The following is a 72089-nucleotide window of genomic DNA, read 5'->3' as shown; positions in this document are numbered from 1 at the left end:
CCTGTAATCACTAACACCCCTTGGATTGTCCTTCTTAGGGATCAACACCACATAAGTGTCCTTCCAATTCTTAGGCATAGAGCAGGTGCTGAAAACTTCTTGGACAGCTAGCAACCAACAACTCATTCTTTATGATTGGCCGAAACTATTTAAAGAATAAAGGTTGGAAATCGGATGGCCCGGGTGCACGATCAGAATGTAGTTGGGATAGAGCTTCAATGATTTCATTGTCTGAAATCTGAGAGACAAGTTGCTAGTTCTGAAAATCAGTAATCTTTTTCATGGATCATGGCCAAGATCCGGACTCTGCCACTGAGAACTAAAATGGCTGAAGATGGCGTTGGTGACTTCACCTTCATCACTAACCTCGAGAGCTAATTTTATGTCCAATAACAGGTACAATTGTTAAGGAAATGATTTATCTCCCCCAAAATTTTCCTAAAATCTATGAATTCTTTCGGACCTATCACAGCTAATACGATCATTTCAGCCTTAATAAACCATCCAGCTATTTGGCATAAAATATCTGGCCGTACACCACTTTGGGCAAGATCATTAGGTAAACACAGCAACATCCTGTACTCAGGTTGTATTTGGTTCATTGGAATAAGGCTTGAGACGGCCGTATCTCTTTATATATTTACTTCGTGATCAGAATTAAAATTAAAATTAAAATAAAATTTAAATATTAAAAAATATATATAAATTGAATTTTAGGAGATTCGGATATTTCTGTTCTCTCTTGAAATTAGAATAGGAATGGGACTCTCCCTAACCAAAATAATTGAAATTGGAGTCACTCATGCATATTCCCATTTTATAGTCTAACTCTTTTCAACCAAATACGTCCTTAACATGATATTCCGTACCAACCTAAATCGATCGGTACATCTCGTACCGTACTTTATTGATAGAGAATCAGTTCGGTTCAGATTAATTTTTCGAAAAATGATCTGAATCAGACCAAATCGATCGATTTTATACAGTATTGATCCAAACCGTCTGACACCGGACAGTTTGATTCGGTATGGTACCGATTCGGCTTGATTTTATTTTTTTTTTATCATTGGATGAATTTTTTTTAAAATTTTTTATTGTCGGTATGGTCTGATATGATATGATATCGTATCGATCAAAAATCGGTATGGACCTCGATATCAGTTTTTGAAATTTTGATCCTTAGTGTGTGTTTGACATGATGTTCCGATTGAGATACATTAAATCACACTAATGAGTTTATAACGATACACTACTAGTAACAATACTAAATAGAAGTGCTGGTATATAGAGCAACATGGAAGGCACACCAAGTCCTCCCTTGCCATTGCATTCATTTTCACAATCTACTACCTAGCCTTGAAAGCTCCAACCACTTACTGTTTCCATGCTGATAAATCTAAACCTCATATTTACGATTCTTTGATTTTCAAAGAAGAGATTGGATTAGCCTTGTGTGTAGTCCCATGATCTAGGGAGGTGCTTGGTTGGAGAGAATTGAGGTTTGGAATGAAAATCAGAATGAATGACTCCCATTCCAATCGCTTTGTTGGAGGAAGTTCCATTCCGATTCTACTTTCAAGGCAGAATGGGAATGACCTAATGTATCTAAACTCAATCCCTCCTCTCCTCTCTGGATTCAATTTTTCATTTCGATTTCGATCATGAACCAAACATTTTGGAGAATTTGATCATTCTGATTTTTATTTCAATCCATTTAGATCCATATTCCAATTCTGATTTCAGTCTCGAACCAAGCATACCCTAAATATTAAATCTTTCCTTCATTTTCTCTTCCTTTCATATGAAATCCGTAAACTTCTAGGCTGTTACTCCTCACCTATGAACACATTTCTTATATGTCATTAATTAGGTTCCATTTCTTTTTTCCTCCGATTAATCAGGTTAAGGAAAAAGCTAAACATATTTAACATAGTATAGTTGAAGGTGTGAATACTTTGTATGTGCCACATAACCACCCACTAATCATGCAAGAGTGCAATCCTCTCTAATCTTAGTTTTGGAAATTTTCAAAATCGATATTGTTGCGGCCAATCCCCTCGTCGTCTGATTGTCAGGAACGCACACCTGCAAAGAAAGTCTTTATTGATCGGAGATGTCTCTGACGGGGATCCTCCGACGCTCAAATCAGAGAGGAGACTAGACAACAGTGGAAAAAATCAGGAGGCTCAGCTTGAGAGAGCTTCAGAACTTGAGAAAGCTTATCAAAACTGTTGCCTTACTCCGTTTTATAGTAGAATGCAGTATGGTCCCGCTATTAATGATGTAGATAATTGAAAAGTTGTCAAATCGTCGGAGGGGCTATCAAATCATCGTGGGTTGTTAGGTCACTAGAATTAACCCATGTCCTTGACAGGACAACGCCTCCTAGCGGTCGTACAGCATGTCCTTGGTAGGACAACAGTCCATAGTGGTTGTACGGCATTTAGATGGACTGGCCAACTATATGTCGGTATTCGGTTGTCGGAACATCGGGTGATGACTCGGAAGCACCGTCGGCTGATCTGGTGCCTTGTGGAAGTCGGATGTCGGCTGCCACCCCCGACAGTGAGTCAGTGATATGAGTTCGGCCGGTTGGAGATAGTATTGGCCTGTTTGACCGGCATACCTTCGGTCGGATATTGTCGGCAGTCATTGTCGGAGTCGTCTGTCCGTCCGATGAGTAGAGTCGGTCGTCGGTCGGACCGTTCCGAGGATAAGTCGGCGTATAGGGGTCAGCTGGTATATCCCAACAGTTGCCCCCTCACTCCTGAGTCTGATGTCGTGTTGGCCCACGTTATCACGTGGGTAATGGCTTCAGACAAAAGGAGTGGTTTTCCATCACGTCACGCCCCGACTCTGCCGACCGTACCAACGGACGATCCGACGTCAGACGTCTCATTGAAAACACAAACCGTCGTTGGTTAATTAATTTCGAGACTCGATTTTTCCATCACGTCATGCCCCGAATCTGTCGACTGTACCAATGGACGATCCGACGTCAGACGTCTCATTGAGAATGCAAACCGTCGTCGGTTAATTAATTTTGAGACGCAGTTTTTTCACCACGCGTCGGGGGGCCATTGGGCCGGAACCGTTCACGTGGATGGAGGTGACGTGGCTCGATCTGGGACAGGTGCGTCAAACCGTCGAACCAAGGAAGGGCCCAGGCGCTGCCACGTGTCAGCATTTGGGAAACCCTCGTTCGGCGTACTTTCAACTTTGACTGTCGAAGGGCCTTATATATATACGGCCACTTGTATCCAAAGCTTCACTTTTTACTACTCTGTTTCTGGTGCTGAGGTCCTGTCGAGTTGTCCTCCAGTCCCAAATAGCTGTTCCCATCCTCCTTCTTTGAAAGCTCTTCTCGAAGCTTTTCATTCTTGTCCCTTTGCATCTTCGCTCCCTTTGCATTTTTCTTTTTGGTCTCTTTTCTTGGGACTAGCGTTATGGCTAGAACCTCTCTTCAAGAAAGTCAGTCGGGGAACCCGACCGATGATTTTCGATCGACCCCAGAGGTGGAGGCTTCTTCATTCTCAGGGCTGAGCATCGAACGGCTTAGGGAACAATATGGAACGGCTTCTTCACTTTTCGATGATTTCTGACCTTTCCCCGCATCTCTCTCTTCCGGGCATTCTTCATCCTCCGACCCCACCCAAAAGCCCGAGGGTGGTGGTTCTTCAATCTCCAGAAGGGCCTTTCATTCATTATCGGTCTTCTATCGTCGATCCACAGGTGGAAGAACCAATTTTTCTTCGCTTCTTCTTTGCTACCCTGGGGGTTTCTTTCTCACTGGGGCGATCCTCGAACTCAGTCGAACGAAAACAGTCGAGTGACGGCAGAAAATCGAGAGGACTTTCACCGACTGAAGGATATGTCGGTGTTGAAGTAGAGAGAGCTCATCACCGAGCAAGCTCTCTATGACACCGGTCTAAGTTCGATTCCCCACTTAGGTATAGTTCGGTCTGTCGATCGTCTTTTGACTTTTTCATCTGTCTTCGAACTTGTGCTAATCTTTCATTAAAATTACAGGCATGCCGTCGAGAGTAAGATTGACAGATGCCGACATTCGGCAGCACGTGGTGAGGAAGAGACTGGCGCTCGAGGTCGGACCTTCGCGGCCACCCAAGAGGCACCAGACATCATCCCCGACTGTCATTGCGATGGCGGCTGTGCAGCCTAACACCGAACGAGTGTCGGGCTCCGAACCAGTCATCGTCTTATCGACGCCAGCGGTGCCACCCGAGGCACCATCCGAGGAAGGGACGACAGAGGGTGTGGCCGAAGGAGTACCGACGGCCTCGCCTGTGGAAGCACGAGAGCCCGAACGACCTGCGGCGGCTCTCGTCGCGCCCTCGGAGGAGCTCAGTCGAGTTCAAGCTTTCCATCTTTCTCCGATCTCAGGGCCTGGGCGACTGTTCGAGGGAAGGCTCTGATGGCTCCGACGGACGACTCAAGGTCAGCGGACCGCATCGCGTCGTCCGACGTTCGGGTTTTCGAGGGAGCATCGGCCCTGGCCAACCACAATTTGGCCAGGAGGTTGTGTCAGGCAACCATTCTCCTGACCAACCGAGAGCTCTTGAAGAGTCGATAGGTGACCGAGATGCTCTCTTCATTCTACCCAATCATGATCGAAGTGAGTTCTTCTTTTCTTTTCTCTCCATTATTATTTTCATCATTTTATTTTTCTGACATCCGGCCTTCTACTTGCAGCTGATCTACAATATGTCTGAGTTGGAGGTCGGGTACCGCAGGTTTGGCGACGTCTGGGCTTCCTGGAAGGATAGGACAGAAACCATCGAAGCCGAGAAGGCGACGCTGGTGGAACAGCTGAAGCTGTCGGTCGACCGTGAGGCTAGGCTCGAGGAGGAGATTTTCTGACTCACCGATGGCCTGGCTGCCTCGGAGGCCGAACTTCAATCGGCCCGTGAGCAGGCCAAGCGTAAGACCCGTTCCGTTCATCGGCTGCGGCATGAGCGGGACAGTTGCATTAGTGAGCTCGAGGCCGAATGCGAACAACTTTAGGCCAGCCTGAAAAATCTGGCCAAGGTCGAGGAGAACCTATCCTCCGCTCAAGCTGACGCCGACATAGCGAAGGCGGAGTCGGCTAAAGAGGCATTGAGCCGGACAGTGGAGGACTTCCGCGGCTCAGACGAGTACTGGGAGAAGCTTCTCGAGAGCGGCTTCGCCTCCTATTGAGTAGGGTACGAGGATGCCCGAAATGCAATTCAGGGGCTATACCTGGAGCTCGACCTGGGCAGCGTCGTCCCTCCGGAGTCGGAGGACCAAACCGCAGAGGAGGAGGCCGACCCAATACCAGAGGATCAGACGGCTATGGAAAAAGCCATCCCTGGGCTGGTGGAACGAGCTACCGAAGGTGAGGCGGCTCCAACCTCCGATCCCACTCCGACCCAAGCGGGTGCACTGGTCGCTCCCGAATCCTTCTCGATCCAGGAAGTTGACTCCGACGAGTAGTCGGAGTATCTGCTCCGTTGTTTTTTTTTGTTTTGTTTTTGTTTCACCTTTGATACTTGTAATCGGGCTTCAGCCCAATTTTGTAAGTCTAACTTCAACTAAATGAAATTGAAGACTTTTTAAATTTTTCACTGCATGCGGTTCAAAATGTATGTCTCGTCGAGACATCCCTGAGGGTATAGGTCGTAGATCCAACATACCTCGCTAGGATGTTAGGTAGGATCCAGCGTAGTTGATCAAGGTAGTCAGTAGCGTGCGTCCTGCTAAGAGCAGAGCAAGACCCGATCACAGACCGGTGTCCCAACTGTCATACAGATTGCATAGGATCCCATGGTCGAGAGCCGTTCGATGCAGTTAGCTTGGGTGTCGGCTGTAGGTCGAGCGCCCGTCGCTCAGACCTTGGTCGGGCGTGCACGTCGAGCCGAGGTCGATCAATCTCCGAGCGTAGCTTGTTGACACAATCATTCCATAGAATCTGATAGTCGAGTGGTGTCCGACGTATTCAGTTAGGATAACGATGACAAGTCGAATATTCGTTGCCCAGCCCTTGATCAGGCATATACGTCACGATGTATGATAAACGGTGGCAAGCCGAATATCCTTCGATCAATCGTGACCAAGTCGGTATGTCACAAGTACGACATAGCTTGTTGACATGATCGTGCCGTAGAATCTGATAGTCGAGTGGCGTTCGATGTATTCGGTTAGGATAACGATGGCAAGTCGAATATCTGTTGTCCGATCCTTGATCGGGCGTATACGTCACGATGTATGATAAACGGTGTCAAGTCGAATATCCTTCGACCGATCGTGATCAAGTCGATATGTCGCAAGTGCGACGTAGCTTGTTGACATGATTGTGCTGTAGAATCTGATAGTCGAGTGGTGTCCAACGTATTCGGTTAGGATAACGATGACAAGTCGAATATCCGTTGTCCGGCCCTTGGTCGGGTATATACGTCGCGATGTATGATAAATGGTGGTAAGCCGAATATCCTTCGATCGATCGTGACCAAGTCGGTATGTCGCAAGTGCGATGTCGGTCGTCTCGATATTTGTCCTTCTTAGTCGAAGCCAAGTTAGCTAGTTAGCCAGCCGTGCTGACCGAGAGTCGACTGTGGAAGGAATGTGGCTTCAACTTAGAGAGGTTTCGTCGCCAGCACTGGCCTTCCGTTAGTGTAGGTTGAATTGTTCTCGTAAGAATTCGATGTGTCATCGACGATCGGGCCGTAGGTTCCCAACGGAACGTTGGGCCCAAGTCGGAGCGTCAGGGCTCGTACTTCTGACGAGGGCCAACCCACGACGGAGAGTCGAACTTTGTTGACTCTAGGGTTTTGAAATTGAGTTGTATTCTGAACAAGGACATACAGAATTCACTAATGGTACAACTTCAGATTGTCGGCATTCCAAGTCCGGAGAATGGCCGTCCCTTCCAGGGTCTCAAGTCGGTAGACGCCCGGCCTACAGGTGTCCGCTATCTTGTAGGGTCCTTTCCAGTTCGGGGACAGTTTCCCTTGATCCAGAGGCTTTGAGACTTCTGCCTTCCTCAAAACTAAATCTCCAGGTCTGAAGAACTTTGGCTTAACTTTAGCATTGTAGTATCGGACCACTCTTTGTCGGTAAGAAGCCATGCGGAGTTGAGCCTCGCATCGAAGCTCGGGTAGGAGGTCCAAGTCAGCTCTTCGATACTCGAAGTTGCCTAGTCACAGTACTGCTCAACTCTAGTCGATGGTAGCCCGATCTCGAGTGGGATCATTGCTTCTATCCCATAGGCTAAATTGAAAGGAGATTCTCCGATCGGAACACGGGGTGTTGTTCGATACGCCCATAGGATCGAGTGCAATTCCTTGACCCAGAGGCCTCTGGCTTCGTTCAGTCAAGTCTTCAATCCATGGAGAATGGTCCGGTTGCTTACTTCGACTTCTCTATTGGACTGTGGATGCCCGACCGAGGTCAGCTTGTGCGTGATGTGAAATCTTGCACAGAACTCTCTGAAGTCTTGGTTGTCGAACTGTCATCCATTGTCGGTGATGATAGTGTGTGGCAGTCTGAATCTGGAGATGATGGACTTCTAGATAAAATCTTCTATCTTACTCTCGATGATTTGCACCAGGGGTTCGGCCTCCACCCACTTGGTGAAGTAGTCGATTGCGATGACTATGAACTTTTTTTGGCCAGACGTCGGAGGAAAAGGGCCGAGTATGTCGATTCTCCATTGGGCGAAGGGCCACGGGGCGACAATGGAAGTCAGCTGGTTGGCGGACCGATGTTGTATGTTGGCATACTTTTGACATGGCTCACACCTCCGAACCAAATCAGCTGCATCTTTCTTCATGGTGGGATAGTAGTAACCTTGCCGTAGGACTTTGTAGGCTAGAGATTTGCCCCCCAGGTGACTTCCGCAGATCCCTTCATGCACCTCTCTGAGTGCATAGTCCACATCCGTCGATCCCAGGCACTTTAGCAAGGGAAGGGAGAACGACCTTTTGTAGAGTCGTCCGTCCATCGTTACATATTGGGAGGCCATCCACCGGAGTCGCTTGGCTTCCGTGGGATCTTCGGGGCTGGTTCCGTCAGTCAGATACTGAACGATCGGATCCATCCAGCTTGACTCGATCATCAGTTATAGCACCTCCTCAGCCTTGTCGACGCTCGGTTGCTCGAGCTCTTTATGAGTGTCCGGCCCAAAGCACCGTAGGCGGATGTCGCAAGCCTGGAGAGTGCGTCGGCCCGAGCATTCTTCGTCCTGGGAATGTGGGAGATCTCGAAATACTTGAGGTGCGCCACGAGATCTCTCACTTTCTGAAAATATTTCGCCATGGTCAGATTTCGTGCTTCGAATTCACCTCAGACTTGCCCTACAATCAGCTGAGAGTCGGAGAAGACTCTGAGGCTGTCGATCTCGAGCTCCTTCACCACTCTCAAACCAACGAGAAGCGCTTCATACTCGGCTTGATTATTAGAGGCTTTGAAGTTGAATCGGAGGGCGTACTCGGTAACTACTCCCTCTGAGTTGGTAAGCAGGAATCCGGCCCCGCTCCCTTGAGCATTGGAAGCTCCATCTATGTGTAATACCCAGGTTGACCCGGGGTTATACTCGAAGGTCGCAGCTTCTTTGGAGCTCCCGTTTTCTGACATTTGGTCGGTTGTTGGGCATTCCGCAATGAAGTCGGCCATAACTTGGGCTTTCAAAGCAGGTGGCGGTCGGTACTGGATGTCAAACTTACTCAGCTTCACTGCTCATTTCGTCAGTCGTCCTGATGTGTTGGGGCGATGCAGGATCGCCCTCAGGGGTTGGTCGGTGAGGACCATGATGGCGTGCGCTTGAAAATACGGACGGAGTCGTTGTGCTGATATGACCAAGGCAAATATCATTTTCTCTGCTCTTGAGTACTGAGTTTCGGCTTCGTGGAGCACTTTGCTGGTATAATATATGGGTTAATGAATTCGACTCTCGTTCTCCTGAACGAGCACCGAACTAACCGCGGGCGGTAGCCAAGTAAAGGTACAATATTTCTCTGACCTCTGACTTCACAAGCAGGGGTGGAGAAGTCAGATATTTCTTCAAATCTTCGAAGGCTTGCTGGCACTCATTCGGCCAAAAGAAGTCCTTTGTCTGCCTCAGGGTTTTGAAGAACAGGAGGCATCTCTCAGCTGACCGAGAAATGAATCGGCTGAGTGCGATGATCCTTTCATTGAGCTGCTGTACTTTTTTTTGGTGTTCGGGTGCTGCATGTCGATAATTGCCTTTATCTTCTTGAGATTGGCCTCAATTCTACGTTGAGAAATGAAGAACCCGAGAAACTTTTTCGAAGTCACCCCGAAGGCGCACTTGATTGGATTTAGCTTCATCCGATGTCACCGAAGCATGCGAAAAGTTTCTTCCAGATCTTGGATGTGATCTGAAGCCTGTGCACTTTTCACCAGCATGTCGTCCATGTACACCTCCATGTTGCGTCCGATTTGAGTTTTGAAGACCTTATTGATGAGTCGCTGGTAGGTGGCTCCGACATTCTTCAGACCGAAGGGCATCACTTTGTCACAGTAAAGGCCTTGGTGGTCACGAAGGCCGTATGCTTTTCATCCTCGGACGCCATCCGGATCTGGTTATATCCGACAAAGGCATCCATAAAGCTGAGCAGTCGATGATCGGACGTCGCATCCACCAGTTGGTCGATCTTCGACAGCGAAAAGCTGTCCTTCGGATAGGCTCGATTCAGGTCGGTGTAGTCGATACAGATCCTCCACTTTTTGTTGGCTTTCTTCACCATGGCGACATTGGCGAGCCAGTCGAGATATGTGGTTTCTCTGATGAAGCCCACCTCGAGTAGTTTGTCTACTTCCTCGTCGATGGCCTTCTGTCTTTCAGAGGCAAAAGACCGTTTCTTCTGTCTCATCGACCTCATGCTAGGGGCGATGTTGAGTCGGTGAGTTATTATTTTTGGAGCGATGTCGGACATATCCACTGCCGACCAAACGAATATGTCGGTATTGGCTTTCAATAGCTCTATCAGCTGTCGTCGCTCCAGATCGAACAATTGAGACCCGACCCAGATCACCTGTTCAGGGTTTTTTGCCATCGGGATGGAAATCAGTTGTTCAGCCGGTTCACCCCGTCCCTCCTCTTTCCGTTGGTCCAACTTATCGACCGACAGAAAATCCTTCGATTTATCATTTTGGATTGAGATTTGGAAGCATCGTCGAGCGAGCTGTTGATCCCCGTGCATTTCTCCAGCTCTATTTTTAGTCGGAAACTGAACCAGCAAGTGATATGTCAAGACTATCGCTCTGAGAGCATTTAGTTCGGGTCTTCCAAGTATGGCATTGTAGGCCGAAGGTACTCGGATGACCGTGAAGGTCAAGTAGACGGTGCTTTATCGTGGTTCGGCTCCAGCTGTCACAGGAAGAGCAATTTTCCCTTCCACTGTGACGACATCCCCGGCGAAACTTACTAGGGGCGTAGAGACTATCCTGAGTCGGTCGGTCGACAGTCGCATTCGAAAAAAGGTCGAGTAAAACAAAACGTTAGTCGAGCTTCCATTATCAACAAGAATCCTTTTTACATCATAATTTGCTATTGTTGTCGAGACAACAACAGCGTCATCATGGGGAGTTTGGATTTTTCGAGCATCTTCATCTGTAAAAATGATTACATCATCCTGGCGTGACTTCTTCATCGACTTCCCTTCAGCAGTTGTCCCTTGGTCCAGTCGTTTGGAGATCATGTTGATGACTCCGACAGTAGGCTGATTGTTTGCTGCCTCTTCAGTCGGTTGGGATCGTCGGTCGGGAAGTGGTCGAGTCGGCGGGTCCTTTCGATATTTTTTGAGATACTCTCATCGTATGAGGACCTATATTTCATCCTTGAGTTGGATACATTGCTCAGTGTTGTGACCGTGGCCCCAATGGAATCGGCAGTATTTTCTCCGATCGCAGCCCTTTGCCTTCAGAGGCGGAGGCCATCGTAGATATTCCACTCCTTCGATCTCCATCAGGATCTGCGCACGAGGAGTGGAGAGAGGGGTGTAGGAGTCATATCTGCAATGCGTCGATCTCGGACTCCACCGTCGGGGCGATCTCGGGCTCCGTCATCGGGGCGAGACCTGTTTGTCTGTTGCGGCCAAATCTGTTGCAGCCAATCTCCTCGTCGCCTGATCGTCGGGAATGCGCACCTGCAAAGAAAGTCCTCACTGACCGGAGATGTCTCCGGTGGAGACCCTCCGACGCTCAAGTCAGAGAGGAGACTAGGCAACAGTGGAAAAAATCAGAGGGCTCAGCTTGAGAGCTTCAGAGTTTGAGAAAGCTTATCAAAACTGTTGCCTTACCCCATTTTATAGTAGAATGCGGTATGGTCCCGCCATTAATAGTGTAGACAACTGAAGAGTTGTCAAATCGTTGGGGGGGCTATCAAATCATCGTGGGTTGTCAGGTCTCTAGAATTAACCCATGTCCTTGGCAGGACAATGCCCCTGGTGGTCGTACAGCATGTCCTTGGCAGGACAACAGCCCATGATGGTTGTACGGCGTTTAGACGGGCTGGCCGACTATATGTCGGTATTCGGTTGTCAGGACGTCGGGTGATGACTCGAAAGTACCGTCGGCTGATCTGGTGCCTTGTGGAAGTCGGATGTCGGCTGCTACCCCCGACAGTGAGTCGGTGATATGGATTCGGCCGCTCGGCTGGTTGGAGATAGTATTGACCTATTTGGCCGGCATACTTTTGGTCGGATATTGTCGGCAGTCATTGTCGGAGTCGTCTGTCCGTTCAGTGGGTAGAGTCGGTCGTCGATCGGACCGTTCCGAGGATAAATCGACGTATAGTGGTCGGTCGGTATATCCCAACAGATATATATGATAATTTTTTTATTAGCCAAGATAACTTTGGCCTGCGTCTCTTTTGGAAACGCTAGTTTTAACCAATTAAAAAAAAACTGGCCTAGAATATTTTTGGACTATGAAATCTATCATGAATCAAATTTACAGTAATTTCCAACAAGCTATGTTGTAGACATGCTACTATTTTCCGGCACATTATCAAGTTTCGGTTACACATGCATGCAAGTCATATGATCCATGCTGGCTACAAAAGGGACTCGATGCTCGATGGAACTCCAATAAAAGAGGACAAAATTAAAGAACAAACATCAGCAATAAAGTTAAGACACAGCATTTCTCGTAACAACTAACAAGTAGCTCTGCACACAAATGTTTGATTCCTCTAAAGGAATAAATGATGCTTGCAAAAAAAGGAAGGGGTACAAATAAAAAGTAAGGGGATAATTTGATGATAATATTCCAGGAATCAAAGGAATATCAACAAAGTTGCAGAAAATGTCAATATTCTTATAGCACCGACTCGCTTTATTATCTTCTAAGGAGATTGAGTGCTTCTTTTCAGCAGCACTCTATTCTCCACTAAGGGCTCCAGTCACCTACGGTAGTGGAAGATTGGTGCAGTATAAAGGCGCCTCTCGTACCTTCGAACAGGGGATTGAAGAGGAGAATAGTATTTATCCAAATAAAGAGTACAGTATACGTTGCAGTGAAGCATTTTCCAGGAAAGCAGGGGCTATCATAGATGGTTATAGTGAAAGTACAACCCTTGCTTGTTCTCACTCTAGCTTTTCAATGAATTCTTCGAAATAGAATAAGGAATTGCCATAGTAATTAATAGCAGGCTAACTATTACAAAAGCTCATATTAGACAATATCATGTTGGAGCCATAGGTATCGTGACACTATTAGGATGTACCACCATGAAGTTCGTGTAAACTGCTTCCAAATATATCGGACAAAAAAAATCTCTTCCTTCAAACCCTGGGAAAGTGCATGTCCATGTTAACCAGCCTTAAAAAACATAGATTGCGATGCTTCTGAAGCCGTTTAACGGTCAGCCTTTTACTTGAACCAATACGCTTGAGACAGACATTCAAACCAATCTGAACCGTGGAAAATCGGAACTTGCGTCCCTGCTTTCCTGGAAATTTCGGCATCAGATACCGCACATCAACGGTGGTGAACACCCCACTATCCGGGATAATCTTATCCCATTCCCCATCTAATTCCCATCTGTTTTTTTTTACAATTACTTGTTAAAGAGTAGAAGGGATATTCCCCTTTTGTTCGGGATAACCCGTGCACGAAATTTTTTAACCAAATGGCAAGCCGAGGAAATCGAATGGAAATTCGTGGGTGGCTCCGTGCGCCCTTTTTGGTAACACAGCCTTCGGGTTTTTTAAAGCGCTTCTGAACGAAAGCTGCGTTTTTTAAGCCATCTCTCTCTCTCGGAGCGCTCCGGAGATCGATATTAGCTCAGCGCTACGATTCTCTCCTCCTCCTTTGTCCCCAGTGCTACCCTCTTGGATCCGCTATCCGGCTTGCGAACCCTAGAGAGGACGAGATCGGCCTTGATTCCTGGCTTCCAGATCCGATTCCGGCGATCGTTTTGCCTTGATGTGTGGAGCGATTCTAGGGTTCGGGAACGGGAGGTAGCGCGCGACGATGGGGTCCAGCCAAGCGGCGGTGACGTCTCCCTTATCGTCCGAAGGCGACGACCCATTAATCTCAGGTGGGTTTCTCTCTTCTCTGCTGTTCGCGATCTAAGGTCTTATTGGCTGTGCTGAAGAATTTGAATCCTTTGCTTCTATTGCGATTTGCTTGCTGTTTTCTTGATTAATGTGAGTGATATCTGGTGATCTGGTGATTTGTTTGTAAATGTGAAGGATTAGATAGAACAGTATCACGTTACAAGGCCTCGGATTTAGGATCATAATCTGAATTCAAATTCGTAAGCAAAAATTTTGGTGTTTGTTTGTATGTATCTATTTCTTGCCTGCTACTTATGGTTTATAGGTTTGGGGGGAGTGGTTGTAAATGTTTTTTGACCTTAATGAAGAAATGCTGTTCGGAAGTATTGACATTGTGGAATTTGATTTGGCATTGCCGCAAGATGATGTGGTGAATAATTTGTTCTCAACTTCTTTGTTCTCTTTTTAAAAAATAATGAAAGAAATTATGGTGAGGTTGCTTGGTGTGCCTCATCAAAAATTTTGCATTAAGGATAAGGCTGAAACCGGATTGGAATACCAGCATATCCATAACCATATTTGCTTTGTATGAGGAATACATATACGGATATGGATATTATTTGGATACAAAAATTCATGTCCATATTTGTTTTAAATGGATACGAATATAATTCAGATATTGAAAGTATGGATATAATTACAGATATAAGTTAGATAATTAAATTTTATGACTACAGAATCAAAGAGATTACTAAATAGATGATAAATCAAGTTAACAGCATGTCGATATGGTGGTATATTTTTCTTAAAAATTAATAAGTGCTATATAAAATTATGTAAGATTACAGGTCTATTCCGATTTTCGAATATAGATCGGATAGTTATCTATCCAAATCCATATCCATTTTTCTTTGATGAATATGGATACGGATATGGATATTAGCTGGATCCTTAAATTTTTGTCCTTATCGGGATTGATTCAGATATGAAAATAGATTCGGACGGATATTATCCATACCACGTTCACCCCTAATTTAGGATTTATCACTTACTGAAAGTTCATCGTCCCGACAATGTAATGCAATGCTAAATTTTACATATTTAATCTGGACCACCTTCCAGAGCTGCACAATAGTTTGTTGACTGACTAAGGCTATTGCTTCTTCAAACAAAGTACTTCAAATTCTTAGCGCAATGTGTGCTTGTTTAGTTTGTAACCTTTGCCAAACTAGGAATGCTACCACACCCTCCAAATTTCGGAGGCATTAACTTTATGGATTTTAGGCTTGGTTAATATCTGTACCTTTCCAGTTGTTTGTATTCCCCTGCCTTCTACTTCATTGCAACTAAGCGGTCTTTGCTTGAGCATATGTCAGTAGTCTTTAGAGTGACACAATAAACAGAGAAGATAACCAAGCAGTAGGTACTACATCACCAATGCAATCTCCCTATCTGTTGCATTGTTGGATTTACCTGGCATACTAGTCAGAAAATAGATGAGATGCAAATGAACATGCTATTTTAACCACCTGGTCTTTTGTTTAAGAAAATCTTAGAATGAAGGTTTGATGTGTTTACTATCAATGCTCTGTTGGAGGCAAGAATGTGCTCCTCTGTGTGTGTATTTTGGTAACCCAAAGAATATACTTAACCTATATCTCCAGGTATACACCCACCATCAAATTCTCAACCAGCTGATGTACCTTAACCATCTTTGCCATTCTGAACATGAATAGTTGAAGTTCCATCTTCAAAGCAGTTTCATTAAATCTGCTTTTCTTTACAAGCTGAGATTAGGATCCTTCTCAAGTATTCTTAGTTTGCCTTCTACACTAGTTTCTGTTTCTAGAGATGCAATTGTTAAGATGACTTCTGTAGTTGAGAGTTCAACAAAATTATTATATATTGCTCATTTTTGGAAAGAAGAGGATGCACCACAAGAAAATCTTGATGGAAATTCCATAATTGAATCGTTGAATCAATGTTAACATGTGGGACTTATGCAACATGATCATTGGTGGTTGAAATGCCATGCACGTTGTTTTAACAGAAATGGTCCAAAACAATTTGAATTTTAAAGCCGAAGAAATCTCTATCAATTGATATAGCTGAACGACCATAAGAGTATTGCCCTGAACCAAGAATGTCTTGTCACTTTCTCCATGGGCAATTGCTGATGTAAAAATAAAATGAAATAAAATTATGAGTGATGCCACTGTAGTCATTGCCGCATGTTGCACACTTCATTTTAGGCAGAACATGATTATTTGACAAAGATGTAATTTGCAGTGGTCACTTCTTTAAACATGAAGAGTGCAAAATGCGATTGCCTATGTAGTTTAGAAGTAACTACCAAGACTCTCGTGCGTGCATCATTTTCAGATTAATTAATTTTTTAGCTTATATCAAGAAAATGTAGAGAAGTAAATGCATTTTGAAACTCTAGGATTAGTTCTTGAGTTTGGTGCTGCATGACTTGGGAGATCTATTGAATGAATGGTCCAAATATTTTGCCTTCTGCATTTTCTAAGAAATCAGCAAGCTTCTGGAACCTTTTGCATACTTAAATGATCTTGGACTTGTTTGAAATATGTCTTCATTGCAATTAATTTTCATGACCTTCGCCATGTTCCTGTGCTTTCAGGGTTAAATACTGGTCAACAGCTGCATTTGTAATTATTTGATAAACTTATTCCAGTTTTTGGTATTTTAGTCATAGTTAGAGTCATTTAGTTAGATCTAGTGTCCTGATTAGAATTTCTCGAGCACTAATATTTTTTAGATCTATCTATATATCTCACACCAAGGGGTTAAGAACTTTGCTTTGAGATTTGAGATTGGTAAGACATTGAAATGGTGATGAATTCTCACCACAATCCCCCCTCTTCTTAACTCTTCTCTTATCCTTATCCTATCCCCTCGTTTCTCTTATCTTGATATATTCTTACTTATAAAGATTCTACATGGTCTCCAAGCTTCTCTTGCATCATCATGTGACAATGGTGCTCTAACAATGCAACTTGAGGGGAGTAACCAAGTTATCCAGCAGCAAGGGCTCTCACATTGACTCACCATTTTCAGCATCCTGTGCCTCGTCCGGGCCTTCCCATCTAAACAATGAAAGAACTGAACAGATTTTGGTGACCAACTACCAATAGACCCTGATTTGAACATCTTGATTTTTTTTTCATGCTAAAAGCATAATAGAAAATAGTATTGTTGGGGTAGATCCTCGTCACTTCTTCGAGTAGCTTGCCATCTTGTCCCTCATCCAATTAAAAGTGCTACGCCGACTAAGCTATTGCGGCTCATTCTAACTCGGATCGTCGAGTCCCGCCCAATTGGCTCTTCGCCGACTATTATTAATGATATTTGGTCGACTAGGGACAACGGGCATGACCAAGTCGGTGTCTTGTCGGCTAGGTTTGACAAGCCACCTGCGGCAAGCGACACTCGGTATAGCCGACTACTTCTTATTCGGCGTTAAGCCGAGTACGCCAACCGACAATGGGCTGCTACCCTACGATGGGCTCACTCCACCGGCTCCCTTGGCATGAGCCCCAGCTGACCAGCTAAGGGCCACGTGCCCGCCACGCCACTCTGACAGGCCATGTCAGATCACATCATGCAGACACCATACCCCGGTCGGTTGGTTGCACACCATGATGGGACAATGCGAATTCATTAATTGCACCCATGAAGTCATTTATTACACCCTATGCATGGTAGCGTTCGCCGTCGCAGCCACGTGCCCGTCGAGTAGAAGGCGCACCCATCGTCAGAATCATTTAAAGATGCCCATGCGGCATCGTACGACAGGACGGGATTGAAATGATTGCCTGTCCTTCCACTATCCACTTTGCTCTCTCTATAAATCAGCATTTTCGAAACCATCCCGAACCGGTCGGTTCGCAGAGTGTCGAACCATACCAGCGGGAAACTGGGACGGTTTCGACGTGAGAAACGGCACATGCCAGTGCCAGAGAAGAAAAGAAAGAAAAAAAGGAAAAAAAAAGAAGAAAAAAAGAGAGGGGTGTCCATCGGAGGGCCTCCGATGGGCCGTCATGGCCGTTTATGCCGCCCACGGCTCTGCGGCGTGAAATAGGGGTGATCAGCCCCTCTTTTGCATGTTTTTTTTTATTTTTTTTTAAAAATGAAGCCGGCATTGGGTGCATCGGCTTCACTTTTTAAGTGAAGATGTGCTGGCTTCATTTTAAAAAAAAAAGTTAAAAAAACATGCAAAACAGGGGTGGATCACCTCTGTTTCATGCCGCAGAGCCGCGGACGGCGTTTATGCCGTCCAATGGCCACGGCGGCCCATCGGAGGCCCCTTCGATAGACCCCTCCATCTTTTTCTCTCTCTTTATTTCTCTCTCTATTTCTCTCTTTTTCTTTTTCGGTTCGGCTGTATTTTTCTTCATCGGTTCGCTTCGGTTCGGAATGGAATAGGGGTATGTCAAACCGTACTGTCGGTCGGTCAATACGGTCGTTGGTATCGGTTCCGCAAATTCTGTTATAAATAGAGGTAAACAAGGGCCCCTCCAGGTAGACAACACTGATCCTACGTCAAAACTTTGCTACTCTCTTCTCTCCATTGAACCACCTCACTGACTTGAGCATCGGAGGGTCCTCACTGGAGTCACCTCCGATGGGACTTTCTTTGCAGGTCTTTCTTCTTCGACGATGAGCGAAAATCAGTGCCATTGTTCATCATCAACCCTCGCTCTCACTCTAGGCCTTGATTGTGTGCGCCTCCCCCTATGACGGAACACTTTCCGACGTTTCATCGGCCCGCACCCAGGTGCGGCTCTTAATCGGCTCCTGGTCGACTCCTTTCCGACCGGAGGAAGGCTGCAACAGTTTGGCACATCAGGTAAGGAGGCGGGAGAAGAATTTTTCTCTCTCAAAAACCTCCATGGTCAAAACAAGATCGCAAAATACTTCTGCAGGCTTCGCTCGATGCTCATCGCAGCAAGATACGCCCCCGGCAACTCTCAGAGAACCAAGCGCCTCATTACCATCGGTGGTAGTAGACCAACAATCACTGCGCTCGTGCAGCAGGTGAGAAACCTGACGGAGGTCGTCCGCGGCCTCACCAGCGTGATGCGCCTTCCCGGCACAGTCACAAGCCGCGATCTTCAACTTGCCATTCAACTCGGCATTCCCATCGGATGAGCTCTCGACCCGCTCGATGGTCACCGCACCCAGGCTCTTGATGCACTCCATGTGCTGACTCCGATGATCGCCGATCTCCTCGATGGGTTTCGCACGAGGAGAAGAGACCGTGGTCTCCATTAAAATCCTCCTCTTCTAGGAAAAGTTCTACCTTAGGCTACTCGCGGCATCCTGATGTGTCACAACAATGGTTGAATGAGTACGATTGGAAGCTAAAAGAGATAGATTGCCGTTTGGAACAGCTCCAGACGAACCATCGGGATCCCGCCAACGAATTCGGTATCAGCGCCAGTCCGTCTTTCTTTCGTCGGATACTGGACGAGCCGATTTTTGATCGATTCAAAATGCTGCAAATAGAGCCGTACGATGGCTCTAGTGATCCACTCGATCACCTCGAGAGCTACAAGGCTCTCATACTTCTTCAGGGGGCATCCGATGTCCTCCTCTGCATTGCTTTTTCAGTTACCTTCTGGAAGACTGCCCGAGCGTGATACTCCGAGCTTCAGTCTGGGAGCATCCACTCATTCGAACAGTTCGAGCAGCTTTTTGTGGCACATTTTGGCACCAACCGAAGGGTGCCATGGACTTCTGACAGCCTCTTCTCTGTTAGATAGCAGGACAGAGAACCACTACGGGACTTTGTGGCGTGTTTTAACACCGCCACTCTGGAAGTCCGGGACCTCAATGAGTAGATGGTGGATTGCCGCCATGAAACGGGGACTACGCAGCTCCAGGTTCACCTATTCCCTAGACAAGATGCTTTTTCGGACCTATGCCAAACTCCTCGAGCGTGCGTAGAAGTATATCCGTACCGAGGAAGGTGCTACTAACTGACGCTAGTCCGAGGGCAAAGATCAAAAAAAGCTGAAGGAAGGAAACTCCGCGGGATCCGGTCGGATCTGCATCGAGAAAGAGGCTCTACCTCCCCGACCAAACTTGAAGCCCAAGAATTTTGAAAACAGGTACGACTCTTACACTCTGAATACTCATGCGCAGATTCTCATGGAGATAGAGGAGAGCTACCTTCGACGACCCCCACCTATGAAGTCCAGGCACGTGTTCCGCAACTGAAAGCGCTACTGTTGATTCCACCGTGACCACGGCCACGACATCGAGCAGCATGGAATGCTGTACCTTGTCGAATCGGTCGGTACACCCTGTATTGAGCTGGACCGGTGGGGAACCGGCATGGTTTGGCTGGTTCAAATGGTATATCGGTGGAGGGAGAAAAATAGAGGGAAAGTGAGAAAGAGAGAGAAAGAGGAGAGGGAGGGAGGCGAGAGTCGTTGGAGGTCGGTGGTGTTCCGTTGTGGTCATCGAAGGGCCGCGAAAGCATCCGCAGCTCGTCGGTTCGTCCGATAGGATTTTGAAACGAGCGAGAAAGAGAGAGAGAAGGGGAGAGATCACCGAAGATGGGAGCGGACGGCATTGTGGTTGCGGATGCAGACTTCGTCGAGGTCAGAGGACGGGGTGGCAGAAGCAGTGCGGGCGGTGTCGCGGTCGCAGAACAGGGGTTGTTGTCCCTATTCACGCGATCTTTTTTTTTAAAAATGAAGATCAACAGAAAAAAAATTTTAAAAAAATTAAAATCAGTGAAGCTGGTAAACCACCTGCTGACTTCACTTAAGTTTTGATTTTTTTAAAAAAAATCATGAAACAGGGGCGTCTCATCTCTGTTTCACGCCCGTGGTGCCGTGCGCATGGATTGTGCCGTTCGACGACCATGGCGGCCAGTCAGAGGCCATCCGATGGCCCCGCCTCCTCCTTCCCCTCTTTTTCTTTCGTTGTCCCTCTCTATTTCTCTCTCTCTTTTTCTTCTCCTGATTCAAGTCCGATGCCTACGTCGGTTCGCTGTCGGTTCGGTACGATATGGAACCATACCGAATCATACCGTCGGTCAGTCTAAACGATCGTCGGTATCGAGATGGCGAACCTTGCCGAGCAGTGCATCGAGTTGAAGAATGAGATAGAGGGCCTCATCAAACGGGGATATCTCAGAAAGTATGTGTGGGAATGGCCTGCGCAGCTACCCTCCGACCCAGCATCGCAGTCTTATCCTGAGGAGGAAGCTTACGCCCAACCCACGACGGGCATGATCAACATGATTATGGCAAGACCAGGGCATCGAGGGGCAGATGACTCGAGAAGCTCCAGCAAGCGACGACGGGCAAACGACGACATCGTCTTCTCTGATGAAGATTTGCGGGGAGTCCAAATTTCTCACGACGCTGTTGTTTTATTAATGACAATAGCTAATTTTGATGTAAAACGATGTCTTGTCGATAATGAAAGTTCAGTCAACGTAATTTTCTATGATTGTTTCTCCCGAATGTGACTTTCAACTAACCAACTTAAATCTGTGAACATTCCTCTAGTTAGGTTCACCGGTGACTTGATCAAGGTGGAAGGTGAGATAGAACTCTCCGTTACCACCAGACAACCACCCTGGCAATCGACCGTGCATCTGAACTTCTTTGTAGTTCAAGTCTCATCTTCCTACAATGTCATCTTGGGATGGCCCGGACTCAATGCGCTCCGAGCAATTGTGTCAACATACCATCTACTCGTGCACTTTCCGACTAGGAAGGAAACTGGAGAAATGAGAGGAGACCGGCAGCTGGCCCGGCAATGTTATCTAACCATCGTCAAAGAAAAAAGACCAACTAAGGCTCTTCCCATCGACGATGGCTTGGATCGATGGGAGAAAGAAAGTTGGAGAGAACCCACTGAACGACTTGTTCTGGTGCCCCTCAATGATGGAGACCTGACTAAAACCATACAGGTCAGATCCTTATTAGGCGACGAACTGCGAGAAAAGCGCGTTGACTTTTTAAAGAACACCGACATCTTTGTTTGGTCAGCCTCCAACATGCCAGGCATTCCATCAGAAGTGATTGTCCACTGACTGAATGTCGATGCCAACCACAAGTCAGTGAGACAAAAGAAAAGAAGCTTTGCTCCGGAGCGACAGCGGGCCATCAATGAAGAGGTTTATAAATTAATGGCAGCCGACTTCATATGTGAAGTAACGTATCCGGACTGGCTCGCTAACGTCGTGACGGTCAAGAAAGCGAATGCCAAATGACGGATATGCATCAACCGCATGGATCTAAACAAAGCTTGTCCTAACGACAGCTTTTTGCTTTCATGGGTCGATCAATTAGTCGATGCTACGTCAGGCCACCAGCTACTCAGCTTTCATGGATGCCTTCTCCAGCTACAATTAGATCCGGATGGTGTCCGAAGATGAGGAGAAGATGGCATTTGACATCGGTAAAGGCTTGTACTGTTATAAGGTTATACCTTTCGGTCTCAAAAATGTCGAAGCCACATACCAAAGGTTGGTCAACAAGGTCTTCAAAGATCAGATCGAACGTAACATGGAGGTCTATGTCAATGATATGCTCGTGAAAAGCACTGAAGTTGTCCTCCACATTGACGACTTAGTCGAAGTTTTCGACATCCTGAGGAGACATCAGATGAAACTGAATCCGACTAAGTGCACCTTCGGTATCACATCGGAAAAGTTTTTCGGCTTCATGGCGACGGAGTGGGGCATTGATGCCAATCCTGAGAAGATTAAGGCGGTTCTCGATATGAAGCCTCCAACTTCTCGACGGGACATTCAAAAATTAGCAGGATGCATAACGTCTCTGAGTTGATTCATCTCCAAGTCCACGGAGTGATGCCTCTTTTTTTTTTAAATCCTCAGGTGGATGAAAGACTTCACCTGGATGGAGTGTCAAAAAGTCTTCGATGAGTTGAAGCAATATCTTAGCTCTCCTCCACTTTTAACAAAATCAAGCATTGATGATGAACTACTCATGTACGTGGCGACAACTTTTGAATATATCAGCTCGGTGCTAGTCCGAGAAGAAGGCAAAATGCAGAGGTCCATTTACTACATAAGTCGGGTGCTGCGCAACATCGAAACAAGGTATTCTCAGATCGAGAAGGTTATTTTCATGATCATAACAATTATTCGGCGACTGCGATCTTATTTCCAAGCTCATTCAGTAAAAATTTTGATCGATCTCTCTCTGAGGACTCTACTTCAACGATCAGACACCTCGAGGAGAATGGTCAAGTGGGTGGTTGAGATCACTGAGTTCGACCTTTCTTTTATTCCACGATCTTCGATGAAGGCCTAGATTCTCGCCGACTTCATCGTCGGGTGCACTCCAACCAACGATAGCCAAGTCGAAGATCACTCTCAAGAAGAAACTCAAGAATGTGCATGGATTCTACATATGGATAGAGCTTCAGATGCCCAAGGATGCGGCATAGGCCTGATTTTGACTAACATCAATGGGATGGTGACCAAGTATGCGCTCCGATTTGATTTCAAAGCTTCAAACAATCAAGCGAAATATGAAGCTCTGATAGACGGACTAAAGATCGTTGGGGATCTGTGTGAGGTGCCTATGGGTGTTCACCAACTCATAACTTGGCACCAGATAGTCCCAAGGAGAATATGCGGTCTGAGATCTTGTTCTTTCTAGGTATCTATAAAAGCTCAAGTCTCTACAGTCATATTTTGACCATTTTGAGATCTTCCACATTCTCCGCTCGGAGAATGTGGAGCCGACTCCTTGTCTTGTCTCGCTATCTCTAGTTGCGGCGAGCTTGAAAAATCTTCATTGAGCATCTCGAGAGCCCGAGCATCGACTCGAAGGAAGAAGTTCACCAAGTCCAAGTCTGACGTGAATCAAGTTGGGTCGACCCATTCGTCGACTACTTGACTAGTGGAATTCTGTCGGTTGATCCTGTCGAGGCACGTCGATTGAAGAGACTAATAGCTTGGTACGTGATCATTGACGACCAACTCTATAGGAGGTCAGTGTCTCTACTCCTGCTCAAGTGTCTCCGACCTTCTGAAATTGACTATGCCCCTTCGAAAGGTACATGAAGGCATTTGCGACAATTACTTGGGGGGCAAGTCACTATCTTACAAGATCATCCGACAAGGATACTACTGGCCAACCATGCAGAAGGATGCCTACGACTTGGTGCAGAAGTGCGACCAATGCCAAAGGTTTGCCAATATCCAAAGGCTCCCATCAAGTCATCTCACCGCTATTTCGACGTCATGGCCATTTGACCAATGGGGGGTCGACATACTTGGTCCGTTCTCATCTGCCAGTGGATAGAGAAAGTTTATTATTGTCACCATTAACTATTTCACCAAGTGGGTGAAGGCAGAACCACTGGCATAGATAATGGAGCGAAAAACCATCGACTTTCTGTGAAAATTCATCATCTGTTGATTTGGTCTACCTCGAGTAATCATTATCGACAATGGTCGACAATTCGACAACGTCAAGTTCGGGGAGTTTTGTGCTAAATATCACATCACCCATAAATTTGCTTCGGTCGGGCACCTACAATCTAACGAGGAAGCAGAAGTAACTAACAGAATAATCTTACAAGGCCTAAAGACAAGACTTGGCAAGCCAGGGATGCTGGGCCGACGAACTCTACAGTGTCCTGGGGGCTTATCGGATGACTCCCCGGATCCCAATCGGAGAGATCCCTTTTAAGTTGGTGTTTGGGATAGAAGCCATGATCCCAGTTGAAATCGGCCTGCCTTCAACTTGGGTGGAACATTATGACGAATCAATCAATTCGGACAAATGACGAGTTGATCTGGACTTGCTCGAAGAGACTCGAAGACAAGCTCAACTAAGGATGGCCTCTTATCAACAAAGGATGGCTCAGTATTATAACTCTCGAGTCAAACTCAAAATTTTCAGAGTAGGAGACCTAGTCCTCAGGAGAGCCGAAGTCTCCAAGCCGATCGAGCAAGGGTTTGTCTTCTTGCGGTCCTCAAACCCCAACTGATATGCGTCCGTGCCGGCGTCAGCAAGTTCCTCCTTGTACTCCTTTGACTGGCAGAACTTGGCCAGTGCCCGAGAAGCTACCTCCTGGGCTTGAGCCTCCATCGCCGACAAGCTCTCTTTCAGCTCCTTGATCGCCTTCTCGGCCTCCTGCTGCTTGCTCTTCTCTTCATTGAGAGCGCTCTCCGTCGACTCCATTTTTTTCTAATAGTCAGCCTTCAGCTTTTCAAACTCCTCCCTCTCCTTCTGAGAGTCTGCCCTCAACTTCTTGAATTTCTCTTTATCTTTTTCTTGCTGGGTGGCCGACGACACCAATTTGGCCTTTAGCAAGGCAATCTTTTCCCAATTCCTCTTCTCCCGCTCCTCAGCAGCGCGGAAAAGTCCCTCAGCAACCTCGGCCCAGGCATGAGCAGTCTGGGCTTGGCCCTCGAGCTTGGCATTGAGCCGGGCGAAGCCGATTAGCCCGTCATGCAAAACTGTCACGTCATGCATCATCTATAAAAAAGAAAAATTGGTTAAGTTATTTGATCTGGACAAAATACTGAAGGGAAGTCGGGTACTTACCGCGACCAACGACGTGTAAGAACTTGACAAGATCTCCCCGACTGTGCGGGCCTTCCTGACTTTTCAATCGGCAGTCAACATCACCATCTTCACCAGCTCCTCGGCCAGATGGCGATCTCGGAGTGCTTAGTTGGTTGCCTTGATGCGCAACCCCAAGGTGACGGTGGCCTCCCCGGAAGGAGTGTTTGGGCCGTAGTCAGCCATGAAGGTGGGCACCTTCCTCTCATCGACGGGGGTCTTTCCCTTGTCGGCAGGGGCCTTCTCCTTATCGGCCTCCACCCAACTAGTCATTCCGCCTCCATCAGTCCCGGCTCGGGCCGACAAGGCTTGGATGGCAGCGGTTGACCTAGGCGGAGCCTTGACGACGACGACGTCATCATCCGCAATGGCGGCCGCAGTTCTTGGGACGGCAATCGTGATGTTGGCGGTAGAAGACGATGGTGGAGATCATTCCGACAGCGGTCGGGGTGGCGACGGTGGTTGTGCTCCTCGGCATCCGAGGAGGGGATTCCTCTCTCGGCTTCTTCGATGGTCGTGAAGGATCGCCAGGCCCAGACGACACTTTCTTCTTCTTCTTGACATCTTGTCGGAGGGATTCCGATATAACGTTCATGCCTGTAAAGCAACAATAAAGGTGGGTCAATCCACAGAGCGAGCCCGAAAAGAAGAAAAGAAGCCTCTAAAGAGAAAACTACCTAGGTGGTTGGTCGGACTTATTCCGGCATCATACAGCATCTGTTCCCCCAAGAGCTCCCATTGCGAAGGGACCAAGATGCCGAACAGCTTGTTGTACTACTTTCGATCCTCAGCTAAGACTGTGTCATTCTTATGCGGGGACAAACTGGGGGCAGTCCAGAGCCAGTCAAAGCGCCAGGGGTGGTCGGCCGCTATGTAAAAGAATTTACTCTTCGACCTATGGATGGAAGAAAGAAGCCCGATGATAAACTATCGTTTAGGTCGGGGGTAGAAGAACCACTATCCCCGTTTCCGGGGATGCTTCTTCAACATAAAGAGAGTTCGAAAAAGAGAAATCTGAGGCTCGAACCGAATGAGGTGGTAAAGAACAATAAAAGAAAGAATCCAAAAGGAGTTCGGGGTGAGTTGGGCAGGAACTATGTTGTACAAATCAAGGACGTTGGCAAAGAAAGGATGAAGAGGAAATTAGAGCTCCGAGCGAAGGAACTCCTCATAGACGGCAATGTAGCAGTCAGAAGGACGGATGACCTGACCTTCCTCGTCGGGCCCCATCAGCCGATATCGATCAGAGATATTATAGTAATCCTTTAGTTGATGGATGGCTGCTTCAGACAACTCGGACCTCTCAATGAAAGGCCCAAAAAAGTTCTCGGGAGCCGGTTGATCATTCAACTCTTCAAGATTGTCGAGATCCTATCGAGAAGAAATGTCTTCAGGATCATCCTGAGTAACATCCTTGATCTCCCTCCGAACGAACGGGGTCCGGGAACTGTGGTCTCCTGCCATATTCTCGCCCCTAGACTCTTTACCTGAAGGAGGCATGGGAGAAAAGCAAAATAAAAACTCGAAGAGAGAATGGACGGGTAAGGGAGAAACCTTGCAAAGAAGCGATGATGTCGGGATGGTCGACGACAATGGATGGCTGCCGCCGACGAAGATCGATTGGAATGAAGGCGACTAACTTCGATGAAGCCCTAACCTCCAAAAACCCTAGGCACACTCTATTGGACAGCAAGGGATTAGGGGACTGGAGAAGGGGAGGGCAAAGGCTCTGGAATCAGAAGACGGGTTAAAGGGAAGGGGACCTTTATTTATAGACCCCTTCGACGGCCAGGATCAGCCCAAAAAGTCGTGCCCTCCTCGAAGATGTCGACACGTGTCGGTCATCTCGGCCGATCGTTCTCCTGGCCTTTCGACACATCGCCGCTGAGATTACGCCACATCAGCTGAATCTGCGCAATCACAAGCTGGACCAACTGGTGATCGACATGTGGAAGACTCAGATATGCCTGCTCGTTATTGCCTTGCCATCCGATCTCCTGCCACCATTATGAAGAATTGCCTCGAGCACCACAGCATTTATGACCGCACGATCTAGGACGTGACGGCGCCTCACTTCATGAAGGGATAAAACGGCCGAATGCAATCTTCGGGACGTCATTAAATGGCAAACCAACAAGAAAAGCGACTTGGTCCTGCATTATGGTTGACTCCCTTCGTTCGATTAAAAAATCGGACTCAAGAGTTGTGGGGTAGGTGTTGGGGTAAATCCTTATCACTTCTTCGAGTAGCTTGCCATCTCGTCTCTGATCCGATTAAAAGTGCTATGCTGACTAAGCTATTATGACTCATTCTGACTCGGATCATCAAGTCCCGCCCGATTGGCTCTCCACCGATTATTATTGACGACATTTGGCCGACTAGGGACAGCGGGCATGACCAAGCCGGTGTCTCATCGGCTAGGTTTGACAGGCCATCTGCGGCAAGTGACACTCGGTATAGCCAACTACACTCGGTGTTAAGCTGAGTACACCAACCGATAACGGACTACTATCCTACGATGGGCTCACTCTACTGGCTCCCCTGGCACGAGCCCCAGCCAACTAGCTGAGGGCCAAATGTACCCGCCACGCCACTCTGACAGGCCATGTCATGTCACGCCATGCGGACACTATACCTCCTATCGGCCAGCTGCGCGTCATGATGGGACACTGTGGATTTATTAATTATGCCCACAAGATCATTTATTATGCCCTATGCACTGTAGTGTCCACCGTCGCAGCCACGTGCACGCTGAATAGAAGGCACGCCCGTCGTTAGAATCATTTAAAGATGTCTACACGGCATCATACGATTGGACGTGATTGACATGATTGTCTGTTCTCCCACCATCCGCTTTGCTCCCTCTATAAATAGAGGTAAGCAAGGGCCCCTCCAAGTAGGCAACAATGACTCTACATCGAAACTTTGCCGCTCTCTTTTCTCTACTGAACCACCTCACTGACTTGAGCATCGGAGGGTCCTCGTCAGAGCCATTTTTGGTAGGACTTCCTTTGCAGGTCTTTTTTCTCCGGCGACGAGCAGAAACCAGCGCCACTGTTCATCATCAATCCTTGCTCTCGCTCTAGGCCTTGACTGTGTGCGCCTCCCTTGGTGACGGAACACCTTCCGGTGTTCCACCGGCCAGCACCCAGGCGACTCTTAGTCAACTCCTAGCCGACTCCTTTCTAATCGGAGGAAGGCCGCAACAAGTACCATGTTGGACCATGCCAATGATTTGCATGTGCTTGTAAGGGAGACATATATGTCTTAAATATATCGGTCTTCAATTTGTTTACAATCAAGTAACAAAATTTCATACATTATCTTATTATTTGACCATTAACTTGCATGTTATTACCGATGAAAATTATTGTACCAAATAGTGCACCATGGTCACAACCTTATACCACAAGCAAGACACTTGAGAAAAGAGTATTTAGAAAAATGAAATAAACAGTTTTAGATTTTCAGGACATCATAATTTATAGCAATAAGTCTCACTGGGTATGGAGCCAATGTTGATTGATTATTTGATATTCCTGAGTTACTAGTAAACACTTAGCTTAGTAACATGTTGATTTGGTGTTGGGAACTGTGATGGGCACAATAACATAACCTGTACGAAGAAAAATTCAACTTTTTCTTGTATAAAAAAGATACAAAAGTGGATGGTTTGAAACTAGGGCTGGAACTGGGCCCGGGCCAGCCCGATGCCCATCGGGCAGGCCCGAATTCGGGTCGGGCTTTGGGCTAGGCCCGAAATAGTTCAGGCTGGACTTGGGCCTAATTACAAGGGCCATTTGAATTTCAGACCGGGCCCATCGGGCTGGCCCGAATTCGGGTCGAGCTTTGGGCTAGGCCCGAAATAGTTCAGGCCGGACTTGGGCCTAATTACAAGGGCCGTTTGAATTTCAGACCGGGCTCGAGTATACCTGTGGCTCAGTCCGAGAGCGGGCCCGATATTGCTAGCCCGCATCCAGCCCAAAACCAGTCCGAATTCTTGGCCCATATTGCCCATCCCAGCCCAAGCCCATTCAACTTATGAGAATTATGCTCTGCAAGTCACCATGACTATTCTAAACGAGACAGAATTTAATCTAAAAAATTCAGCAGCATGGAAGTATTGCAGTATATGTTGGCTCTCTCACTTTCTCTATCATATTTTTATTTCTATCCACATGCAAGAGTAATTTATCTTTACATATTGCCGGCCATGATTGTTCCTGGGAAGCCACAGATTCACAACATCTAATATGTTATTAGCAGACTGGGTGGTCAGGCAATTTAATGGCTGTGCAATCATATGTCCTACAATTTTTTACTTCTAGCAGGTTTCACAAATCAGTGTGGATGCTGTCTCTATTGTAGTCAAGTTCTAATGTATAGTTTTTACTTTACAGATGACATGCTTGTACTAAGGTTATGCTTCAGCTTTTGCTTTATTATCATTTTGTTTCCCAGGCTGCTGCTTGTTATATCGTTTGTTTCAGCAATGCTAGGCAATGCTTTTGCACTGCACACTCTTTTAATGTAATGCCTATGGGTGATCTTTTGCCCAAAAAAAAAAAAAAACAAACAAGACAGGATTTCAATTTTATCACCTGCACCTTCTGACTGTGGCGATGTGATTACGTGGAGATATACAGACAACATCATTGAGGTTGGTTCAGGCCAGTCTTGGGCCAAATGGATTCGGGCCGGGCCAAATGGGTTCGGGTTTGTCCAAATGGGTTTGGGCCCGGGCCTGGTTTTTCCTAAATTATCAGGCCTAAGCCCGACCCAAAGCCCGAAAAAAAATTTCAGGCTAGGCTCGAGTAGAGGTAGGGCCCGACCCAGTTCCAGCCCTATTTGAAACTCATAGATGTGAAGTATATTGTGTATGTTTGTTTAATGATAGGAGAAAAAGGGCTAAAAAAGGAGAATGAAATACCTTTAACAATATTCAAAATAATAATTTGAGCTAATTGGATGTTTTCTATATTATTTTGTTCTTGATTTTGATAGATGTGCTTCGTTTTGCAGAACTTCGTAAGAAGCATCAACTAGAACTCGAAAATTTAACGTTGATCATGCAGCCTTCGAGGACTTTAAAATTTTTCGTTTTTGCTACTGTGCAAAATCTGAAAAAATCACTTCTATATATTCTGAGGAAAGGTGGTTGCTTTAAGGTCTTGAGTATCCTGATAGCAGCTCTTGGTCTTATTCTCATGGCTGTTGATGGCCCTCACGAAAAGGTATCCATCTCTTTTTTTAAATTATAAACTAGTTTTGGTTATGGTATATCAAATTCACACCTAATTCAAAACCTCTTATGGCAGGCTAATTGAGATAGAAATTTCCTGAGTCTTGCTAAGTTTGTTATCAATGATTTTCTTAATGGTGGAACATGGTTTCTATCATGTTGGCATAAATAAATTATTGTCTACTTCACCTGATTGTGTTTCTGCTTATGCTTTTCAAATATATTTATTGATTAGTTGCTATGAACCTGTTTTGTTGCATCATTGCAGCATGTCCAGGAGTTTCTTTGCTATGCCAGATTTGGCTTGTGGTGGGTGGCACTAGGTGTGGCATCATCTATTGGTCTAGGTGAGTGGAATCTGTATTTTGGTTGTTCATATATTCCATCTAACCTCCCTGTCTTGAAGTTCTCGAATACTTTGCATTGACCTCATTCCCCCATCTGAAGCTGCATTTCAATAACCTTCTATTGTATGCTCTTTTTGTTCTATTTTATGATTGTTTGAAGTTCTATTTTTTGATTGTTTAATTGTCATTTTGTAATTTAGATATCAAATTTATACATTTAAAGTTCAGGAACATAGAAATGAATATAAAGAATCTGATATTTAATATGGCAGCCATGATGTATGTTGCCAGAATAAGATAAAGGACTCATGAACTGAACCTATGTAGCATATTTACACCGAGGAGAGTTATTGAATCTGGCAAATCAGTCCCTAGTCTAGAGGAACTAAGTTGAAAGCATCTTTCAATTGTTTAATATGACCTTTAGCATTCCATTATCAAATTTATATAGGTGTTCACATACATGGTAGATAGCTTTAAGGACTTCATAAAGCTGAAGAAGTTGACTAATTTGTACCAATTTCTTGAAACACTGACAATTTGAGGTTACTTCTGTATGCTTTTTTACTTAGCAAATAAGAATAGAAGAGGCTAATTTGTGTTTTCATTTGATACCTCAAGAAGTTGACTGATTTGTAGCAATTTCTTGAAACACTAACAATTTGGGTTTTACTTAGCAAGTATGAATAGAAGGGCTAATTATCAGTTTTCGTTGGTATTCCAAGAGTTTGGAAACACATATACAGTTATTTTAAGGCTGCTACAAAGGCATACTTTTTTCTCGATCATTAGCAAATCCTTCTTTCACAACCTGTTGCTGCATCATGTATGCATTGATGCCATGTATACTTGTGCGCTTACAAGCCCTACATATGATTTACAGATTCCACGTATATTAGTAATGGAGTTTGTTCACCAGAATTGGAGCATGTTTGGGAGTGGGAAGTAGAGCTGTAAATGAGTATAGAGCAATGGTACAAAATAATATGGAATTACTAGTAGTATACATGTCTAATACTTAAACTTTGTAGTAATTAAAAAACATAAGGGTGGCAAAATTATGATAAGACAGTGAAGTTTATTTTATATACAGAGGAAGATTATTTTTGATAAAAAAATGTTAATGGTAAAAGATAGATGATTTTAAAAGAGAGCAAAAGCTTCAGAAAAAACATGCTGGAACAGGGTTCCAGATTGGTGCAGACCTCGAGATGGAGGTATCCAGTTGCTACGTTAATTCTCAGATCCAAGCTGCAATAAAATGCTTCAACCAAACCACAAGTGGTAAGTTTTTCATTTTTTGGACTTTTAGGATCTTCTGTTAATCTTTAGAATAAATAACTTAATCTTATAAGTTAGACCATTTTAAAATTTCATTCTCCAGCTGACCTGCATCAGTATGGCTATGTTGTTATCAGCCTTTGTTGGATCTAAAATTAACTGCAAAGTGTAACTGTGATTTAGTTTTATGTAAATTATATAGTTTAATATGTTGTTTTGCTGTCTATTGTTGTTATTTCATTTTCTGACCTTGAGATAATTTTCTTTCCATTTTTTCTTATTTCTCTTTGGAACATGTGGAACTATTTCTTATTATATCGAGTTGCATAGCTTCATGTCCACGTACTATCTGCATCAAAATAGATTCGCCTGAATGTATTATTCATGTGCATGTGCATGCATAGGTGTGCATCTACGTGCATGTATTCTTTTGCATGGACTCATTTGTGTCGCCATGTATGTAAGTTAATTAATTTCTTCATTAGTGGCAGGAATCAAGTTAAATCTAAAATACTGATTGGCTTATATTGCTTTGTATGCAGGATCTGGTTTGCACACATTTGTGCTGTACTTAGGCCCCCATATTGCCTTATTTACAATTAAATCCATGCAATGTGGTAGAGTTGATTTGAAAATTGCTCCATATGATACCATACAGCTGAAGAAAAGACCCTCATGGCTTGAAAAGGATTGTTTAGAATTTGGACCTCCATTGTATCCATCATCACCTAGTTCTCTAGTTAGGGTTCCAGTCAGCAGAATACTTCCTCAGGTTCAACTAGAAGCTGTTCTTTGGGGCATTGGTACTGCACTTGGGGAGCTTCCTCCTTACTTTATCTCCAGAGCAGGTAGCTTCCCAACATATTATCTCGCATCTAGTTTATTAATTGATGAATGCATAACCTGTGGCCAATTTAATTTGTTAGCATTCAGTGGTAGGGATCAACTTGATGCATTGCAGCTTATGCACAAGAATTCTTGGTGTTTGTAATTGCATTCAGCAGCACTGCACATTATCTTCTAAAATTCTTGAGCAGATTGGCTCAGCAGTCAAGCAACTCTTCAAAATTTGCAGCTTGCCTTTGGTCTTCAGCAAGCTTCACATGGATAAAATTGCCCGTGAGATCGTGTCTTTTAGATAATAAAAATAGTGAAAATGTTTCTCTTTGCAGTTAAATCTGATGTGCCTTTTGAATTATAACAATTTTGCCCTTTGAAATGATGTTATAGCTGTGCGTTATGGAGGATTTCAGATGACATGTTTCGATTGCTCTTTTTTGTTTCATGTACATAAACTATACTGGACATAAACCACCAGAGCCACCAAAAATATGCACACGGGAAGTACAATAAACTAGAGGAATAAACAGCAGTGGGCACTTGATCTTCTGCAAGTTCTTCCATTTTAATGAAACAACCCTGCTTGGTAGAAGACATGGTTCAACATGGTTCTTTCTCTTATTGTTCATCAGACTTATAATTATTTTTTGCTTATTTAGTGTGATCAGGTGTTCTGGTCAAGTAGATGAAAGTAAGCATTTGATCTATTTTGCATGACAAGGTTTTTGAGTTTTGGATGTTTTAGTTGTATGTGATCCAAATTTTTCTTGGTGGAGGTAATATGTTAACTTAAGTATGTATGGCAGCACATTTGTCAGGAGGTAAATTGGAAGCCATGGAGGAACTGGATGCTGCTTCCTCAAAGGAAGATGGATGTGTATCTTCATCTCTAAAGCAAATTAAACGCTGGCTTGTTTCTCACTCGCAACATCTCAACTTTTTTACAATTTTAGTACTTGCCTCGGTTAGTTTGCATATTCCCTATTATTTTCTCAAGGTTTTTCTCAGACTGTTATCTTCCCTTGTCATTGGAAGAATATGCTATGTAGTTCTTGAATGGCACAAGTTTTGAATCAAAATATTTTAGAATGTGTTCCCTAAAATTTTTGCTTAAAAGATCTGGTTCTAAAACAGGCAAGCTGGGCATTTTACAGGGTTCCGTCAACTGAAAACATATGTGGGGTTGGGAGGGGGGGGGGGGGGGGGGGGGGGGAGACAGAGAATATGAGAAGAATGTAATGTAGCTTTTTAATGCCCTTCCAGTTATCTTGCACCTTTAGTTTACAATTTGTCTTACCTAACTTAAAAAGAATTCCATGTTTCTTTCGTCAATTCTAATGATTGAACTTGCATAACAATATTGTAAAATGTCTCACTTCATTCATTTAGATTCTAAGACAAATTTCTACTTGATATGCTTATTGCTTTTGTAGCTGAAAGAGGGTAATTCTTGCAATGGCTTCTGTGTGCTTAGGTGCCAAACCCACTTTTTGATCTTGCTGGTATCATGTGTGGACAATTTGGAATCCCATTCTGGAAGTTCTTTCTTGCAACATTGACTGGAAAGGCAATCATTAAGGCTCACATACAGGTATGCTGTCAGTCCATTACTGATCTCTCTACATTTTTCTGAAGTAATATACTTTATAGAAGTTAATGCATTTTGCATAAGCGACGGTTTCCGTCTCCCCTTCTCTTTGGTTCTTGACCCCTTTGTGGAGGGTTTGCAAACATGGTTTAGCACTTGAAATTGCTGAAACAGCGTTTGATACAGAATTAATGCTTTTAGCTGCTCGATTTCTCAGTGTTTCTGTATTGTCCGGTAATTGTTTGTATTGCTACTACAGACAGTTTTTATCATCTCCGTATGCAATAACCAACTTTTAGAACTGGTGGAAAACAAGTTGATCTGGATTTTCGGTGAGGTTCCTGCATTCTCTGTTATGCTGCCTGACATCATTGCCAAATTGCACATGGTCAAGGAAAAATTTTCCGTGCCTGCTTCAGCTCCAGACCCCTCAATTGTGAAGGTAAGACTTCCTACTTAATGTTGTTTACTTCATAAGACTGAGCACTTACATGCTTGGATATATCTTCTTGACACCAAACCTGAGGGGTCATCGACCAGATTTGCTTTAATTTTGTCCATATTATCTGAAATTCTAACCATTTTCAACTTACCATATTTTCTTTGCTGATAACGTGTTTGAATATCTTGTCTTTTCTTCAGGGAAAGCAGTGGAATCTTAGCTTCACCACAATCTGGAATACTTTCATATGGCTAATGCTAATGAACTTCGCGGTTAAGATAGTGCAATCTACTGCTCAGAAATATTTGAAGAAACAACAAGAATTAGAGTTGACTGACAGGTTATCGAGATCAACACGATCCAGTGCTGATTAAGATGGCATCTGCCAGCACCTGTTTTGAGACTTCTAGTTTTTTGCCAGACTAATCAGCTACAGTGGAAGCGATTTTACTCAATCACTGAAGCTTGCCATTGGTCTCCCCGTATTTTTGTGTATAGAGAACGATGATGGAAATATTTAAATTGATAGAGGCAGGTTTATTTTGACTTCTTGGGGAGGGAAATTTTATTGTGCATCGCATCGGTGCGCTTTATGAATTGTTCACAGCGAATTATTTGATTACCCTTCAGGAAATCCAATAGAAGTTATTTGCTTGTGCACGAGTCTCATTGTTACGTGTTAGTTTGAATATGGAAGGCCGACCAAAATTTCCCTTATAATACATCCTACCGTGCATCATAACCCTTTAAATCCCATCAAATGCTTGAATATTGCAGATAGTTGTGAAGCACGGATTAGATTAGTCAGTTGGTAAGCATAAATTAGCTTATCTTTTGACAATTTAGGGAACAGAGAGTACCAGCCGCATTGCTAAATTTGCTTGCAAACTAATGATTTTCTGGATAAATGTGTTATCTCCAGCGTGATCATAACTCTCAGGTGGTTAGCCACAGAGAGATGCTTCCCGTTGAAGCGGGTTTAATCTTAGGCTTATATCAACCTGCTGGATGATCTAAGTAGAGTCAGGTTTTTAGAGAAATTTGATCGGTATGAAGCTAGTTGAGTTCTAGGAGTTAGAACTCTTAAAGAAAAAATATTGGAGCACTGTTCTTAGATTGATTTTCGTATGAATCATCGTTGGAGGGTGAATATTTGGATACTTAGTGAAAATTGGAATAAGCGTTATAGATATTCTTTTTGTCCATGTTTATTTTAATTATGTTTTGATTGCTATAGTCAAGGGATTTTGGGTTCTAGGATTTCGGTGCACCTAAGGATTTGAATGAAAAATTTTAAACAGTTAGATTTTTCGCTGCACCATCGGAATCCAACAGTGATATCAGAGCTCATCTTGATTTATACAATCAAAAATTGAAATGTAGTCTTGATTGTGATAAAACTATGATTTTTTATTTGGTTCAAGTTGGATCATTAGTTGAACCTAATTGAACATCCAAATCCTAATATATCTTAAAAATATGTTTAGATGCATGATGTCATAATTATGATCGTGTTAACCTATCCTAGAGATATATTTAGATGCATAATGTTATGATTATGATTATCATAATTTTAAATTTGATTAGGCATCGTTATGTGATGATTACATTTAGCAGTTGCTATTTATGATCCACCTCTTCATCATTCTGAAATGAGGTTGTCCTAGTATAATGGGATTATCCATAATACTGTAAGGTTGTCCTAGAATGATGAATGATTTATGATTCACATGGCACAGTATGAATTTTTAGATGTATTAGTGTCATGGGTTAGGATGTGTATGAGACCATTAAAGTCCTCATAAAAATAATATTAAGTTGTAGTGTTGGGAACCAGTAGCTAACCAATTCTTGAATCAATTAATCAATTGGTGTGTAAAGAGTGTTTCAAGTGCAGTGGTTATTTAATTAGTTTCGTTCGTTGATCTGATCAATTTATTGATGTTTAAGAAAAGCAACGGGGACCCCCATCAATCTTAACATTTTTCTAATCAATTGGATTAGTTCGAATCTTGAGTTAAGATTTTTCAGTAGTTTGTACATTACATATACCTTCCTTCATGCTAAGCCAATACCGTATCAAAAATCATTGTAAGTTTGTTGTGATATCCACAAAGCTTGCTATGGAAATTGATGCGGGGTTGTCTTGGTGCATATTAAATACTTACAGCATATTTGAATATGTTGCTTTGTTATGATATGCACAAGGACAGCATTTTTCAGATATGACTGTATGAAAATGAAAGGTCTGACTTAACTAAAACACCGTAGTTTGTTGTGATATTCATAAAGCTATGAGTGTTTTAGAGATAAAGATTATGTTGAAAATTATATGAGGTGCAATTAAAAAGGTTTTCCTACCTTTGAATTTATTAGGATTTGTTGTGATATCCATAAGGCTTCATTGAAGAATTAGAATCTTAACCCCATTAAGAAATCAAATTAGCATTTCTCGTTTACCATAAGTGAGGGCTATGGTATCCGACAAAATAGTGAGAGATATAACTAGTTAAAAGACCTCATCTAGTTATGTATGTTAAATATAAGTGGCTTGCTTATACTATTGTTCTTAATTCATATAAATTTAATTCTGCATTATGGTAACTTCACTCTCACTGCATGACATCATAGATGAAAATATATTGACCGATCCGAACTATATAGACTGGTTGAGGAATTTACGAATTAAATTCGCATAGGAGAAGGTCTTCGATGTTCTGGAAAGTCCTGACCCTGGTTCGGTCAGTGATAATGCTTTCCAAAATAAGAAGGCAAAGGATGTCCCCACGGATATTACCTGTTGTTTTTGTGGCAAGTTAGGACATTGAAAGAATAACTGCAAGTATTACCTTACAAGCTTGAGCAGGGTGCAAGCATTGCATCGAAAGGTGTGTATATGATACAGATATATTTTTCATTGGGTACCTCATACTCTGATATTTGAGTATTGGATATCGTCTGTGAATCGTATATTTGTAATTCATTGCAGCGACTACAGAATATTAGAGGGCTAAAAAGAGGTGACCTCAAGCTTTTCAGTATGAGTGGAGAGTCCATTAGCACAAAAGCTATGGGAACCTGCATGCTCAATTTATCTTCAGATAAGATTATGGAATTAAAAGATCGTTATTATATATCTAAAGTCATTAGAAATATTATTTCTATATCTTGGTTATTAAAATAAGGTTATGAAATAAAGTTAATGGGTAATAGTTGCTCCATTCTATTTTCTAATGAATATTATGGAAGTGGTTATATTGATAACAATCTTTTAATTCTTGCACTCAATGAAAATATTTTTCATATTAAAAGAAATATAAAAAGAAAGAGAGAGAATATGAATATCATATATCTCTGGTATTGCCGTCTTGATCATATTCGTGAGTTAAGGATAAACAAGTTATACAAAGAAGAATTCTTTGACCCGTATGATTATGAATTATTGAAAATTTGTGAATCTTATCTTATGGATAGGATGACCAAGATTTCATTCTCTGGACATGGAGAAAGGGCAAAAGAGCTGTTAGCCCCAGTACATTCAGATATATGTGGGCCGATGACAACTCAGGTCAGAGAAGGATATTCCTATTTTATTACCTTCACGGATGATTTATCAAGATTCGGATATGTGTATCTTATGAAATATAAATCCGAAGCCTTTGATAAATTTAAGGAGTATCAAAGTATGGTCGAGAAATAAATTAAAAAAAGTATCAAGGTTCTTTGATCTAATCGAGAAGGAGAATACTTATCCAGTGAATTTTTTAATCATCTTAAGGATAAAGGTATTCTCTCTAAATAGATCCTTTCTTATACACCACAGCTAAATAGTATAGCAAAAAAAAGAAATCGCACTTTGATGGATATGGTGTGGTCCATGATGTGCTTCACAGATCTTCCAATATCATTCTGGGGATATGCCCTAAAGATTGCCGCATACATATTAAATAGGGTGCCTTCAAAGTCTGTTAATAGTATACCATATAAAATAAAGAAAGGAAAGAAGTCGAATCTTAAACATCTTAAGATTTATGCTGTGTTGCTTATGTCAGAAATATCTTCGGACATAAGCTAAGTGCTAGATTAGACAAGTATAGATTTGTAGGGTATCCTAAGAAAACTAATGAATATTACTTCTATCATCCTATTGAACAAAAGGTATTTGTTAGTAGGCATGCTACTTTCTTGAAAAATGAATTCATCCAAGAAGGTAGTGGGAGGAATATTGAACTTTAAAAAATTCAGGACCTACAAACCGATCTAAAAATATCTGTGGTTGGACCACAAGGAGATCCTCAACTAAAAGTACCCAAGGATGAGGTACATTCACATTACATACCTCCTCTCCGATGGTCTGATAGAGTGCGTCAAGCACTTCTAAGATATGATTTTATCATTGAGAATGACAATACGATCAAATTTATTGAGAATGATGATTCACTGATCTATTCAAAAACTGTCATGAGTAGAGACCCAGACAGATGACTGGAAGCCATGAAATCCAAAATGAACTCTATATATACCAATTAAGTGTGGATCTTGGTTGATGCACTTGAGGGTGTGACTCCAATAAAGTGCAAGTGGGTCTTTAAAAAAAAAGATCGAAGCTGATGGCCAAGTGAAAACCTACAAAACTAGGTTGGTGGTGAAGGATTTCAGACAAAGACAAAGAATTGATTATGATGAAACATTCTCATCGGTGGCTATGTTCAAGTCTATTCAGATTTTGCTTGCTATAGCTGCATACTATGACTATGAGATCTGATAGATGGATATCAAGACTGCCTTCTTCAACGGTTATCTTGATGAATAGGTCTATATGACTCAGCCAGAGAAATTTATCTTAAGTGGAAGGGCAAATCAAGTATGCAAATTGAAAAAATCTATCTATGGATTGAAGCAGGCTTCGAGGAGTTGGAACATTTATTTTGATAAGACAGTCAAAGAGTTTGACTTCATCAAAAATGAGAATAAATCATGTGTATATAACAAGACAAGTGAAAGTGCTATTGTCTTCTTGGTTCTGTATGTCAATGACATACTACTCATTGGGAATGATATCCTAATGTTGCAATCGGTCAAGACTTGGCTATCAAATAAGTTTTTCATAAAAGACTTGGATGAAGTATCCTATATACTGGGTATAAAGACTTATAGAAATAGATATAAGAAGATGCTAGGCTTGTTCCAGTCTCGGTACACAGATCTCGTATTAAAAAGATTCAATATGGAGGTCAGTAAAAGAGGTTACCTACGTGTAAGTCATAGCATACGTCTCTCCAAGAAAATATATCCTAAGACACTAGAGGAAAGGAAGAAAATAAGTGAAATTTTTTATGCTTCGGCTGTGGGTTCGATAATATACGCCATGCTGTGTACCATATCTGATGTAGCTTATGCTTTAAGTATAGCTAGCAGATTTCAGGCTGATCCAGAGGAGGATCATTGAAAAGCTATGAAAAATATTCTTAAGTACCTAAGAAGGACTAAAGATATTTTTCTTATATATGGAGGTGGATCAAAGTTAAAACTAGAGATATATAAATTCTAGTTTTTAATCTGATCTTGATGATAGCAAGTCAATTCAAGATATATATTTATCCTAAATAGTGGAGTAGTGTGTTGGAAGAGTTTCAAGCAGCAAACAGTAGCTAACTCAACCAGTGAGGCAGAATGCATCGTTGCTAGTGAAAACGCTTAGGAAGCTGTCTAGATGAAGAAGTTTATCACTAAATTAGGAGTCATTCCTCAGATTGAAGGATCAGTGCCACTTTATTGTGATAACACTGGAACCATCATTCAAACTAAAAAATCTAGATCTCATCAAAGATCCAAGCATATCCTTAGATGCTTCCACCTCATTCGAAAAATTATAGAGAGACAAGGTGTTAACTTAAAATGAGTTGACACGAAGAATAATATAGTAGATCCATTCACTAAGACCATACTATAGCAGCTATTTGATCGCCATCTTGATTGTATGGGATGAAATACAAAGACGATTGGCTTTAGTGCAAGTGGGAGATTGAAAGAAGAGTGTCCTACAAGCCAATCCCATGAGTGATGCAATGAGATTTTTCTTTAAAAAATTCTAACTTATGTAATGATATTTTTCATTTGATAATAAAATAAGACATTGATTCTGCATCTTACTATGTTTAAGATTATGATGAACCCCAAAGATTAGAACAATGATTTTAAAAGATATGAATGGGTCATACTTGTAATAACTAAAATCCTAATCTTAAATATTTCTGATCGTGAAAGTATTGAGTCAAAGATCAATATTCTGGATAGATTGACACATCCTATGTATGCTTGATGGAGAGGATGGCTGATCTTATTAGTCACTTGTGTAGGAATACTAATATAAAAATATATGTGCTCGTTAGGAAATGAATTCACTGAATTGACTCATCGATAAAAAATTTTATAGAGCTTTACATGCATGTCAAAAGATGATTCTCTAAGTCAAAGTTGTACAAGTGATTCTTAGATCTGAGATCATCATAGAATCTTATACATATAAACTCATTTTTTGGTTCATATCCAAGTATGGCATTAAGATATATATGGGATGTTCTGGATATGGTGGAGTATGTATAAAGGTTGTGAGTCAATCAATAAAAAATCAATCACTCTTAGTAAGGAGAGATAGCATCCCATGAATTCTCATCTCTAGAAAACTCAGAAAATTTTTTTGACCAAAAGCAGGATGAAGATTAGAAAGAGTTTCTAATACTTCATCATTAGAGTCATCATTGGTTGATAGAGAATCGATATGAATATATGGTTGAGTTTGATATAATTTCATACTCATAAACTTATTCAGGATGCAGAGATGATCGAAAGATTGAATTGCACGATAACTTATCACTGAAGGATATATTTGATATTTTTATCAAATTTCACATCTTCTAGATATTCATGAGATGTTGCTAGATATCAATCTTGACTTGTAGATTTGATCGAATTAAAAAATTTAATTTGATTACTAATTAGAAAGAGTTCTAATTACTGAACTTGGATTAGCTCATTTTGGATCTTAATCGATTATGAGTCTAATTAAATTAGGTCAACTTACATCCAGATCTACTGCTGGCTACATGTGAAATCCAATGGGTCACACACATAAGAAAATTAGCCAAAGATCTTTTTTGATAAGATGGATTGGAGTTTAAGATCTAATCAAGATTTTCGTAAGCATACTAGCACATGTGGAAATCCTAACTCCTTGAATCGGATTCGAAATTGATTTGAATCTTGCTTCTTGATTAAACTAAATTGAGCCATGGGCTAATTTGGATTTAGATCTGGGTGTAGCAGCCATTAGATGGCACCATATAGTCTTATGGGGCACCATAATTAAGAGTCCAAACTTGGTTGAACTCTGGCGTGCGACAAAGATGGGCATGCGCGTCTTAGCATGAAGAGAAGCAGAAGAGTCTTTCTGCTTTGGGATTAAGGCACATGTGGCAGCCCACATCATCCTTCATTCTCTGGCATACATCTTAAAGTATGAGATAGAATTTTTCTGAATTTTATGAGATGGAGAAAAACTTGGAAAGAAGGTTGGGGTATGCGCAAATTGACTCATGCGACTCCTCGCATTTAAGAGTCCTTCTATCATTAAAATAAGATTTAAATGGGGCATCACCTATTTGATAACATGCCTTATTGGGTACATGATTAAATAAAAGTTTACTTGAAATTTTTTCAAATTTATCATATAGTCAACCAGATGCTAAAAATGCTCTCTAGCGTGCGCACGTGTGGTGACAAGGAAAGGGAGTGAATAGACACGATAAGGAGTCCTTCTGTTTTAAGCCGAAGGAAACATCATTTGTTTCTTTATCTTATCATCTGAGATCATAATTAAATCTACTTGCCACATGGCAAAATTAGAATTAATCTAATTTGAGATGGGATGCTTCAACACCTCTTCTTTGCATGCGCGTGTGGGAGAGTTGTGATCGATGTATCAGGCTGAAAGAGTCCTTCTGTTTGAAGACTCTTAATAACCTGATACACTGATGGTATATAGCATTTGAAATAAGGGCGTGTCCTTTCTTTTAGCATCCCTCTAGCACTTATAAATAGGTGTATACACTGGTGTTCGGGGCAGTCAAAGTTTCTTTCCAATTTTATCTCACTTACTTCTCCTTTCTTTCTCTTAATCTTAGGACAAGACTTTGGTATTCAAGACAAAGCCTAATCAGATCCACACAAGGGTGAGGGAGGTCCTAAAGGAGAGAATTCATAAGTCTAGAGAAGGAGGAGAGAGGATGGAGTCAGATTATTAAAAAAATCTTATCGGCACGAGGCTAGTCGAGTTCTAGAGATTAGAACTTTTGAAGCAAAGATATTAGAGCGCTATTCTTGGATCGATTTTCATATGGATCACCATTGGTGGACAAATACTTGAGCGTCTGTGAAAATTAGAATAAGCATTACAAATATTCTTCTTATCTATGTTTACTTTAATTATGCTTTGATAGCTATAGTCAAGAGATTCTAGGTTTTAGGATTTCGATGCATCTAGAGGTTTGAATGAAAAATTTTAACCATCTATACCTTTCGCTGCACCATCGAAATCCAACATCGAGGTCGATGACAAAAAAAATGAAGACTTTAGCTTAGAATTTGAGTAAGATAACCTTGCATAAGATCGTAGATAACCCATAACATGTTGCTTAATTTGCATTGTGGGATCTTTTGTCATGATTCAAAAAAAAAAAAAGAAATTATGTTAGATTTATCTTTGCATTATAGGATCTTTTGTCATGATTCAAGAAGAAAAAGAAATGTGTTGGATATACCTTGCGGGCATTCCGAGGTGTTTCATGTTTTTCCCTTTTGTACCTATCTCTTCATGGGAAAAAAAAAAAAAAAAAAAATATATATATATATATATATATATATATATATATATATATATATATATCATTCTCTCTTTCTTTTTTTCTCTTTAAAAAAAAATATATATATATATATATATATTTTTTAATTAATTTTCTCGGTAGTGCTGGTTGTCATATTTACGCTGTCCGCGGACCGTTAGACTAACGGCGTTAAAAGCCAGCTGGGCTGTGCGTCTATTTACGCAGCCCACTGCCCATTGGGCCAGATGGGCATGGGAAGTATTCTTGTTCGAAGAACTCCAAGGCTTCGCCTTCTTGACAGACCGAAGACCGCAAACCAAGAGGCCCACCAAGCTATATGGTCTGGAGATAACGGGAGATCAAATAGGTGCGCTTCTTCCTCTCGGCCTCCGCTCCGCTGCGCACCACTCCCCTAGTGTTGTTATGCCGTTCATCGTTTCCTCCGCTCCGATGGAAGCGGCGGCCGCCTCCTCCTCCCCTCTCTCCGCTTTTTTCTCCCGCCCCGCCTCCCGCCTTCGGCCGCGCGGCTTCCGCTTCCTGGCCCTCTCCCTTCCCTTTTTCGGTGAGCTCCACACGCAGCGCTGCGTTGCCCTGAGACCCCGCTATCTCCGGTTCTCCGTCGCCGCTCGGAGCTTCGGCGACAAGATCGTCGCCCGGCCGTCGTCGGAGTTCCGGAAGAAGCAATCCAGCGGGAGCCGCACCGAGGACGAGAAACTTCGAGCGCTCCGCGATCTCTTTTCCAGGCCCGGTATCGGGATCGACGCTTATATAATCCCCTCTCAGGACGCCCACCAGGTTAGGGTTTTCTCTTCCTTGTAAAGAACTCCAACTTGCTTTACGGTTCTTGATTCTGTTCAGATAAAAATGAGACGTTAAAGAAAGTAGTTGGAGTAGATGTTATTGAATTAATTAGGACATCGTTCCTTGCCCCTTTTCCTTGTAACTAGATCTGGACGGTTTATATAATTTGGATGCAACTGACTCTTGAACCTGAGGGAACTGTGGAGGAGCAAGTTGATCCTAGTGATACCGTTCCTTTTCTTGTTTTTGTTTTTGTTTTTTTTTTTCTTTTTGGCGGGGTGGGGGGTTTCCTTATTAGGTTTCTCCCTGTTCCTTATCAATTGTATATGTGAAAAACTTCTGAAGAAAGTTTCAGAGAACAAGCATTAAAAGAAAATGAAATCTAAATTCCGTACAGAGCTTAAAGAGTTTTATTAGTGGGAGTACAAGTGGATGGAAAGTTAACTTGCAAGTAGACAGAAAGCAATACAAGGAAGATCATTTTTAATTTAGAGAAGGGGATTAAAGTTGAACCAATGCTTAATTTTCTTCTTCAGGCTTTAGCTTTCATTCTGAAAATGACACTAGACACATGAATCATCTCTTCTTCATGAACAGCTAGCGCATTATTTAAAAACTCCTACTAGTATTGTTGTTAGTTTAAGCATAAAATAAACCCAAGTGCAAGAACCCCATTGATGAGCAAACAAAATAGGGTTTAATACCTGGTCCAACACACCTAGAAACAGTTTAAAATATCAACTACTAGTTATAAAACCAACTTAAGTAAAACTTTTGTTTTCTAACATGAATGAGATGGATTAAGACCTCTCTAACTTCGTAGTAAAGGATGCCTTCTGGTCCTTTTTCCACTTATCCACTTTGAATTTCTGCACTAAAGGCCACTGACACCCCAATAATTTCTTAGCTTTGATTTTATATGCATTCTTGTTGGTTTGGTAGAGAACTTGAGGAGATCAATCATAAAATATCTTTAGCCTTCCATATGTCCTGGAAATAAACATTCAAAATCATGAATTAAACCACAATTTTCTCTCCTGTTAACTTATTTAACCTTTTTTAGTAATCAGTTATATCCTTCTTAGATTCAATTTATCCTCCACTTGTCTTGCATTGGTATCCCAGTCTTCCTGATTGCTTATAGATTAACTAAGAAAATTCAGAGAGCCAAGTAAAAATGATGCATATCTCTTGAAAGAATTATCAATCTTGCAAAACAAAAAATTTAAGTGAGAAATAAAACTGTCCCTATATTGTATCTTTTTTTTCCAATTTTAGCTAAAGATGCTTTTGAATTTACTTCCTGGGTTAGAAAGTTCCAAGCATTGTCAGGAAAACCTCGATATTGACTGTAGACTTTATGATGCAATTTCTTCAAATCATCCTTAAATATTTCTCTATTTATTCTCAGGTGCTTTATTCTATTTGATACAAGATATGCATAATTTATCTCCCCCTATTATCTTTTTCTAACTGCATATTCTTCTGCATCTGTATCCTAGTTTGGAAGTTTGTGGCATTGTCAAGGGAACTTTGATGTTCTGATTGTGCTCACATGATGCGATCTCTAAAGATCATCCATAAATATGCATTTTGTAGGATGCTTTACATTCCTTTTGATAACATTATGCAAAAGCTATTTATCCTTTGGATGTAACCTCTCTTTTTTTTTATGCCTTCAGTTATGAATCTTTTAGTCACTTTAGTACTCTTTAAACCTATTTCATATAACAGTTTGAGCAATATTCCACCTAAGGAGACTGGATATAAAAGAAATTACATAGGAAAAGATGGTTCTTTTCCTAAACTTAATCTTAAGAGTAGGAATTATTTATTTGCAAGATTTTGGCTTTTAGAATTTGAAGAATTCAGGAAAGATGCCATCCTTAACATGTGCATTTATAGTTGAAAAAATGTTAAATATGTCAGGAATGATGAAAAATTTTACAACTTTAAGAAGGTAACATAATTGAGGGTGTGGGAGTTGTGAGTGGGTGTTGGGGATTAGGTGAGGACCATGTGGCTTTTAGGTTTTATTGCATGAAGTTGGTACCAATATTTTATAAATAACTGTTCAATTCATTGGTATTTAGTTAACTTTTAAATTATGCATATTCCATTTAATCTCCAAGAATAGTACCCTGATAATGGTTGTTTCAGGTCACAATAGGAAAAAGATGAACTGAGATGGATAAAGTAACATTTTTGGAGGTCTTTATATGGGATTCTTTTTTTTTTTAATCTAACTATGATTTTTTACTTTATCTATATTTCTTAGCCATGAGAGTAGTAAGATTATTCCATTGTCATGATGGGCTGATGCTAATTGTAGGTATGGAACCAGTAAAGAATCACATTATAACATGTGAGGAGCTTATTTAATAATTTTTACATCTTTTGCATATTTTTAACCTTAGTGTGGAAGTTGGTAAATTGATTTGATTTTCCCAACACAAATAGTCTTTACACCATATCTCTTGCTATGTCGTTTCTAGAGTGAGTTCATCGCTGAATGTTTCATGCGACGAGCCTATATAACGGGCTTTACTGGTAGTGCTGGTACTGCTGTAATAACAAAAGAGAAGGCTGCTCTATGGACTGATGGCCGATATTTTCTTCAGGTAGTAAACCCACATTTTAGATGTTCCCAAAACAAAACTTGATGTTTACTTTAAAATATGCATCGATAATGTCAAAGAGATCAAGATTTTAAATCCCGTGGGATGGAGGTATCCTGGTATCTTCATGGAATGAGACGTCCTGTTGTCTCATCCTGTCCCGATAGCCGTCCCGGTCATGCATCCCGGTAAATATCCTCCATCTCTCTTCTTTTTTTTTTTCTTTCTTTGTTTTTTTCTTTCCTTTCTTCTTTTTTTTTTACCTTGCTTTCTTTCTTTTTTTTTTCCTTTCTTTTTGTCATCCCTTCCCTTTTTTTTTCTTTTTTCTCTTTTCTTCTTCCTTCTTTTCTCCTTTCTTTTTCTTCTCCCTTCCCTTCTTTATTTCGTTTTTCTTCTACTTATTTTTTTTTTCATCTTCCTTTCTTTCTTTCATCTTTCTTTTCTTTCTTTATATGGATAAGTTTCGGAGTCTCAATCCCATCCCGGTCCCGTTTTCTCATAGAAATAGGATAGGATGACTGGGACGCCTCATCCTGTCGGGATGTAAAACCTTGGAAGAGAGAGCTTTTATTTGCATATTGATTGCACTTGGAATGCCAATTTTCTATATCCATGATGAATAGGCTGAGAAGCAGCTGAGTTGTGATTGGAAGCTTATGCGCAGTGGAAATCTTGGTGTTCCTACAACTACTGAGTGGCTCAATGATGTCTTGGCTCCTGGTTGCAGAGTTGGCATTGATCCTGTGAGTTTGATTTCACCTCTTAATGGTGTTGTAACTGTAAATTGGTTTTCAGTATGATAACCAATCAAATATTTGAAGTGGTTGAATTATATGTTTTGTTCCTTCTGTACATTCTGCATGATACCCCATTTCTAAGATTTCTGTGAGTCTTTAGGTTATTTGTTGTCATATTAGCTTGTTAGTATGGAACATTACTATAGAAAAATGTAATCACTTTATCAAATTTTTGTAACTGATGCAAATGGAATGTGCTTTTGATAAATGCTTAGATTACCTATATATGTTCTTTTCTTTTTTCTTTTTTGAATGATTAATAGACCTAAATCAATGACCCCCAAGTGCTGAACATATGCTTGTTCTTAGTTCAATTGAAAATCAACTAGCTAAAATGCATCACTTTTTCTCAGGTCAATCTGCAAAAGTTCACCATGGAACAGTCTACATGGCATTAAGTGGCTATGGGCTCTACTCTTTTTTCTCTATGAAACAAAACCAAAGCGGAAGATTACAAAAATATCTAGGTTTGAAATAACAAAAAAGTTCACCATCAGATAAGTAATTGATTGGAGCAAAGCTTATTGAACACAAAAATCAGATGGTAAAATTCTTATCAAATTGATGTTTTTCCCATGTACATATTGGAGTCTTTGTTAGATGTGTATCCTAGAAGTCAATTATTAACTGACATATTATGTAATTTCAGAATCTAATTTTATACTTATAAAATATTTATTATTAATAAAAGATATTTTTATTTTCAATCATGTTTATGTGTCCATGATTTGTCCTTGAAATTAATAAAGATGATTTTGTATATTCTTAAGATATTGAGAATTTGAGACATACATTATTAATGGTTAATTTTTAAATGCTTCCGATTGAAGGATCGTTATGAAGGATAGTGATCAATTCATTTAAGATCGATGCACGGATCACCTCTTTCTGGATAGATAAGTCTTAAGTCTGTGGTGTAACAATACTGGGGTGAGAGTGCAGATGATTGTTAGAGAATAACTTGCACAGAGCATGACCAATACGAGAATCCACTTGGATGTTTACTCACTCGTCAGTGATCTTCTCGATGCTGCAGTGGTATGAGTGGTTCTTTGACCTGCGGTGTATTGGCTATTTGCAGTGAGGCTACTGGATTTGACTGCACCTAAACTTGGTCCCTAGCCATTCGGATCTTTGTGGTGCATGCTGGCTTCATTGGGTTCAAGTTCAGATGCATTGTTAGAAGTGGGATGCACCTAGATGGAATCTATCGATCTTAGTAGAAAATGTGTAGTCCTATGCGATTTGCAAGATTGAGTTCAGGAAGTCTTCGGTCAAAGCAAGTGTGAATGATGGAAAAGAGTTTCTACGAGATTCACACAAGTGAACTTAAATTGAGCCACTCTAGCATATGATTAATATTGGGGTTCGACGAGTTTTCTATGACCTTTGTCAAGTCAGGACTTACGATAGAAAGATTGAATCATACGGTAACTGCATTTAGAGGTTCAATACTTTTATTCTGCGGGGTTGTCACTACATACTGCTAGATGTCATTGGTGGATTGTGAAACTCGTTAAGCATCGTCTTGATAATCGATGACCCTCGAAGGGCAGAGTTAGAATTGTTCCAATCTATCAAAAAGAGTTTCGATGATATTATGATAGAGATCACAATATATTTCACTATCAGACAGAATAGAACCTACGGGGTCACACAAAAGAGGTTCCTATCTGCTCAGATGGCTGATTAATGATTACAAATCGTCGAAGGATAAAATCGTCAATTTGATTGATAATTAACCTTATGCATAAATTGTAATAAAATAATTTGCTAATGGTTAGTGAATCATTGGAAGATTAACTGGCAATTCAATTGCTAATTAGCTCAATTTGATTGAGCAATGTGGTTTGGATCAAGTCTAATTGAATTGGATTCAATTAAGTTTGACCTAATTAGGTTATGAGATGACCTAATTACTAAAGAAGATTAATTCCTGATTTGATCAGAATTTGGGTTCAATTAATTTCTAATTTGATTAGAATTTAATTGAGAGTTTGGGAGCCTTATATGATTGGGTTCACTAATCTAGTTGGGCTTAACCAAATAAAATTTGGATAAAGTCTAAATTGAAAGAACCTAAAAGTCCATAGTGAGTTGGACATCTCCCCATGCGCCATCTTACTCCCACATTGACTACTCTTCACGCTAATTCACTTTTGCATGAGGAAATATCCACACCAAAAAGCCCCTTGTTGCCCCTTCTAGATATGGATAGAGCTGGGTTTTAATTTGAATTCAAATTGGTTTTGAATTCAAGTTTAAAACCAAGTCTTGTCTTGATGAGATATGATCTCATCTTAACCACCCTTAATGCCAACCATAAGAGCTCTTATCTCCTTGTGCGTGCAACCTGCTACACCATTGAAAAGGAGAGAAAGAGGGACTGGTTGGGCGTGAGGCTTTGAGTGGGGCGTCCTATCCCTGGCATGTGAGGAAGTTCTAGGGTTTCTAAACCTAGGCGTGGGGTTTTGTGAGAGAAAGAGTTCTCTTGTCTTCCACCATTTCTTCTTCCTCCGTTTCTTCTAAACCTAGGCGTGGGGTTTCTAAACCTGGCATGTAAGGGAGCTAGCACCTCGAGGACTTCGACGGATCTCTGATCAGACAATGAATCTCGTGTGGATACCTGTGAAGGCCGGGCGTTTGCGCAGCTCGAGGAACCTCGTCAAATTCATGAATCATCGGCTGTGATGTATTTCGACCCGCGCAAGGTGAGATCTGATCTCAATCGTATAGTAGATATGATCTGCTACATAGATGTGATCTATGTATTTCTTTTTCAGTTTATGCATGTCATGGATCCGAGCACGGGTAGTTCTTAGATCTGATCTGATGCATGATAGGCTTAAAGGGGTTTAATCCAGTTTCCGCTGCATTCAAAATTTGTTTTTGAAATTCATGCATGCAACTATCCCACATTTCAAACAGACTTGATAGCTGTGTTCTTGTAATTTTTCTGTAAGAAATTAGAGAGAATAGCAGTTGTTATGTTCTTCAACTCCCAATCTGGATATTGAAAATGGAACAGAGATCAGACACTAGTTGATAATGGATTTAGTTACTGGTATAGTTATTTAGGAAGAATTCAGTTAACTGACATGATTATGTAGTAGATTCTATGACAATATCAGCTTGACACCTCAACCATGACTGATCAAAGTTTGATATTAACTTATTTGAATAAAAAAAAAAACTATTTGATTTTTTGTGTTAGACCAATATCAAGCAATAATAGAAATCGCATGCATGTACAGTTGTGATGTGTTATGAATTTCACAAGTTCCAATATAGCCACATGATAAGTTACTTGCTTATTCCTTATGTAAATCATTCTACATTAGTTGCTAGGTTAAGTAAGGTATTATTATGGCCAAGGTTCTACATCTGACAGGATGGTCGTCTCGTCCTGTTCCTGTGAGAAAATGGCAACGGGATGGGGTCGAGAATTCAAAATCCATCCACACAAGGAGAGAAGAAGAAAGAGGAAAGGAAGGAAGGAAAGATGAAGAAGAGAAAAAAATAAAAGGAAAGAAGAAGAAAAATGAAATAAAGAAAGGGAGAAGAAAAGGAAAGGAAGGAAACAAAGAGAGAAAATAAAAGGAAAAAAGAAAAGTGAAGGATTAGAAAAGAAAGGAAAAGGAAAGAAAAGAAAAGAAGGTAGAATAAAAAGAAAGAAAAGAAAGAAAGAAAGAAAAAATAAAAAAAAAGGAAGGAAAGAGAGAGAAATGGAGGATATCTACTGGGATGCATGATTGGGATTGTTGCAAGGATGGGATAGGATAGTGGGGCGTCCCATTCCATAGAGAAATGAGACACCTCTGTCCCACATGATTTAAAACCTTGATCATGGAAAAGCAAAAATAGAAGTTCTTGATGGCAACCATGATTTTTAAACTAGGTCCTTGAAACTCTTTAAATATATTTACAATGTTACTGAGACCCCTAGCCCTTCCTTCTAATGCCGTCAAGGCTAACATAATGGAAAGACCTTTTATGCACTCTATAGTTCTGATGTACAAATGACAAAACTTTAACCCCCTATTTCTGACTTCAACTATGTACTATTCTTGTACACAACTATTAATCAATGGATCGAGAATTGTAGCTTTTCAACACCTTATAGCAAGGTCTCATTATTTTGTTTGTATTTTGTGTTGAGTTTTCACACATGGCGATCTTATGCTATATATTTGACCATTTATTAGGATTTGCAGGGTAATCCACTTTCAGTTTATTTCTCATCATATACAATTTTTCATTTCCAAAGTTGTAATTATTTTCCTCTTCATAATTTTACTCGCTATAACACCATGTCCTTTTTGACTTTTGAAGGAAGCAGTTTCTTTTTTCTTCTGATGCAGCAGAGGAACTGAAAGAGGCAATTTCCAAGAAGAATCATGAATTGGTTTTTATATATGATTTTAATCTTGTTGATGAGATCTGGGGAGAATCAAGACCAAAGCCTCCCATGAAATGGACAAGAGTCCATGATATTAAGTATGCTGGTGTTGATGTCTCAGCAAAATTGTCTTCATTGAGGTCTGAACTTATGGAAACTGGTTGTACTGCTATTGTTATATCAATGCTTGATGAAGTTGCCTGGCTCTTAAATATGGTAAACTTTCTAACCCATTCTATCATGCCAGTTGCCAAGTGATGTCATAAGATTAGATGATAAACAAAATTTTACCTGCTGACTTTTCTTGATTATCGATATATGATATCATCTCGTTAGCATTTTGCTTTGTGTGGTTTGATTTTGATTTTATACTTATTTGGAAGTTCCTATGCCATTTGAACATGTTTATTGCTAGATATTTTTACAACTGGAAGCTTTCACTTTAATTTGAAGCATATGAATTTACTGGAAGGTGAACTTTTTTTGATTTGATATGATGAATATTATGTTTCACATGGATGGTAGTTAATATTATCTTTAGCTGTATTCAATTGTTAAGGGCATACAATTTCAAGCAGAGGGTTACATGTAGAAGTCATAAGGGGGAGAAGCATGTGCATTAGGAGCTATATATCTGTATATAATATTTGTATCCAGTCCATTATGTATTTTGGAAAAAACCCATTTCCATATCCTTTTACTTAGGTACATGTGTGTGCATGTATATGCATGTGTGTGTTTGTTGTGTGATGCATGTGTATGCCCCATGCGTGTCTATGTCACTGTCTTAATTATGCATGTCTATGTGCATGTTTTTCCTCATTATCATCAGTTTCAAAACAGAACTTTCTCTGCCGCATGTTTAATTTTATATGGATCTAAGTATTAGTGTTTTCACTCTCATCTGGCAGCATAAATTTGAACTCTGATCAATAGATTCTTTCTGAATAACTGGACCTATCATATGGTTGGGGGAAGCAGAAGGGCAGAGTACATTGGGAAGGGTTGGGGGGGCGGGGTGTGGAGGGGGGCACGCCGGGACGGGTGCCCAAGGATTTGCTATAGTGTATCTTGATATATTTTATGGGTTTTACAAAATTATTTTTCAACACTCTAAGTTGTATTTGTTACTCTTTTGGTATGATACCTTGTGTATCTTGTCATGGTAGCTCCTACCATATTTCATCATACAAGTACTTTGATTTGTGGCTTATGTGCAATAATGAAAGTTTTTTGGGTGCAGAAGCACTAGGAAATGCAACATGATAGTTTCTAAGTGTATAGTTACTAGGGTAAATCCATAGCAATTGGCTCATTGAAAATGGTTTTCCTATATATGACTATCTTTTATGGAGGTACATAGGAGGCTTCAGCATCATGTCAATGAAAATTTGTCTAAAATTCCATGTGCCCCTTAGCAGGACATTTTGACTTATTTCTCAAAATTTTCTATCTTGTCTTGATTTTTCCATTACTATTATACACATCATTATAATTATTCTACTGATGAATGCGTCCCACCTTTATATTATGTAGAGGGGAAATGATGTTCCACACTCGCCTGTGTTCTATTCTTACTTAATTGTGGAGGTCAACAGTGCTCAACTGTTTATTGATAAGGCTAAAGTCACCATGGAAGTAATGGATCACTTGAAAAGTGCTGGCATAGAATTGAAACCATATGAATCCATTCTTTCTGAAATAGAAAGGTAACCTTGTGAATATGAAGCTATTTCTTGTTGAAATTATTCCTTGTCTCAGATATCTGTTTGGTGCTTGATGTTACTTCCAAATGGTGGTCCAATTTTTAGTATTCTTATTCACTTACATGTTTGTTCCAGACCAACCAGTCTTCTCATTTTGTTAATTCAAATGTACAGATATTATGCAGCTTCATGAATAAAAAAGACACGAGTAGAAAGTAGTGAATGTAGCAACATGGCCTTTAAAGTGGGCAAGTGTCATGACTAAATCTACATTTGTATGCCTTTCTACTTGTATGAATTTACAGGTAGAGCTATATTTCTCTGACCAGGCTGCTTTATAGATTGGTCCTACCAGAAAATGACAATTTTTACTCTCATGTGTTATCCAGATAGTCCAATTACTTTATTTTTCATCAAGCCTGTGCTACTCATGCATCAAAGTGAAGTGATCATTGTAGGAAAAGCTATATTAACGGCATCAGTTAGATGATAAACATTCCTTTTGGTCTTAGTAAAGGTAGCTAGTGCGATATATGTCATCTCTTAGCAGGACCAAGTTACAGACTTGGTTCAGCCAGAGAAATGTAACTCTGCCCATCTATCTGTTTGTTTGAATATATACATGTAAATACACTATCATGCTCCAAATTGTGTGTTAAAGGTTGTAGAGTAATACTAATATGCTCCTAATGTATGCTAGAAGCTAGTGCAATATGGTTCCAAATTGTTTTTAATTTTAGGACTTTACAATTGCTTATTTAGCCTCACAACAGAACTTCTATAGTAAATTTAGAGTTTGACATAATACTGTGTCTTTGAATATGTCTTGAAACTGCTCAGGTGACTCTTGTCTCTGTTTATGTAGCATTTTGGTAGGAACCAAGTGGGTTGCTACTTGCCAGGTCGAACATTATACTATTATATTTCAGTTCTCATCTTCTTGGGATCTAGTGTAAGTTGAAACTTGATAACAGACTTTATGACAATGATATATTTAAGTGTGATTAACTGATTATGGCCCTTCAAATTTGCACATAATGCAAGGTTGATTGAAAATGGATGTCATCTTACTAATAGTTTACATATTTGTTTGAATTTTGTCTATAACCATATTGATCTCTACTGCCCAGAGTTGGAGCAACAGAGCTAGGTAGTTTCCATTCTATGCTTTTGGGAAGTTTTATGCATTGTTTTCGTCTGACATATTTTTGAGTTTCATAAATTTTGGAGACCACTGGATCTGAGTGTTCTCCGAAGTGGGAATATTGAAATTTAATGATTAAACAGTATTCCTTGTTCATTCACCGTGTAAATATGCAGTAACCAATATCATTTTATCTGGAGATGATGGTGGCATGAGAAAATGTTAGTCTATAGCGCATCTGGTTCATGGATTGTCATTAGGTATGCATGTATTGCTTTTGGTGAGCACAAGGGGCTAGAGTTTATCAAGATATGAGCATAGAGAAAGCCATGTGAGTGGGTTATCAGACCAGCTATTGCAATATTGTGATACAAAATGAAATTATTGCCACGTTTAACTAACAGTGACATATTGAAGTTATCAAAGGGGTAAACAGATAATTTTGAAAAAAGAAAGTAAAGGAAATTTTGATGATTTTAACATGATTTCATACTTCAGAGCAGTAGATAAAAAAGAATCACAATTATATCTGACATGATTCTGGAGCACTGCTTGGTACACTGTTGCTTCTTCTAGCTATTATTTAATTTGTGGAACTTAAAACAACAGTCGGTGACTATTGATGGATGCAGAACTCACATGCTTGTGGAATTGCATGAGGAGAGGAATGAAGAACAAAGGAGACCAATGAGATAAAACTAACTTCCAAATAAGGAATAAACTAAATTGAGCATTTGTCATAGGATTAATATCAATTAGCAGCATGAGTTTTGCAAACATAGAAAGGATAAATTTTGGTGACTGGAGAGGTGGATGTTTACGTTTTTGGCTGAAGTGGGTAGAAAGAATTAGATGATACACCTAGCTAAAATGCTTCTCTGAATCTGGAATCAATAGCTTTCCCTTATTCTGGATTGAAAAAGGTAAGTTTTCCTCATAACAAATTTAAGTTTGCTCAAAGCATGAAGTTCAGGTGATGCCTTAAGCAGATTAGAAGAATGAATGTGGAAGCAATAAATGATTTACAAGGACTGTGATGGTTCTCAGATGTGAGTGTTGTTGATAAGTGGCCCTTCAACAAAATCATTCTTGAAAATTCCTGTTCTCCCTTTCCTACATAATAATAATGGATTTTCAGTTAGATGAGTCAACAGGACATTGCATTGATTGGCCTATCCATGTGATGATAACTGTTAACTGTGTGACCAGGCTTTAAAATACTGTCTTGATTGTGTTATAGTTGGCTTGACCAAGCTAACTATATTTCCATGATATTTATGAACAATACATACTGCCATCTATTGCTTTTTTTTTTTTGATTCATCCTAACTGGGTCAGAATTATCTGGCTTATTAGCAAAATGCGTTGGACTCCTACAACCTTCAAAGCATAATTGAGGTCGTCCCAGCATCAAACAATTTGATGCTGCATGACAGTAGCATTATGTGACATCTTGAGGTGTCCTCATTAGTTACATAGCAGATATCAGAAATCAGTACTTTGGCTTTGATGATTTGTTGCCCTGCTTTTGATTGCTTCAGTTTCTGATATATTTCTTTAAGCATTAGACGCTCACTGTCTTGGTGGTGGCTGTGTTTCTGCTCACTCTCTTTTATAGAACTCTTCATGGTACTATTCATAACTAGCTAACTTGGTTTAGCTTGAGTGGTCGTAGGAATATGCTTATGAGACTTTCTAAAAATTAAAACAAAAAGTGTCATGCATCAATTTGATTGGAAATTGCTTTTTATCATGCTTCAGTATGCACCTTTTTATAAGACAGCTATTGTGACATCATACATGCTTTGCAACAGCTTGTTGACATAATGGCTTTACCATGCAAACAGGATCATTTTTTCTGATTGTCATCCCATGCATCTGAACTGGAAAAACAATGTCATCTCTCAATTCAGTTTCAAAACTTTTAGTTTGTCATGTCCATTATAGGCATTTCTTTTCTTTTTATTTTTAAGCTCTTGTGTCATAATAACCATTATTCAGTTTGGCAGCACAAGGAGCAAAACTCTGGTTGGATACATCTAGTGTAAATGCTGCACTTGTTAGCAGATTCAAATCTGCTTGTAATAAACATCTTGCAAAATTTGAAAACAAAGCAAGGGACAAAGTTGACTGGGAAACATCTCCAGATATGGCACCAAACAAGCATCAAGATGCTCGGATTGAAGGGCCATCTGGATTGTACAAGCCTTCCCCTGTCATTTTGGCGAAAGCAGTGAAAAATAAGGCAGAGATTGACGGGATGCGCAGTTGTCATTTCAGGTACCTTTGATTTAACCTGTAGAATATAATATTGATTTTTAGTTGTGGTGCAAATTACAACTGGATGGGTTATGCAGCCAAGAGTTGAAAAGGGTAGTCAGAACTAAAGTTCTTTATAGTACGTGAATTAGGTAAACAGAAATTCTTCTACAATAGTACATGCATGCATTGTATCATTATAAGCATTTCTGTGTTGAAAGAATTAGGGCCTGTTTGGCCAAGCTTTTGGAGAGAAAGAAGCTGCTTATTTTTCAAAAAAAATACTTATTTTGAAAAAACAGGATGTTTGATCAAGCTTATTTTAAAAAATAATTGGCTTCTATGTGGTAGCAGAAGCAGTTTTTCTGCTGTAGGGTGAAAGCAGAAAATTGGAGCTTCTCCTTGGAAGCAAAAGCAGAAAATTAATTTTTTTCATAACAAAAATACCCTTACTCAAAATCATTATTTACCATAACTACCCTTATTTATTTGCACCTAACCCTCTCATTATTTACCATAAATACATGCCCTTTTTCATAATTTGACAGTCAAAAGTATCTTTTTTGAAAGATTTGTCAAATACAAACTGCTTTTTAAATACTTATAAAAGCGCTTATCAAATAATTTTGCCAAACATAAACTGCTTCTCTCTCACAGTACTTCTTCTGAAACTCCATTTGAAAAGAAGTGATTTCAAAATAAGCTGATTTTCACAGCTTGGCCAAATAGGCTCTTAGTTGACTGCATGGTTTTATTTGGGACTTGCCTCACCTCATACATCAAGGGAAGTCTCTGAGAGTCTGAAGGGATGCCTTGAGGCTTATGGGAAGGTTACATTCTAGGTGAGACAGATGCATCAAATACAAAGCATATGGAGATGAACACCTTGGATCTTGCCATTTTATGCCTTGTATGTGGGGCACAAGAAGCATTAGGCTTTGGTTGTTTCACTACCATCAACTAACCAACTCAAAAAAGCTTAAGCTGATAGGGAAAGGGTCAACAATGTAAATTTGGCTTGACACCCCTCCTCACATGTGGACCAGACCATTAATGTGGAGAGATAAGTGAGTCAAGACAGACTGGAATAAGAATAACAAGTAATCAGGGATGATTGAGTCAATAACTGAACTTGTGTGGATTTGAACTTGTGACTTACAGCAAACCTTAGCTCTGACACTGTTAAATAACCATTTAATCCCTAAGGCTTAAACTAGTAGGGATAGGGTCAACAATGTTTATCAGGCCTTAACACCTATGCAGCTTGGATGACTCACATGAAGACATGAACAAGTTAAGAATAACTCAAGATGATAAGTCAACAACGATTCAAGTAAAAGCTGGAAATGAGTCTAGATAAGAAAAGAAACCAGATGGGTAAAATTGGCCTGAAAGGGATTTGAACCCATGATCTTTGGCTCTAATACCGTGTTAGGGAAAGTATTAACAATGCATATCAAACTTAGCACAACAAATTGTAACAATAATATTTCCCTAAATGCCGAATTATGGTAGCATTTGTACTTTACTGTTGATCAACATAAGTTAGGTTTCATTCTTGGTTCTGCACATTTAGTGAATTCAACATAGGATATTTTAAAGTTTGAAGAGGTAACAAATTTAGATGCAACCCTAACATCCTTTTTGTTTCTTTATCTTATAACACATAGCTTGCGTTTTACTGCTACATCATTAAGGATTGGTGGGATGCACACTCACATGCAGATGAAAGGCTGCTTCTGTGAGTCCACTGCTGCTTGCATCCATTTGAAAAACAAGTTGTGCTCTTGAATATATTTTAGCTGTGTGAACCACTATCTTTGTAACTTCAGCTCCCACTTTCAGATGCTTCCAGATTCTTTTAGTTTTTACCACCAGGTATAGCTATCACAAATCCATATAATTTGGTTTGAAGTAAAGATATTCTATATATTTTGAAACCTTGGGATTTTTACGTTGATTAACTTTCTGAATAAGTGGAAGCAAGCTTAAATTAGGATGGTCTCTCGTGTGCAAGTATTCTAAGCAAACACTTTATTGGAACTCTTCCTGCTGCTTGCTATGACAATAGCTCCCACACTCCCACCTCTGTCTGTTGGGTTGGCATGCAGAGGAAATGAGCTACCAGTAAACCATAATATTTTTCTCTTGTACTTTAGTTTTTTAATTTTTATTTGCTTATTCTAATCAGATCTTTTTACTCTTTCATCAATGGGTTGACTGTTTAGGAAAATCATCAAGTGAATTGTCTCTTTCTTTTTTTAACACCTTTTCTTTAAGAGTGCAATCATCTTTTTTTTCCTTTCCCATGGGTGGGTGGGTTTGGGAGGGGTGCTTTTATGCCCCTAAAAAACAAGAACAAACTACTCCCTAAGAAAATGAACTCCCCAACAATCTGCCTGAACCAAATACTGAAGTTCAGCAGGAAAATTGCAGTCAGTAACTGAGTTCTCTTAAATTTAGGAATTTTAGTTAACCAGAAGCTTAAAAAATGAATGATTCCTATTTTACTATTTCCCATTTCAAAAAAATGACCAAAATATCCTCTCATATAATGAAAGATTTGAGCAAACATGTGTATGCCTGTGTAGCGTGCTTGCTGTATGTGCATCTGTAACGGTGTTGCAGAGTAACCAATCACACCTTACTGGATGTGACATGGTCGACTTTAATTATTTCAAATGGAGTAACTTATAGTCCATATACAAAATACACTTTACAAGCAATGGTAGCAAATTTGTTATGTAGCATAGTTAGCAGTTTAGTCCTGTAGCTTGATGCTGGGTAATATGCATGCATTGTGTGGATGCATGCTCATGCATCCTCAACTCCTTAGCTGGGGTTCTACATGAATGCTTTAATAGATACATGCACATATGTTGCAAGATGCATGTAAGACTGAGGTTCTCTACACTGGTACCAGATCACGTAGTGGTAACTCAGTGGTATGGTACAGTAGGGTATTACCTGGTGTGGTAATGTACAACCCCGCACCAACACTGTCAGGAGACCCTTTAATCACACTAAGTCATGGTATGGGTTGGTGCAACAGGAAACTAGGCAGAACCTGGTGGTTACATTGAGCACAAGCTAGTTCAGCCCGTGTGCTCTATCGAATCTTGGTACATTACCTGTACTTTACCAGTATGTTATGGTATGCCCTGTACTATGTGGTAGGGGTTGGTAACTGAAAGTAAAATGGGCTACCACTTTCCAGTAGATTCCTGCTACCCTATTTGCCACTGATTGACATCTTGGCTTCTTTTGACGCTGAGCAGAAAACCTGTTAATGATTTATCTTCAGATTGATGCAGTGATTATCATGGTTCACATTCCTTGGTTGTAGTTTGCAACGTGGTTCTATGTTCTGTTTGAGAGATGTACAGTTTTCTCAGACTTGCTGAAAATTGCATGTGGAGTCTTGTTTCTCTATGTACATGTATATTTTATGTGACAACATTAGATGCTGGTATGTAGTTATCTTTAAGACAGCATTAGGGGAACAGATAAGATTCAACTGCATCAACCCTTCTCTTTTATCCTCAGAAATGAAAGTTAAAGAGTATGCCACAAATTTATGTTTGGTAATGCATACTCTTGCAGAGATGCAGCTGCTCTGGCAGAGTTTTGGGCTTGGATGGAAGAGGAAATTCATAACAATGCCGTACCTACAGAAGTAGAAGTGGCTGACAAGCTACTTGAATTTCGTAAAAAGCAAGCTGGTTTCATGGACACAAGCTTTGACACTATTAGTGGTATATTTATTTGATTCTTTTCTTTTTCCCTAATTTCTCCATGTCTTCTATGCTACAATTCAATATTTTTTGATCCTGTGAGAAGTTCTACACATGATTTCTAATATGGAACTTCAAAGTTCATTATGAGAAAGTTATATTAGTTTATTCATAATAACATAGGGAAATTGATTTAATCTGCCATATCGGTGATATATTCATCTTATCCCCTGGTTTTCATGTATGGCCCTTTGCTTGTCACTTGTCCTATTTAAACTAAAATATATTCTGATAAAAGTTTTGCAGATTCTCTCATTGATATTGATGCAACTATTTAGGTCATAGAACATTTTTTTGGACTCCTACTTGTACATTAAGTATGTTGGATATCCAAACAATGTCATTTCAGCCATACACCAATTTATCTTTTATGGAAGCAATCTAGAATTCCTTGAATATGCGTATTTATAACTCTGCTTTGTTCTACTGCACACCCACCTCGATCTCATCTTCTCTATAATGCTGTGCTTGTATTATTGAAACATCCTTATCTGCCACATTGACATTTTCTTTTCCATCCTTCATTTTATCTACCTTGGTCTAACTTCTTTTGGTATCTCTTCATCATTTTCTCTAACTTCTAATCGATTTCTTTTGCGCAGCGATCTGAGATAGTGAATGTAATCATTCTAAGGCATCTGTTGGCTGTGAATCTCAGTAATGGTCTCAGTTTTAATTCAAATCCTCCAAGAAATTGCACTCAATAGATTCTAGTTTGTTAGACCTATTTGTAACCCTTAATCAATTGTATGTTCTCCTGCCGTAATCCTGATTCATTGCTCATTTTTGCTTTCATCTCAGTTATTAACACAACACAGATCAAATATAACTCAGACTGCTTTTAGATCACCTGTAAAGTAATCTATCAAAGTGTATAGATACAAGGTGGCTAGACTGATCTGTTGTGTATGACCATAAGCCACCAGCATTTGTTGTAAATTCTCGCACATGAAATTAATGATCTTTTGCTACGTTTATTTCTAGGAAAGTTACAATAATCGAGTTGATAGCAACTTTCTTCACAAAGCCAAACTGTCTTTTTGAAGATTATAGTTAATTATATGATCTTTGTTTTCAGACTTATTAGTTTGCTTTCAGGTAATTTGAGTAATATCAGACTGAACCTCTATTCCCTTAAATTGCTCTTTCAGTCATTTAACTTTCAGGATCTTGTTGAATAAGATACCTGGCTTTTCTTGAAATTTTCTAAAACCCTAATTCTTCCATCTTCTTTTTAGTTGCTTTCCAACACAATTGGCTCCCTTTCTAAATATACAGATCCACTATATTTTGATTTCAACAGATTCTTAAAGTTGTTCCCAACTCTCCCTTGTCTTTCAATGTCACATCAACCTTCTCTCAATTATTGAATCTGATCTAGCCCTCTCCTTTATTTAACTTGTTCTTGAATATCCTCTGTGCTATTTCTTGAGCCTGGTCTGTTGTAGGGATCAACTAAGCTGTGTACGTAGCTTTACTTGATTATCATCCCTTTCAATTTCATATTTCTCTTCATGGTTTGGCCTTGTCATACAACCTCCCTTGAGACAAGAGACTGATATCAGCCATGTCTAGCAATTTAAATTTGTTGTGTAAGATGTGCTTTAGCTTCTTGTAGGCATGAAAGACAGTTTTATTGTTCCATATTCCGATTGAAATTTTTGAGTAACTGTTCTTACACTACATATCTCTGTATGGTTATTTTTGAGTAAAATAGCTTTAGGCTTTGCTTTATAACTGGCTAAAATGGAACAATGTTTTCCAATAGTTAACCAATAATTGACTGTTGTTTCAGGTTATGGTGCCAATGGTGCTGTAATACATTATAAGCCAGAACCAGATAGTTGTAGTGTTGTTGATGACAAGAACCTGTTCCTCTTAGATAGTGGAGGTCAGTATGTTGATGGTACAACTGACATAACAAGGACAGTACATTTTGGTGAACCTACACCACAACAAAAAGAGTGCTTCACAAGAGTTCTACAGGTGCTTTGCTTATTTATGTAAATTGTTTATTTGACATTTGCCCTTTAAGGTGTACAAATGCTATAGGAGGTAAACTGTAAGTAATATGTTTAACTTGTCTGATCCTGTGCAGAGATCTTCTTGCCTCCTAGCAGCATTGGCAACCCTCTAGATTTTTTGTTATTTACACTTGAATGTAATTGGAACTGGATACTTTTGGCCTTACAAGTAGGGTTATCTTATGCATGCAGGGTCATATAGCTCTTGACCAGGCAGTATTCCCTGAGCACACTCCTGGTTTTGTACTGGATGTACTAGCACGTTCTTCTTTGTGGAAAGTTGGGCTTGATTACAGACATGGTAGTTTCCTCTTCGAACAGCTAATTATTTTCTTGAAGGATCTATATCAAATTTATCTTTTACATGTTATGACTGCTTAAGGACTGATGCTTTTACATAATAAAGTTGGATTTTACCTTACATGTTTCAGGGACTGGTCATGGGGTGGGTGCTGCATTAAATGTCCATGAAGGCCCTCAAAGTATAAGTTTTCGATATGGAAATATGGCTGCTTTGCAGAAGGGAATGGTTGTCAGCAATGAACCTGGCTATTATGAAGACAATTCATTTGGTATTCGGATTGAGGTAGGTTTCATAGTTTTTTTTTTTTCTTTTTTTATTTTCCTTAAGATCCATCTGTACTGTTCTATCATGGATACTGTATCTCACCATGAGAAAATATAATGTAAGTTACATGACCAATTCCTTTACAAAATATAATGTCATTCTCAATCAATGGCTCATAGTTTTTTGCCCCAATAATACACGGAAATGTAAGCTTTTAGTTTCTGCAGACTAAATTGTTTAAAAAATTGATTGATCTAAGCTAAGAGGTATATGAGCCGGTTCCTTCAAACTCTTCACTTGAATGTTAATTCCTTCAGTTAGTATACAATCATGTGGTACTACTAACATCTGGCTGAAATGTTAGTGATGACAAATCTTTTTCTCCGCTGCAAAGAAATTAATGTCTATTTTGATCCTAAAAAAATGTTGTGATTGTTCATTTGTTAGTTCAGAAAGAAATCTTTTTGTGTGATTCTTGAAAGATAAGATTCATGAGTCTCCTTTGTTTGCAAATATATTGATGTTATATAATATGACATATAGAATCAACTGGCTACAAAAGGTAGGTATCATTTTCAGTTTGGGTTGCACATTTCAGCACAAAATTTTCAGCAAGCCTCTGTAAGTAATCAGTGCCTGTTCATGCCTATTGTACATCTAACTACAATGAAGTTCCATTTAACAAATGTCTTGTGCCTAATTTCCTACTTATTTAGTAATAATCCAGAATCCAGATGTAATACTGTTGTAGACTTGGATGAACAAATGCAACTGCCAAAGTGATGTATAAAATTTCCTAGTTGGTGAAAACCTTATTTAGTGATGCAATAAATGTTCGTCTATGAAAAACTTCTACAAAAGGACATCCTAGTTGATGAGACTCCCACATATGTGGTGTTTAGGGAGAGTTAGATGTGCACAACCTTACTTCTGTGTGTGGAGAGGCTATTTTCATGTTTCAAACCCATGTCAACTAGGTTGCAACTAGGGCCGGAAGTGGGCTCGGGCCGGCCCGAGGCCCATCGGGCCAGACCGGCTTCGGGCCGGGCTTCGGTCTCGGCCCAAAACTTTTCGGGCCGGGCTCGGGCCTAGAAAACTGGGCCCGATTTGCTTTCGGGCCAGGCTCGGGCAAACCTTTGGCCCGGCCCGAGCCCGGCCCGGGCCCAAGTCCGAATCAGGCCCAAAGTCAGGCCCGATATTTCTTCCGCTCTCTAGTCCCTCCTTCGCCTTTGCCTAGACTTTGGTACAATCAAATCGGAGTCGACGGAGTGGGAAGTCTTCCTCTTGATCGGAGGGAGCTGCTGTCGGGAAAAGACGACGCACCGATGTTGGAGGTGGAGGCGGCAGTGGACTTGGCTGCAGGAGATGGCGGCTATGGTGGAGGAGAGTCGAAGGCGTTGATGGTGGCGGAGCTCTTCGATCATCAGTCCTAAAGGTCCCAATCTCGGAGCGTCTTGTCCGGATCCTCCTGGAAGGAGTTCGGAAAGATGATCAACTTCAGATTATTGGCGATCTGCGATAGATCCCACCGGACGGTGTCGCAAAGGGGCTCCGTCAGCGTGTTGGGCGGCGATTCGAAGCCGTCGGCCGCGATGCTGCCGTAGGAGCTCTCGATGGAGGGGATGCTCGGCGGCACGACAGTGGGAGCCTTCTGGTAAGCGACGTTCTCCGGTACTCCTCCATTCCCCCCGCTCCTCCCTCCTCTCCCTTGCCTCCGACCGTCTCCTCCCCCGCTCATCCCCTCCCTTCGCAAGGACCGCAACAATCTCACCCAGGCCCGATTGGGTTCGGACCTTACACCTTATACCGATTTGGAATCGGGCCAGCCCAATTGGGTTCGGGCCGGGCTCGGGCCTGTATTTTTTCAAAAAAATCAGGCCAAGGCCCGGCCCGAAGCCCGAAAAATTTTTTCTGGCCGGGCTCGGGCAGGGGTAGAACCCGGCCCGGCCCGGCCCAGTTCCAGCCCTAGTTGCAACGGAGTAACATTACCATTGTGCCAAGGCTCGCCCTTTTTATGAAGAACCTTTTTTAAAATTTGGAAAATTATTTGACCGTGATGTGCCATATGACTATGTTGGAATGCCTATAAGCTTAGCGCCTTGAGCTTGCAAATCCTGCCATCAATTGTAGCACATAAGAAAAAGGAGCACATTTCAGCTTCTTTTGAAATGTGTACACCCATTAATAGAATTTTTCTTTTAAGTTTTGTGTCTATACTACAGTTCTCTGACCTCTCATGCTGCAGCCCTTTCTCTGAAGAATTCAAAATTTGAGCTTTTTTCAGCTTTCATGATATTCTAACAAAGGATTTCATTTCAATCATATACTTAGCATATGGAGACAAGAGTCAACTGGTTAGATAGCAAATTGGTTGAGCTCCCACTCACTCGGGCCTAATTATTGTTTCTCATAAAATCTAGAAGATTGTCCTTTGAAATATTTACCTGTATATTAGTATATAGATAAGTTTGAGTAATTGGAAGGTAGAAAATATGAAGGGGGAACATGAAAGAAGATAATGATGGTTTCAAAGTACCAACATGTTATATGGGGACGAACAAGCTGAAAACTTCGAGCTACCTGTTTCAACATTTTCTTACATTTTGCCTTTTCAAATATCGAGATTGTTTTACTTGCCAACTTTAGAATCACCAATCCAACATCTTGCCTAATTTATCAAGATTTTATTGTCAGTTTGTTGAACCTGGTTTCTGTAGAAAGTTATCTACTTGTTAATTTATCCTTAAAACTTTTTATTTTTTCTAGTGCATTTATGTTAGATTGACGAGAACTCTATAGTCTGATGCTGCTTTAAATGTTTTTTTTTTTTTTAATTACTCAATGCAATTTAAGTAATGTCATAATTTTGAAAGTTCAGATTATCATGGTTCATGAGTATGCCCAGTTCCTCCATAAAGTTGACACAAGTGGCAGATAGTTATTCTGTCCTTGCATCATTGTTCCTTTGTGGTCTTTTCACTTTGTTACATTCCATTGTATGTATGTTCTATCTTACTTGACAGGACAAAATATTTTTACACAAAGTTTTGTTGTAATTGCTAGACTTTTGTTTAAATGTTTCACTTTTTTGTTTGATGTTTCTCTGCAGAATCTCCTTCATGTTAAAGAGGTTAAATTACCAAATTGCTTTGGAGGCATAGGATATCTTGGTTTTGAAAAACTTACATTTGTCCCAATTCAGGTATCTAAACATATTGTTATATTTCTTTTTTCATATGTTTTTTTGTAATGTATGTTAATTGGCATACATAATTGTGATGATTTAATATTGTAGAAAGTGCTACCTTATATCTTTATCATCAGATGTACACCCATGGGGATGGGCTGTTGGGGGATTGGGGGATGGGCTGCTGAATTTCTATACCATCATCAATTATTGCAGTGGGTTGTCAAATACCTTGATTTTTTACTTGTTGTTATCACTTGGATTAGGGTTGCATTATGACTTAAAATTGGTGGGTTATGGTGAATCAAATAGGATGGTGCTCCTAGGGAATGATTTCAATTCAAAGGTTGCTTCCGATATATTCAGAATGGTGTCAAACTATACTGAGTTACTGCTACGCATCCGCATTTATATATGGATGGTTGTCATTATTGAGCAACAAAATGCTATAAGGACCAATCTACCCATTAGACAAGTTACTGTCCACACCAATGTTATTCCTAAACAAATTCCAATGAGGCAGGTATCTTTTGAGTTTTTGTGCTTAAAATCTTTATTCACTAGTTACTCCCTTCCTACTTTCCAGGACACTTTGGAATCCTGCAGTCCCCAAAAAAAAAAAATGCTAACAACTCATGTTTAACTTATATATTCATCTTGAATTCGTTCACACTGCTAACATGAGGTTATTTACTTGTCAGAAGATTCAATTGAACAAAAATAGATATTTTAGCAAGAGCATTTTTGTGGACATTTTAGGTCATGCATTATTTAAAAACTTCGTTAGAATGTGTATTGTAATTAGGCTTTTAGGCTTGATCAAAAATGGTTTCTACTCACCTGCTAAATTTAGGGACCGACTTGGAATTTTATGGGACTATTAAGTACAGGAACATTCATTATGTGAAATAGCACTTTCTTAAAAGATTTGAATATATATACAAAATGTGTGGCGGCTCAAAAAATTGTCTTTCCTTTTGTACAGATATTGATCAAATTAAAACAACAAGGTCTTGAGTTTCACATGACTTTATGTAGTTATTGGGTTCAAATTCTTGGTATCAATATTTGTCTTAGTAGCTAATCCTGGACTTGAGTCATGGCATGTGCCACTGTCAAGGAAAGGTCACATTTCGGCTGGATTTAATAACCACTAAAGTTTTTGTTGAGACTATATAGAATATCTTTGCTTTCTAATACAGTGCAGATGATGTCAGAAAACATGTTGGAGTTTCAGTTTGACTAGTTAGTCAGCATACTGCAGTGGGTTCCTATGTGATGCTCTGTGTGACATTGTGGCATAAAGTGATATAAATCTGCTAAGCATCAAAATGGCTTTTGATAAATCCTGATTATGTTATTGTTGTCATCTTTCTTAGATTTTTTTTTTAATTTTATTTTACTGCATGGTATCAAGATTTATTAAAATTTATTATGAGAAGTCATATTCCGGCTATGCTAGTTTTACTTCCTTGCTGGTCCTATTTTGCAGAGTAAACTAGTTGACATATCCCTGTTATCTCCTATGGAGATCAATTGGCTCAACGATTACCATTCACAAGTTTGGGACAAGGTCAGTTACCTCAAAATTCCTATGTCCGAATATGCCATTATTTTCTCTATGCTCTGACCATCCGCTAGTGTTTGCAATCTAGGAAAACTTACCGAATATGCAATGATACAATTACATAATATTTATATAATATCTACCTGCTAGTGGTATACTGGCAGTGTTGGTTAGAATAGCTCTAAAACTATTGTATCATGTTGCTTGATCTGTGTGCGGAATTGTAGAAGAGATATTACAATGGGAGAATAGACGTGGAAGCAAACTATTTTATTTAGAGAATGTTCCCTTGTTCGTGTGGCTGCAAGAAACATAGGGTAGCCAAGTCTTCTATCATTTGCCTAAGAAGGGACATCAACATCGGATTGTTTTTTATCATTTGATTCGTCAGTTGGTGAAAGTCTAACTATACCTCGCTTGCTGGAAAAGAAAGAAAAAAGGTCATCTTGAATGATTGACCTACACGGATAGGTAATATGTGAAATTGACCGTGATTTGATGAGTGCCGCTTGCCAAATCTTTAACATGTTATTTTCAAATCTGCTGATGCACCTGGCATTTTTTATTATATTGCTAACAAAGAAATCTGTCTTTATTTATTCATACTTCAAGAAGACCTACACGGTTAGGTAATATGTGAAATTGACCTTGATTTGATGAGTGCTGCTTGACAAATCTTTAACATGCTATTTTCAAATCTGCTGATGCCCCTGGAATTTCTTATTATATTGCTAACTAAGAAATCTGTCTTTATATATTCATACATTGTGAGAGTGCATGTATCAATTCCTGATTGTTGCTATGACATGAATCTAAACAAATAATACACTGCTTGCTTGTCTGTAGAAATCATGAGATTCAGTATTGAGGACACGCGTTAATTTCATCTTATAAATACAAGAACCTCATGGCCAAAAATCTGTGTATATTTCATCAGTTGATGGGGATGGCCATCCATCAAATATTCTTCTGCTATTGCGCATGATTGTATGGGCTATAGAAATTATTCATTAGGATACTCAATTTTCTGACAAGTCTTATTGGCAGCCACCAATTTGATCTTGCTGATGATCGAAACTTTTTGCATTACCAATTATTCACAGGTATCACCTCTCCTTGATGGTTCTGCTCGTGAATGGCTTTGGAATAACACAAGGCCTCTTCCAGCACGCTAGCTGTCGCTTGTTCCTATTTGTTGCCTATGATATGAGGTAACTTGCAGAAGATTCATTAAGATTGCTGTAAAATATTTTGCACATTTATGACACAAGAAAAAAAGAAGGTTTGAATATTGTTTGATTGAACGTCCAATAGTTTCTTAGCAGCAAGCAGCAATTCGAAATTTGTTGTTAAAACTATATTGCAGGCAAACACAAGGTAGCAGGGGCCATATAATGGAACACCAGTTCGTGGTTGGGCCAGTTGGATCAATCCGTGTTGGTATTAGACCAATGGGCTGGAGTGTCTGCTATTTTCCACGTCGATTGTGATCTCTAGTTTCCTTCTTGGATTTGGCTTGTACCTTCTGATTGGCTTTATACTTTGGAGTTCAGGCTACTATTAAACTCGGTTGGGGGTTATGGTTGCCTCTGTTAGCATGATTGTCGTGGGAAAGTTCGAGGGTATGTGGGGGGGGCACATGGAAAGGTTATGGCCTTTATTACAAATCAAGCATTCCGAGAAGTATCCTAAAGACAACAATCTAATTACACCAAAAACTGAGAAGAAGACCCACTTCCTCTGTATGTACGTTGATCTTTTAAAGCTTCTCAGTTTAAATTTATTTTGATGGAGTGACTTCGAGTGTCAGGATAATAGTGCATGGTCCATGGCAGTGGGACCTTTCTTTTATCATCAAGTCGAGTCTTTTTCTGCGCCGTTCTTGTGTATCACCCACCAATTTCCCCAGTCTTGGCTTAAACAGGACGCATCCTAGGCCCGACGAGGATCTTAGAGCTCAGTTTAGCGGTGACTGATTTTTAATTTTTTAGTTATGGTAGTTAATAAGTGGCTGCACCATCTTTTAAAAGGCCTGAACCATGTTGGACCACCCTGGATGGTAAACTTAATGCACATTGGGGGTTCTTTTCCTATCAGTTACTAACTTTCGGGCTCATTCAACATGGTATAATTGCGTGTTCGGATTCCCTCACTACTTATTTATTTAATTATCCTGGTTATCATCTTTTGGGGTTGAATGGTTCCTTAATACTGAAGTATGTTTAAACTGAACAATCTTATTTCAAGCTTAAGTCATCCTCTTTTCAAAGACTTATGTAAATTTAAAATAAGGAAAATATGATGGGTTCTAGTTGGGTCACCTAATCTTTTTTTCCTTGTTCATGTTCCTGATGTGACTATTTCTGATTCCAATCAAACCAACGAATTATGCCAGTCTCTTATGACATAACTTTTTGTATGACTGACCGGAGCGCTATACAATTGTTAAATAATTCCACAGCAGCCTTTTTTTTTTTATAGTAGATTATCAAATTTCATATTGTCAGCATTATGATATTCATAAAATATATATATATAAGGAAGTAGAGTCTGATGTACTAGTAATATACTAGCTAATTGTCCGGATCCGTCCCGTATCTTCACTAAGTTTTACCGTAACTTATAAACGGGGGAGTATTTTAATCGGACTGGCCATCCACCATTTGCTAAGTCTTCTACGGGCCCTTGGACAAGTTGTTGGTCTGCGTGGATCCCTCCGTTGGGAGTCCTCCTCACCTTTGACACAATTCCAGGGCCAAAATTTGGATCTTAAAGCCTTTAATTTAGACTACTGCAGAGTTTGATGATAAAATAATTATTTCAAACGATGACATTAACAATACTCTCTTTTTAATAGATGCACTCTCGCATATCTCTTCGGATAAATGCATGAATGCAGCATCTGTTTAGAAAAGGAGTGCAAGTGTCGACACCGTGACAAGAATCATAATAATCTAATTCCAGCAGTCTTCTCTTGGGCAATCCCATCATCTAACCAATAAACTATGCTGAAAAATCATCACTATTATAAGCACAAGTCAATAAAAAAATGTGCTACAGGGTGGTTATTAAACTAAGGTACTATATGATAGCATAATCCTAATACAAATAAAATATTGATATAATATAATAAAAGCTTGTTGGTTTTGTAACGTGGGTTTGTTGTATAGTGCGGATGCAAGCGACTGGAATTCTTCCATATAAAAACATGATCTACATTAATTTATTCGATCTTTCCAATAAATAGCACCTTAAAAATTCCCAAGAAGCATGCTTTCCATTTAAGAGACGAGATCGCTAACAGTTCAGCTGTTCCACATAGTTAATCAATTAATAATTATCCCCCTCCCATTAAAAGATGAAATTTAATAAAACACCACAGCTTGGTTCCCACCCTGCCTTCTCCAAAGTACATCTTTTAAGGCTCTCTCTCTAGAAAAAAATTGTTCTAGGGAAAGACTGGCACAAGGATGGAGAAGGGCGAAACGTCGAAACCACGGGATAATATAT

General features: G+C 40.6%; 2 protein-coding genes across 3 annotated transcripts; both read left to right on the top strand.

Annotated features, from left to right (window-relative positions):
* The first annotated feature begins 13118 nt into the window (after positions 1-13118).
* On the top strand, positions 13119-35502 carry LOC105055054 (vacuole membrane protein KMS1). Its single transcript, XM_010936757.4, has 8 exons — positions 13119-13540; positions 30116-30327; positions 30604-30682; positions 32506-32811; positions 33610-33767; positions 34278-34394; positions 34651-34833; positions 35034-35502. Exons 1-8 carry the CDS (start codon positions 13474-13476, stop codon positions 35205-35207), a joined length of 1296 nt encoding a protein of 431 aa, XP_010935059.1. The 5' UTR covers positions 13119-13473; the 3' UTR covers positions 35208-35502.
* Positions 35503-44069: 8567 nt separating this feature from the next.
* On the top strand, positions 44070-70362 carry LOC105055062 (aminopeptidase P2). Of its 2 annotated transcripts, XM_073252057.1 has the most exons (14): positions 44070-44510; positions 47012-47137; positions 47758-47877; positions 52271-52546; positions 53867-54039; positions 57182-57460; positions 61043-61194; positions 63029-63219; positions 63450-63558; positions 63689-63843; positions 66935-67027; positions 68505-68585; positions 69683-69790; positions 69946-70362. In XM_073252057.1, exons 1-13 carry the CDS (start codon positions 44139-44141, stop codon positions 69752-69754), a joined length of 2199 nt encoding a protein of 732 aa, XP_073108158.1. In that variant the 5' UTR covers positions 44070-44138; the 3' UTR covers positions 69755-69790; positions 69946-70362. The 2 variants fall into 2 exon arrangements, with proteins under 2 accessions (XP_073108158.1, XP_010935071.1); XM_010936769.4 differs by lacking the exon at positions 69946-70362 and having other exon boundaries at positions 44071-44510; positions 69683-69878.
* Positions 70363-72089: the final 1727 nt, after the last annotated feature.

The sequence above is a fragment of the Elaeis guineensis genome, chromosome 2 (assembly GCF_000442705.2).
Source record: "Elaeis guineensis isolate ETL-2024a chromosome 2, EG11, whole genome shotgun sequence".
NCBI classification, from domain to species: Eukaryota; Viridiplantae; Streptophyta; class Magnoliopsida; order Arecales; family Arecaceae; genus Elaeis; species Elaeis guineensis.
The sequence above is the reverse complement of the archived record's forward strand: the minus strand, read 5'-3'. Positions and strand labels throughout refer to the sequence as shown.

Bases quoted from the DNA above. Each gene is read 5' to 3' on its own strand.
- LOC105055054 (XM_010936757.4), top strand. From the start codon at position 13,474: ATGGGGTCCAGCCAAGCGGCGGTGACGTCTCCCTTATCGTCCGAAGGC. The intron at 33,768-34,277 runs GTTAGTTTGCAT...CTGTGTGCTTAG, and splicing joins CAATTTTAGTACTTGCCTCG to GTGCCAAACCCACTTTTTGA. The intron at 34,834-35,033 runs GTAAGACTTCCT...TCTTTTCTTCAG, and splicing joins CAGACCCCTCAATTGTGAAG to GGAAAGCAGTGGAATCTTAG.
- LOC105055062 (XM_073252057.1), top strand. From the start codon at position 44,139: ATGCCGTTCATCGTTTCCTCCGCTCCGATGGAAGCGGCGGCCGCCTCC. The intron at 44,511-47,011 runs GTTAGGGTTTTC...TGTCGTTTCTAG, and splicing joins CCTCTCAGGACGCCCACCAG to AGTGAGTTCATCGCTGAATG. The intron at 54,040-57,181 runs GTAACCTTGTGA...ACCATTATTCAG, and splicing joins ATTCTTTCTGAAATAGAAAG to TTTGGCAGCACAAGGAGCAA.